This window comes from Nyctereutes procyonoides, unplaced genomic scaffold, assembly GCF_905146905.1.
Source record: "Nyctereutes procyonoides isolate TBG_1078 unplaced genomic scaffold, NYPRO_anot_genome, whole genome shotgun sequence".
NCBI classification, from domain to species: domain Eukaryota; kingdom Metazoa; phylum Chordata; class Mammalia; order Carnivora; family Canidae; genus Nyctereutes; species Nyctereutes procyonoides.
In genome coordinates, this window is record NW_026575117.1 from 7,881,738 (window position 1) to 7,953,826 (window position 72,089).

The 72,089-nt window shown below is 44.7% G+C and overlaps 1 protein-coding gene across 1 annotated transcript; it reads left to right on the plus strand.

Moving 5' to 3' along the window:
* The first annotated feature begins 18,893 nt into the window (after positions 1-18,893).
* DUSP10 (dual specificity phosphatase 10) lies at positions 18,894-57,164 on the plus strand. Its single transcript, XM_055334087.1, has 4 exons — positions 18,894-19,010; positions 21,256-22,106; positions 51,800-52,171; positions 55,868-57,164. The coding sequence occupies exons 2-4, from the start codon at positions 21,296-21,298 to the stop codon at positions 56,131-56,133; spliced, it is 1,449 nt and encodes a 482-aa protein (XP_055190062.1). The 5' UTR covers positions 18,894-19,010; positions 21,256-21,295; the 3' UTR covers positions 56,134-57,164.
* Positions 57,165-72,089: the final 14,925 nt, after the last annotated feature.

Sequence of the window (72,089 nt, forward strand, 5' to 3'; positions counted from 1 at the left end):
AGTAAGGGAGATAGATTATAGATGCAGAGAGGAAGTAAGAAAGGAAGCAGGGAGACCGATTTTCTGGGTTGAGAGGTGGCTTCACGGTTCCCAGACCCTGGGTAAATTCTTTAACCTGAGACTCAGTGTCCTAATCTGTGAAATGGAAACACACAGTTCTAATGCCTCTCAGGATTCTTGTGAAGACTGAATGAAGCCATGTGAGGACAACATTTATATAACACCGTGGCTGGCATACTGTAAATGCTCAAAAATTGTTAGCTATTATTACCTTTGATATTATTATTGTTAGGAGCAAAGCACAGCGTTGTGCTGGGAGAGGACTGGAAGTTGACAGAGCGAGGACTGAGAGAGAGATAAGGGGCCAGAGCCAAAGCCCAGTTGCATAGATGCAGCCTCTGTGGGGTCAGGAGCTGGAGGGGTGACCTGGACCCACTGTTCTGAGCAGTATAGGTGACCCAGGGTGTGAGCAGGGTGGTATCTCCTGCTCCCGGTCAGAATGATGCTGGAAACCAGGCTCACAGTAACACAGCAGAAGGCCCAGGGGCTGAGGGGGGGGGGTGCATCAAGAATCCGGGTCTCTCATTCTGTCCTCTGCCTGCCTACGGTGTTTCCTGATGAGACACACACCAGCTGTGACACAAAAGAGTGACCGGAACTTGGAGACCTGAGAGGGGCCAGTCTCAGGCCTGTTTTCAGGTTTTCTCTCACCACGCCAGGCACACCATTGAGTGGGCAAATGAGCTAGAGTCTAACACCCAAAATGATCTGAAGTTGAGGAAAATAAACATTTAACTTTTATTTATTTCTACTGCTGTCGTGTTCACAGCAAGAGCAGCCAGACAAGGAAGTAACCACTTGAACCTCTTCAATAATCATTTCTAAGTCAGGCATTTGGAGTCCCATCTTGGGCAGAAGATTCTAAGAGACCCTGGGGTTCTTTACCTGCTGTTGGGTGTCCCCTCCAGGAGGGACTATGCCCCATACTGGGATACACCAATGAGCAAGACCATAGAGTAGCTACTGACACAGAGTTTACAGCTCAGTGGTGACAAATTATAAAATTACAAAACAAGAGAAAGGCTGTATGTTCTCACAGTCTGAGGGACAGATCCTTATCCAGGGGATGAGGAGGGCTGGTCAGGAAAGTTGCTTAAGACAAGCAGACTTCCCCAAAGCTCTCTTTCCTGAGAAGCTTAGGGGACTCTCCTCCTCTTTCTCCTCCAGGACCTCCTCTCCTGTTCCAATTCCTCGTCCTATCTCCCTCCAAACCTGGCCAAACCCTGTCCTCCCTTTGCCTCCATCTCATCCAGTCCAGCCTAATCCTGAACCCACCCCTAGAATCTGTCTCCTTCTCATATGGATTATCTGACCCTCCCTCAACTTCTCTAATTTGTATCACCATCTTCTGGAAATAACATTTATTTTTTCCCCTCTCGTACCATAAAATAATGTGTTGAGTATTTAAAATAGGTACCATGCGTTGAGCAATGTTTCACATTTACTTTTCACTTCTACCTTATGAGATATGTTCTGGTGTCTTTCTGACTTTGCAAATAAGAAAACTGAGCTGTAGGGAAATTAAGTAACTTGCCCAAGTTTACACAGGAAGTCGAAGTTGCCAGACTTGACAAGGAGTCGGTTGATTCCCAAGGCCATGTTCTTAACTATTATGCCATCCTGTCTCCAAGCGATTGCGATTCACCCTATAACTCTGGATGACCTTCAGCCGGGTAGAGGGCATTTCTGACCTCACAGGGGACCTGGAGAGGGTAGCTCTGTTCCCTGCCCCCATGGAAGGGGTGTTTTTACACCTTAGTGGTAAATGGAGACGTTCAGCAGAAAGAAGAACAACTCCAAGAAGACCTAGAAGATGGTCGCGGGAACTAGACCCACCCATCTGACCTGCTGAACTGGCGGGCTGGTTGCTCAGGTCAGGAGAAGCACTAGGCAAAGCCAGGTTGTCTTTGGTGCCTGTACAGCAGGGCAGGGGTGGGTTGTAGTTGTGTAGCCACACTCCTCACAAGGAGGAGGAACATCTGTGGAGATGGATATTGTGACAGAGGTGAGCCAAGGCTAGAAATTCCCTTTCTGAACATTAATTTATTTACTTAGTCATCAGATATGTATTGTGCTCCTCCTGTGTACCAGGCTGAGTCTAAGTACTGGGCATCCGGGACTGAACAAAATAGACAAATGCCCCTGCCCTGGAGAGGTTTGCTTTGTGTGCCTCTTGTGGCAAAGTGAATGACTCTGTGACCAAAATGCATGTGATATGGGACACCAGCCCTGGAGATCTGGTACTGTCAAGAGCTGAGCTGTCAAAAGAATGGATCAAGCAGCAAACATTCACTGTAGGAAGCTTCTTTGCTTCATAGCAAAAGTCTGGAGTCTTTTCAAAGAGGCACTAGAGAGAGATCTCTGAGTATGTCCGTGCAAAGTAGAATCTAAATCATCAAAAGGGCACTTGTGCCCAACTTTTCAGAAATTCACCTTACATAGAGAGCAGGATGTTCCAATGAGCAGGTACTAATAAGGTGGCCTCATTTCTGTGTCTGATGCTTAAATACCTAGTGGAGCAACTGGTTCCACGAGTTTGTTAGTAAGGCTAGTCCAAACGTTGCAATTAATGAACCGTCTAGTAACGACAACCAGAAACGATCGTCTTTATTTTATTTTTATAAGATTTTATTTATTTATTCATGAGAGACACAGAGAGAGGCAGAGACACAGGCAGAGGGAGAAGCACGCTCACCCTGTGGAATCTGATGTGGGACTCGATCCCAGGACCCCCGGGATCACGACTTGAGCCGAAGGCAGACACTCAACCACTGAGCCACCCAGGCATCCCAGTGATGGTCTTTATTTATTTTTATTTTTTTAAAGATTTTTTTATTTATTATTTATTCATGATAACCAGAGAGAGAGAGAGAGAGAGAGGCAGAGACACAGGAGGAGGGAGAAGCAGGCTCCATGCAGGGAGCCCGACGTGGGATTCGATCCCGGGTCTCCAGGATCGCGCCCTGGGCCAAAGGCAGGCGCTAAACCACTGCGCCACCCAGGGATCCCCCAGTGATGGTCTTTAATATTAACTTTGTGACTCATCTTTTTGTGTGTGTGTGCGACCTTGAATAAGTCATTTCACTTTTGCAAATTCCACATTCCTTTCCTGAATAAAAGGGGGAGGGGGTGCATTAAACCATTTCTAAGATTCCTTCCCACCCCAACAGAGTATTTCTGTAAGGTTTCATGACAAAAATCATTCCAGGGGATTAGGATGAATGGATGAAAAGCATGCCAGATGCAGAAGGAAAAAGCACCAAATCCACCAGAGGGTCCGCTCTGAGAGCCTGGATCTGGGCATCCTTCTGGACCAGGAGCATTGGACGAGTGATTATGGAGACTGGAGGCATCGCTCACTCTGGGGAGGTTTTGTTTTCCTCCCTGAGGTCGACTGACACGTTGTTGGTGATCATTTCTATAAATGCCCGAGGTAAAGCAGCAGCACACGTATGGGGCCCTTAGAGAATGAGGTAGTCTGCTAGAGCGAGGTCCCAGGAAGCCCAAGCTTATTTCTGCAGGCATCAACACTCTCTTCTAGCATCTAACCTCTTTTCCACAGGGCCGGGATGAGGAACACCTACTACTGTTCTGTGTTGAGCTACAGCAATACTCTGAAACTCGTTCACAGGGGGTAGGTCTGGGCCCCAGACAACCAGGCACTATTTATCTTTAAGGCTATTATGAGTTTGTTTGCTTGCTTGCTTGCTTATTTGGTTTTGTTCTTTGCTCTGCAATCCACTCTCTCATCACCCTTGCTTTTTTGTTTTGCTTTGCATTTATGTGTTTATTTTCCACCTAACTGCTTAGTTGAGGTCCCTGAAGGCACCCTGTGCTTCCTGAATGTGTGTTACCTGAACTTCATCGCAGCGTGTTTTTCTCAGAATGAGGCTTTTTAAGCTTTCTATCAGGATGATCTACAAGGCTGATCTTCAGTGGTTACGGGGTATAAAAAAGTCTGTGTTTAGAGATCAAGACTTAATTCATGAAATAAATAACTGTCTGCTTTAATGAGTCTTTCAAAGAGGGAGCCCTGGGTGCTGGGGGTAAGAACGGGAGGGAAAATCAGATGTTGTCCAGCCAGGAAGAGTTCTTGCTCTGTGAAATGTGAAAGGCTGCCTCCTTCCTTGAGCTTCTTGCTTTCTTATCTGTGAAATGGGAATAGGAACATGCACCTCAGAGCTGTTGGGAAGTTCAAACGTGATAAAGTATCTGAGAGGGATCCCTGGGTGGCGCAGTGGTTTGGCGCCTGCCTTTGGCCCAGGGCGCGATCCTGGAGACCCGGGATCGAATCCCACGTGGGGCTCCCGGTGCATGGAGCCTGCTTCTCCCTCTGCCTGTGTCTCTGCCTCTCTCTCTCTCTCTCTGTGACTGTCATAGATAAATAAAAAATAAAAATAAAATAAAATAAAAAAAAGTATCTGAGAGTACTTTGCAAAGGTCAGCACGAAATAAAATTGTAACCATTATTATGAGACAGCAGTGCACTGTAGCTACTCGTGGGCGTATCTCATCCTGTAAACTATAAGCTATTTTAGGACAGAAAGTTTGCCTTATAACCAAGGGTGACCTTCAAAATATTTAACCACTGGTACAGCATCAGCCAATTAGACGCTGCCCATAAACAGCCCGAATGCTTAGGCTAATGTTTGGACCAGGCCCTACTCGCACACGTGGGAATCCCACAAAGGGACTGGTACAGCGCCTTGACATAAGGGATGCTCAGTGAATGGATTTAAAATATTATTTGCTTTGTGAGACATCTCTCTCTGTGTTTCCACAGGTTTCTTAGGAGCGTGTGATCTATCTCTGCCCTACTTGACTCTCCAATAGAATATTTTTTTTTCCCAAGTTCGGTTCCAGGTACTAATCCCTGAACACCTGAAGCCTCCTTTCTTTTACTTGAGTTACAGATTCATTAACCCAGACTTTTTAGAAATGTTATTATTAGAACTTTAATCACCCATGTCCTCCTTTTAAGGTCTTTCTAAAATTACTTTCTGGCAATAATAATTATGTCAATCAGGGGCCAGCCAAATATAGCTGTGGCCCTTGAGCCAAATCAAGACGGGAGTTTCCAGCTATAATCTATTATTTGGCTCTAAACGCTTGTGCTAGTTTGCCCCCGCTCCTCCTCTGTCCTAACCATCCTTGTTTTGGCACAAAGTGACAACACAACAACGTACCAAGTGGAGTCCTAAAGACCAGGGTAGAATGTCGACCTGAGTCTTTCTTACCATCTACTGCTATGTTGGAATCTGGGGCCAGATTCTGCAAGTCATAAGTTACAGGAATGTAAAGGAAACTATGAGACTTTAAGTAATAGGGTCTAAGTCAAGGGCAAAGGCCAAAATGTTAGTGGGGTTGGGGGTTGGGGGGTAGTGATATTTGGGGCGGAAGAGAAAGAAACCAGGAAGCCTAGAAATAAAAAGTAGCTGACAATATGCACAGGTAGTAGGAGTTTCAATCTGAAACTCTTGGCTGAAGCCTCTTTTGATAGGATCCAGGAGACCTTTCCAGATTAGGTGAGAGAAGCCACAGCCCGTGGAAGCACTTTAGGACTGGCCTTCCTCATTTCAGCGCCCACCCCTGTTGCTGGAGTTCTGTGATCCCATCTCCAGGCAGTATTTTATGACCTTGCTTCATCACCTCTGCTCAGTACAGGTCAACTAAGTTGTCCCTTTCTGCCTTGACATCATTCATTCATTTAGGAGAGTGAGGATGGAGAGAAGAGTGGATGGGAGAGCTATATGTAGAAGGGAATATCCACCAGGCTGATGAAAGAATGGTCAAGTTTGGAGAGCAGGATGGGAGATAAAACACCCTCCCTGACATTTCTGGCTTGGAAGACTGTTTGAAGGGAGACACCGACTCCCTGAGGAAGGCAGCAAAGGAGCAGAAGCAAGTTTGGGAGTAAAGGTGATGAATTCAGTATGGTGAGAAGTGTCTGTGGGATATTGGAGAGTAGGAGACTGTGCAGATCAGTGGTTACCCCCAAAGTGCCTTCTCTGTGTGCCATGATGAGGAAAGGAGCCCTGCCAGAGGTAAATTAATGCTCTCCCTCTTTCAGAAGGAGGAAAAAATTCAGTTGAACTAAACAGCGTGCTTAGCAATGTTGTTTGTTTGCATTCGGACACCAGCTCTTTCTCTGAATTTAGATCAGCAGCAGACAGTGTGTGGTCCCGCACTGGTCTTCCAGAAGCCTGGGTCTGGGTTGTAAGTTCAGGAGAGGACATCCAGCAGAACACCCGCACATGATGCCCTCCTCGCTCTCCCAGAGGGGCCTGCCTCCTTCTTCACTCTCAAACCCCCTCAACACAGAACTGAGTGTTTATCACATTTCCACTTCATCTCAGAAGCAAAAGTGCCCCCCTTCACTTTCTTGAAGCTGCCGATCGCCCCTGTTCTGCTGACCCAGTCATCCATCCTCCTGCAGGACTTAGGGGTCACAGTGGCTCTCCTCCCCTCTTGTACTGCCTGCACCTCATTTCAACCAGCAAGTCAGCTCAGCCTCCACTGGCTCATGTCTTCTGTCCTAAAACAGAACAAAGGAAAAGCCCCCTGGTGCTACTGCTTCCTCCATGGAGCTCCTGGCTCCCTCCTCTTCCTCCTCTTAATCCCCTGAAAGACCCTCCTCTTAATCACCTGAAAGACAAGTCCTTGACATTGTGTCCACTGCCCCACCTCCACAGCCCCGTGGCCTCCACCTTGCTGCCTCTCTGCGATCTGGTCCCAGGTGCCCCCTCACTTCTCCGATTGCTTTTCCACAAACTCTTCTCTGTCCACTGGTGCCTAATAGACAGGGCCAGTGTCTTCCTTTCCAGAGGGACTATTGACAGTGTGTTCCTGGGTAAGTTGCATCAGCTCCGGCTTCCAGCATCTTCTGCAAATGAAGAGGTTTGCGCTAGGGCTCTTGCAAGGTCTGTCCCAGGTACTGTTGATTCCAGAAATGTTTCCTGAATGCTTTTTATGTGCAAAGTATTGATTTAGGAAGCATCAAGAAGTTTGAACTGCATGCAGAGTCGAAGTTTACCTACCACGGGCAACGTGACAACAATTGAACCAGTTTCTGCAAGCACTTTGTGGAACAATGACAGTGTGCTGGGGGGTTCTCCAGAGACACGAACCGACAGGACATATTTAGATATACAGAAGAGGAGATTTACCATAGGATTGGCTCACGGGGTTATGGAGGCCGAGAAGCCCCACAAAGTGTGAGGTGGAGACTCAGGAGAGCTGGTGATGAAATAAAATTCTGTCCAACCTCAAAAGCCTGAGAACCCACCTCGTGGTGGGATGGGGAGGTGGAGAAGTCATCCCTGGTGTAAGTCCTGGAGTCAGGAGGCCAGAGAACCAGAAGCTCTGATGTTTCGGGGCAGGGGGAGAGAGAAATTAGCTCTTTTCCACCTTTTGATTCTTTTTGGATCCTCAAAGGATTGGATAATACACACCCCTGAGGGCTTTTTTCCTAGCTGCTGATTCAAATGCTAATCTCTTCTGAAAACATTGGTCACAAACCACACCCAGAAATAATGTTTATCAGCTATCTGGGTGTCCTGTCCCAGTCAAGTTGACACATAAACTTACCCATCAAAGGGCAGCATATAAATAAGCCAACAAATAAATATGATCCGGGTTGCTCGTTTTTATTTAGCCAGTGGGCAGCTGTTCACTGAGCACCTACTCTGTCGGGCATAATGCTCGCTGCACAAATGTCATCATTCTTTCTAATCCTCACAAACCCCTGGAAGCAAGTGCTTTTATTCCAATTCCAAAAACCAAACCAAGGCTCAGAAGGGATCAGGAGTGTTCACACGTGAAAACAGGAGATGCTGGGATTGTACTTTGTGGTCTATTTATTCATGTACTTTCTGGCCTAATGTCTGTTTTTTAAACTTTAAGGTCTTTAGGGCAGGGAAGGTGTTAACTTTTGTTCACCACTGAATCCCTAGCACCTAAGAGACACAGAGTAGTTTATGGATTAAGTAATCAACAAATTGATCAAATTAAAATCCAGGATCTCTTGGTTCTAAAGCCCATGCTCTTTTTGCCAAGAGACTTGGTCCCTTAGGAAGAATCTCTGTATGTCACAGGCTTTTTGGGGAACACAAGGGAACCCCATCAGTGAATTTTTGAGAGGGTTTCTATGTCATTTCGGGCTAGGCCTTGCCAGGCAGCACACACCCTGACTGATAGGACCCAAGATGGCCAGGTAGTCAGATGACCCATCTTTAAGGGGTGGAAAGAGGGATGCAGAAACAAACACTACAGCAATGAGAGCCGTGGAGCTGGATTCAGGGGCACCTGGGTGGCTCCGTACATTGAGCATCTGACTCTTGATTTTGGCTCAGCTTATGATATTGGGGTCATGGGATCCACCCTGTGTCCAGCTCTGTGCTGGGTGTGGTGCCTGCTTGGGCTTCTCTCTCTCCCTCTGCACCTCCCCCCTTACCTTACCACCCTTATCCCACTCCTGCATTCTCTCTTTCTCTAAAACAAACAAACAAAAAGATGAATTCAATGCCTGGTGAAAAAGAACCAAAAGAGTAGAGAATTCAGTCTCTTGCAAAAACGTCTAGGGCAGGCTCTGTTGATCTGGAGCAGCACTCTCCAACAGACACTTAATATCAGCCACAAATGCAAACAATATATGTAATTGGAAATTTTCTGGTAACTCCATTTAAAGAAAGTAATTGTAAGTGAAGAAAGTGAAAGTAATTGTAAGTGAAGAAAGTGAAAGTAATTGTAACATGTTTCATTTAGCTCCATATTTCTAAAGTGTTATTTTAACATGTAATCAAGATGAAATTATTCATCAATTATTTTATGCCTTTTGTCCTGCCAAAATCTTCAAAACCTGGTATGTATTTTACACTTAAGAGTCAATGTTAGGGATCTCTGGGTGGTTCAGTGGTTTAGCGCCTGGAGTCCCAGGATCAAGTTCCACATCAGGCTCCCTGCATGGAGCCTGCTTCTCCCTCTGTCTGGGTCTCTGCTTCTCTCTCTATATATATCTCTCATGAATAAATAAATAAAATCTTAAAAAAAAAAGAGTCAATGTTAATGCAAACTAGCCCCAGTTGAAATGCTCAAACAGCCACACATGACTGGCGGCTACTGAATTGGGCGGTCTGGGTCCAGATGTGCGATCTGTGGACCGGCTCCATCAAAATCCCAGGAAGTGTGTTAGGAAATGCAGAGTGGCAGGTCCCACCCCTGACCCAGTATTTTAACAAGAGACCCTGGTGATCCTCATAAACTTAGAGTTGGAGAAGCTCTGGTCTAGAGAAAGTCTTCCCAGTCTACTAGAATCTAGGGAGGATGAAGCGGAGTTGGTAGATTCGAGATCAAGCTCCTCACACATTTCTGATAAAGAGCCAAGGAAACAGAAAACACGACACAGCTGCAGAAATAGAGCACACTTTTGTCTTCGAAGTGGTTTCGGGAGCTGTGACGTCTTCATTTTGAGAAGTCCACTCTTCATGCCCTTACACTGAGATCTTATAATGATCCAATTGCACTTTTATTACCTTGGAAGCGCAAAAGTAACAAGAATTAAGTAACTGCAATATTAATTCTGTGATTTAAAATGGCTCTTTCTTAGTACATGATAGAAAATTGGGAAAGCAATCTGTACTTACTATGGAAACTCCTGACAGGCTCCAATTTCAGGATGTTTGGATAAAGATTAAATATGCATCTGGGGGAAAGCAAACATATTCATATCTTTCTTCCTTCGGGCTAAATGGACCCAAATCAGGGGATCAGAAACATTAACTTGGTGTTATTTTTATCTTTCCAATCTCTAGATTGCTTTAGACTCCCAAAGCCAGAAGCCTCACTGGATTTTCTACATTTTCCTAACAAATTGTGGAGGGTGGGGCAGGGTGGGGTGGGATATTTGTTTTCCCTCTGCATGAGTTATCCTTAGATTTTTTTTAGTTTTATTTACTTATGAGAGAGAGAGAGAGAGAGGGAGGCAGAGACACAGGCAGAGGGAGAAGCAGGCTCCATGCAAGGAGCTCCATGTGGGACTTGATCCCAGGTCTCCAGGATCATATCCTGGGCCCAAGGCAGGTGCTAAACCGCTGAGCCACCCAGGGATCCCCTTAGAATACAATTTTAAAAAAGATTTTCTATCTTAGACTTATTGATTGAGGTGTTCTTATTACTTTTTCACTAGTTTTAAACTCTTGGACATTAAGGTACTCAGATGAAGATGCACTCAATTGTGTCTTTAGTAATTCAGGATAGGAAAGGAGATGTGTTAACATGTGACAAAATGTTCATTTCCCAGGCTTTCCTCTTCTTTGTCCATAAAAGGAAAGAAAGGTGTATTGATCAGGGATGTCCAGAGAAATAGAATCAAAGGGTATATGTTTATATATATAGAGAGATTTATTTTAAGGAATTGGCTCATGCGGTTAGGAAGGCTGGCAAGTCCAAAATCTGCAGGATGGATGGGTTGGCAGACTGGAGACCTAGGAAGAGCCAACGTTGCAGTTGAAGTGTGAAGGCCAGCTGTCGGTAGAATGCTCTCTCGCCTGAGGGAGATAAATCTTCGTTCCACTGATGCCTTCAACTGATTGGATGAAGCCCGCCACCCGCATTATGGGGAATAATCTGCTTTACACAAAGTCCATCAGTTTAAGTTTCAGTCTTATCCCATCCACATAGAAACATCCAGAATCATGTTTGACTATCTTGGCACCAGAGCCCAGCCGAGTTGACACATGAAATTAATCATCAGAGGCGAAGATCACAGTAGCTTAAACACTAGAGGGATAAAGCTCTGCATCCTCATAGGACAGAGGCACGATCTGCTCCCTATACTGTGGGATCAGGGAAACTTGTCTTTGGAGTTGTCCTGGGTTCAAATACAGTGGCTCTGGGCATGCACTTGAACATCGCAAAATGTCCCTTGGGTCAGCTTTCCCAGAGGGCAGGGACTAGCTGCTTACATTTTCTAGGCCCCTGGGCTGGGCACAGGAGCTGTGTGCTGCTGCCTGAGTCAGAGCTGTCCCTCGGAGATACCTCGAAAACCAGAGCCCTACCGCTTGCTTCCCACCCCAGGTGGGAGGGGGGCCCTGTATCGGCCGGGGACTACCAGATTCCACGTCAGTGCTCCCATGTTTTGGCTGCAAAACATTTAAAACTGCTTGCTATGGCCAGATTCTCCTGCTCGTGAAAACAAAAATGCCTGGAATCACCAACATTTCCTCTCCTTGTCCACTCGTTGCTCTCTCTCTGCCCAAGCACACACTCCCCAAACCTGCAGTCAAAAATACAGGCAAAAAAATGATAAACAAGACAAAAATCCCCAGCCGTCTCTGTCTTCCTTTTGCCTTCTCTCCTTCCTTCTTTTGGTCCTTTTCCTCTTCCTTCCACAACTAATTCTGATGATTGGAGGGCAGGAAGTGGGGAAGTAGAAGTTTGACCTTCTGGAAAGGAGTCCCAAATGCTGGGCTGGCCGGAAGCAACTATCAGTGGAATATGCTGGATGATCTGGACAGGTAAAATGTCTAAGTCTCCAATTTTTTCATCCAGGTTCTGGAGAACTCATATATTACACGAGGCTTGGGACAACGCATGGAAAAGGGAATCAGAATCTGCTGGCATTTCTGTTCTGTGAAGAATATAGAGAAAACACTTCATTGGACTAATCCAATTTAAAGTGATCCTAGTTCCTAGGAATAGGCAGTGCAAAAGGAAGCATTGGTGGTGGCTAAAAATCCCCTGTGAATTGTGCATCTCACTGTGCTCCTTAGAAAGGGGACTCAGTTGCTCAGCCACACTCGCCTGCTATGTCGCAGGCTCCGTGTGTTGGCAGATGAATGAAGCAGAGTGCCACCTCTGGTGGCCGCCTTCTGATCCAATCTATTTATCTTATTTAAATTGTAAATTTTTTGTGAACTGGAAGTTTATGGCATCAATATATTTTTCTTCCCTAAGATTCCTACTTGAACTACAAATCTAGCCAACACCAAGAGGGATTTTACTCTTACTTGTGAATAACGTGCAGTGACTCGACCTGACCTGACCTGCATTCATTTGAGCATCTACTACAAGCCCGGGTGTTCCAGTGGGCTTAGTTCTCAGCCCACGGTGGACACTTCAGTTCACCCAGAAGGGGACCCTTCCACCACATTTGTAACATTCTTAGTGCTTGCAGACCTAGAATGTAATTCTGAAGTGGTTGCTTTATCCATCACATAAATCAGGGGCAAAACTGAACATGCCCCATGGGGCACCCAAGGGGACATGAGCCACCTTTGCAGAACACTAGAAACAGGACTCCTCAGGTCATTGGTCCCCATCTAGTCCAGAACCGGAGCAGCAAGTTTTTAAGACCACATCACCCATTCCTGGCAGGATGAAGGACTTGTGGGCTTCCAGACACAGGTCTGGATGAAATGCCTCTTTCTGGAAAAAAGCTATTTATCAGCATCAGTGATATGCCGGAAAACGAACATTGGCTGAGCTGCCCCTCCCGGAGAGGAGCACATGGAAACGGATGCTGTTGAATGCTACAAAAAGGAAGATGTTGAAAGAGAAAAGGAACATGCCTTCGTTCTGCTGAAACTCGGTGAACAAGAAGGGGGAAATTTTCCAGAGCCTGGAAGACGATCCCAGTGCACAGAGTGCTGACAGATACAAAATTCAAGTACGATATGGATCATAATGAGATGGATGGTAACAAGAAAGATGTTGATATTTGCATTGAAGCCAAGAGAAAAAGAAATTGGAGTTAAACCATGAATGGGAGAATATGGCCAGCAGAGGGATGCACAAGCAATGGGGCTCCATGGGGCTCCATTTACTTGGTAAATATCTGCATTAGTAATTCAGAAGAGGGCTGGATTTAGGGACTTTGGAGGGGCCTTAATTTCTCCCTGTGGCAGGAGGCCCAGATCAGTAGCTTCAAAGGCATCAGATGAGCCTGGGTGTGCATCAAGGGAGAAACATAAGAAAAATGCATAAGAAAAATGCTCAGTTCGTTCCTCTGATCGTTTATTCATTCACCGGGCACTTGCTGAGCTCACTTGTGCCAGGCGCTGGGAAGGGACGGTGAACGAGTTGAGGTCTGGGTAATGCAGCTGCCCTAGGCTCTTCCATGCTGCCTGCAGCAGTGACCAAAACACGGACCAAGTTTAGAGCACTACCTGGGAGCATTCTGGAAACAGGGGAGGTTTTGATCCCATCCCAAACGTGGAAGATCCAGCAGGGAGGGAGACCATGTGAGGACCTAACGGATTCCGAGAAGTTTCAGGAGAAAGCAGAGGAGAAACCCCAGCAAATTCTCACAAAGAGGCAATTAAAAATATGCTGGCAGTCTGGAGGCGGAGGGGGATATGATAAAAGTTTATAAAATCACAGAGAGAGTGAATTAAATCACACAGAATGGTTAAAAGCAGATGTTCTGGCGCCGGATTGTCTGGGTTCAAATGTTGCCTCTGATGCTTTGTAGCTGTGTGACCCGGGGCAGATTCCTAACCCGTCTGTATTTCTGTTTCCTCATCTTTCAATTAAGGCTAATAAAAGGAGGCTTTCTTACAAGCGGGGATGTGGGTGTGAAGCTTTAGATGAGTTAATGTGCGTAGATCACTCAGGGCAGCACTGGGCACAGAGCGAAACAAAACCTGGTACCTGTTATTACCACTTTCCCAAATGCCAGATTTGTAAAGGTGGTTCAGGCCCTGTTTAATTGTTATTTATTTATTTATTTATTTATTTATTTATTTATTTATTTATTTAATTTATTTAATTTATTTCTTTTTTCAGGCCCTGTTTAATTGTAAAGATAAGCACGGCACATGATGATGACACAGGGGGCAACGAGAAGGAGCGTGCTCCATCCGGGAGCAGCGCAGGCGTAACCCGCTAAAGGGTCCTGAGGATGTTAGGCTAATTCCTGGGTTAGGTGTGAGACCTGACCCACGTCGGAGGGGCTTTACCTCTTGTCTCCGCGGCCCACCAGGTACCTTCACAGCTCTCAGCTACAGCCTCCTGGGGTTGAGCCACTGTGGGTCTGACGGCATTTGCTAATGAGAAAAGGATTGCTCAGCCTGGCAAAGGGGGAGATGTTAAGTCTTTGATGTAGCAACACGTGGTAATAAGAGGCCATTCAACGAAGAGCAACACGTTGCTGGAAACCAATCGCCAGTGAGTTTTTTGTTTGGTATTTTCATAAAGAAGCAAAGCTTGTGTCAACGATCCACACACTTGGGGCCTAGCCAGAGTTGCCTTGACAAAAAGGAGGCATTTCTGAGGTCACAAATGGAGGGGACGAAAAGCTAACTGCTTGGAAAGGGGATTGGCTCCCCTCAGTTGAGACAGGGGGTTTATTGATTTCCCAATGGGTTAGTCACTTCCCCTACTGTAGAGGCCACGCTGGGCCTTGACGTGAAGTGGAGGTCAAGTCTGAGGTCAAGCATGGCTTCTTTGGCTAGGACATCTCCATTCCCTAGGCCTCAGATGGACTTACCCGTAAAATGGTGCACCAGGGTTAAAACAAAACAAAATAAAACACCAACCAGAATCCTTTCTTCAAAGGAAATATTACCTCGGAGTCTCAGGAATAGAAGAATACATCTCAAGTCGGGGGTGAGGGGTGGGAGCATGGTCTCAGAGCTCCTCTAGCTCACCACCAGGACTCTTGTTTTACTCCTCCCCTGGCAATGGTGTCTCCACTCCCTGTGGCTCATCCTAACACAGTTTGAAAACTACTGGCCTAGATAAGCTCTAAGTCCTGTTCAGGTCTAACATTCTGTGGTTCCGGTGCCTTTGGCACCAAAGTGACCTCAAATCATAGGAGCTCTAGAACAGCACTGCTCACAAAAATATGTAAAGTGCAGAAGCCTTTTCAAAGTTCCTAAAAGCCATAGTCTAAAAAAGAAAAAAGAAACAGGTAAGATTAATTTCATTAACATATTTACCGGGACATATCCAAACAATTCAACATGTAATTGATGTAAACATAATTGAGATATTTCATATTTTTTACATGAGGTTTTTAAAATCTCATGTGCAGATTAAACCGACAGCACATTTCAGTTCCTATTTGCCACATTTCCAGTGTTTAGTAGTCAACACGTGGCAAATGGCTACTGCACTGGAAAACACAGATACAAACCTTATGTGGCTCAGAGCCTTTTCTAGTCGCAGGTGCAACCTACTCATGGCTTTAATGAGAAACATCTGCAGGCCCCCTGTTTCCAAACTCAGGGCTAGTGAGACAAGCAGATGGCCGGGGTCTGTCTCCATCACCCCACTAAACAGGGCAGTGTCACCTCTTTTTTTTTTTTTTTTTAGATCTTATTTATTTATTCATGAAACACACAGAGAGAGACAGAGAGGAGAGGCAGAGACACAGGTAGAGGGAGAAGCAGGCTCCATTCAGGGAGCCCAACGCGGGACTCGATCTCCGGGATCAGGCCCTGGGCTGAAGGTGGTGCTAAACCGCAGAGCCACCCGGGCTGCCCCAGTGGTCACCTCTTTTAAGGGATCTTTCTCACTAGGCTTTCTCTGGGCCTGGAAAGTGCTTTGGGATGCTTCCCCAGGCTGGCCTCATGACCTCAGCTGCTCCACACCTCACTGTTCTATCCCTCAGCTCATGCCCCACTTCTTGTGGATTTATTATCACCTTTACAACCTGTAGTTTATTATTTCTAAGTTTCCTTTAAGCCTTTCTCTGCCTTAATTCTAGTACCTCCAAGAATCCACCTTGACCTTGAGGATTATTTTGAAAACCCAGCTCCCATAGCCATCCTACCTTCTGCCATCATGTCACACACTTAACCATTTGAGGGCACGTGAAGGAAGTCATTTAATTAATATATTTCTCAATTGTTGGCCTAAATTATATCTTGTATGTTGGCCTAAATTACCTTCATCTTTTGGATTTAACACATAGTGTGTTGCATCAAAGCAGTATTTTCCTTAGGATGTTTGTTGGAACAAAGTTATGGCTCAGCATAATCATGATAGAACACTCAGATACAATGAAGATGCTTTGCTGTTTCTTTGGGACTAAAATTGAACATTAAGGCTTTTCTGGCTATTTGTAGAGAGATCAGGTTCATAGCCATTGGCTGGCTGGTATTACAAATTTCAATCTAAGGGCAGTACTTCAGATAGTGTTTTCACATTTATGACTCAAAAAAAAAAAAAAAAACCAAAACAAAATCACCTCTTTTTGTACAAAAAAGGCTCAGAAGTGTAGCAACTGAAAAAATATCCATCTGTAATTTGTTTTCTACCACTCTATGATTTGAACATAAGTTATACCTTTAGAGATGCTTAATTAACAAAAAAAATTACATGTTTATATATGTTAATGATCTGGTAATTTTTCCATGTTTCACGTTTGATAAATGATGAGGAATGTTGCCATTTTTCCTAATTTTTCAGCTTGGATGGCTTCGACTCTTAGTCAACTAAATTATGATAACCCACTAGTTTGAAAGCATAATAAAATAATCATCTCATTAAATGAGTTAAATTTGTTTCTCAAGTGACATTCCCCTCCTGGGTCTGTGGGAAAGCTGTTATAAACTCTTCTGCAATTGTATAAATCCCTACTTTGTTTGGGCTTAGATAGTGAAGCATTAGCCATGAATTCATAATCTAGAGATCACAAGTGCTTTTACACAGAGGCACCCAGTTTCTGGAAGCAAGGACAATGCTTTTTGACTGAATGCCTTTTATCAGCAGCATCATCATGGTGTCCCCTCCCGAACCTCCCTCCCACCTCCTCACACCAGGACTTTTCCCTTTTTCTTCTGGCCTGGGTGTTACCATTTTGCAGATAAATGAACAATGTCTCTGGATGAACAGACACTACAGATGAGAGTCAGAATCAGGACTTTATCTCCAGAATTTTCTAACCCCGAATTAGTGAACATTTTTTCGATAATTTTCTATGGTTAGGGAAAGGCAAGCTATTAAAGTTCCAAATAGACCCAGGGTACACCCTCTGGGAACTTCTTTTCTGGTTCCTATGAAATTACTCAGATTCCAAATGATTCCTTGGCCAGGGCCTACTGATGATCCCCAAGGCATTAGGACCAAAGGCTGTGTCCTAAGTACTCATTAGTTATCATTAAGGGAGCGAACGTGGATGTGTATTGGTGTGTGAACGCAGAAGGGGCTCCCCCAAACCCTTTCCTTTTTTAAAGATGATTGTATGCATTTCCTGCAGGTGGAAAACACGGGTGTGGAAGCTGAACCGTGTATGTGCATGCACATGTGTAAAAAAGTATACATACCCCCTCCCTCCCCAACAGAAGGGGATTTCTCTTAGTAGCTCTTTGAGCGTGGCCATCCTTTGGCAACTCCTGATTTCAGATCTGCACTTAAAGCAATTATACGAATATGTCGCTGCCACTTGGCTTACTTACTCAGACAGGCGTGGAGCCCGAAGTACGTCTCCAAACACCTTCAATCTAGTAAGAGAGAAAACTCATAGCCGAGTATCCTATAGTGCCCCTCATGTAAGACTCTACTGTCCTTATCAAACTCCTTCGCGCCTGCAGGCGAGGGAAGAGGAAAAAGCTCTTATTTCTTTAGGGTCCTTTGATGCAGGCTCCCCGCGGTAGCATCTCCACCCCTCTGCGTACCCCAAGACCACTTTCCCGCAGTTTCTCTGAGATTTTCCAGGCGCAAGCCAGCCTGCCTCCCCCACCCCCACCCCCCAGTCTCTTCCTCGGGATGGGACGCGCCAAAAAAAAAAAAAAAAAAAAAAAAAGTCTGGAAAACCCAGAGCAGCGGCGCCGCCCCCTCGACCTGGGCGGGTGGTTTACCCTCCGCTCCCGCTGCTGCTCCGCCCGCCGCGGTGTCCCAGGAGCGCGGGGCCGCGCTGGGGGGCGGGGACCCTGCGCGCACCGCGAGCCCCGCGACCGCCCGGCGACTGCGCGCGCTCCCTGCAGCTTCTGGCCCGGCCGCAGGCCGCCGCCTCTGAGCAGCCCTCCGTGCGGCGGGCCGAGCCCCGGGAGGCCGGCGGGGTCGGCGGGGGCGTGACCGCGCGCAGCTGCAGGCGGGCCGGAGCGCGCCGCTGCCGCGCGGGGTGGCACCCGGAGGGGCAGCGACATCTGCGGGCGGAGGACGCGGGGAGCAGCCCGGCTGGGCGGGCCCGGCTTCCCGGCCCCCGGCGCCCCCAGCGCGTGGTGGGCGCTCGCGGGGCCCCGGTGCAGGAGCGGCTCCCGGGCTGCGCGCTCCCGCCGCTCCCGCCGCAGGCCGCCCGGCGACGGCCGCGGATCTCGGGTTAGGGTCCGTCGAAGCACCTGGAGCGCCTGGGCGAGCCGGCTCCCCGCCGGGGACGCAGACTGCTCGCGGGGCCCGCCCTCGGAAAGTTACTCCGACTCTTCCGATCCTTGGTCCCGAGTAGGAGGGAAAGAGAAGGCGCGATCCGCACCCCCGGGGCTGGGGCGCGCGGGGGGCTCGGGCCCAGGGACCCAGCCGGTTTGAGCCGGAGCAGCGATCCGACCCATTGACACTTCGGCCCCGGAAAGGGTTAACTGCATCCAGCCGGTTCGGTTTACATGTAAATAGAGAGCAGCTGCTCCGCGCGGGCCCCGGCTGGCCCTTTTAAGTTTTTGATTGGTTGCCAATGACATCACCGCCCGCGTTCTAACACCGAGGACCCGGAGCGGCGTCGGATAAGCCCTCCTTAAAGAGACGAGGCCCCGCCCCCGGCCCCGCCCCGCCCGCTGCCCATTGGCCGCGGGCCGCGGCGAGGTAGCGGTCGGCTTTCCCCGGCTTCCTATTGGCCCGACGTGCCGTCGCTCGGCAGCCGGCCCGCCCCCTCAGAACCTTACATTTACAGTGTAGCAAAAGAGAAAGTAACTATGTTGCTGCTGGAGATCAATGAAGCCAAGTGAATGGGGGCTGAATGGGCGAATCCTTAGCTGAAGCGGAGCGCCAGATGGTGGAGGGCTACACTTATTTATGAAGTAAGTGGAAGTCAGCGCGGCTCCTCTGGAGAGCCTGGGAGTGTAAGGCGGTGTGAGTGTGAGTGTGAGTGTGTGTGTGTGTGTGTGTGTGTGTGTGTGCGCGTGTGTGTGTGTGATGCGATGCTCACGGGGGAGCCGCAGCAGGTGAGGGTATAGGGTTCCTGCTGTTGGCTCACGCTGCCCTGTGCGTTGACTCTCTCCGCAGTCGACTTGGATTTGGGGAGAAGAAAGAAAATGAGGTTTGTTGGGATGCTTTGCGGCAGTTTTAAATGCCAGGGGCTTGTTAGTGCGCTGTGTTGCGAAGGGGGGTGAGCGCCCAGGAGTGGGGAAGTAGCATTCTCTAACGACTTAATTTTCTTTCCAGCCCCTGCCTAAGAGGTGGAAGGACGACCAGCAAGGGAGAGGGGACAGCTTAGTGTTTCTCTGGGAGGTTTCCTGGGCCGGTCTGGATGCTTTTATGGGCAATATAGACGCCCGACCCTCTGCTGCAGGGATGCAGATCTCTTTCTACACTCCGGCGTGTGTGTGTGTGTGTGTGTGTGTGTGTGTGTGAGCCGCGCACTCCGCGTAGAGGTGGGGGTCCCAGCCTGTGTCTCCATGAACACGCTTATGCGTCCCTCACCAAGGAAATGGGCTGTTGATCCTGGGACATACCCTACCTGGTAACACAATAGCAGAGACTTTCACCGCTTGGTCCAGCTGGGAAACAGTTCTAGCTTCTGGAATAGTACTTGCTCTTCAAAAAAAATACTACGCAAGGGAGGGAGGGAGAGGGGGAGGGCCGGAGGGCCAGGGATGAACCCTTCTCTCCCATCCAAAGGTGGAGGAGAGAAACCTGAGTCGGTGGGGATCTGGGGACGAGTCGGGTGCGTGTCTCTGTGTGTATGCGTGTGTGTGCGCGCGCCCGCGTGTGGACTCTGCCTGTGACACTTTGGCTCGGTGTCAGAGAATGGTGACGGTCGTGTGTAGACGGATGATAGATGACATTTTTCCAGACATATCTTAAAGTTCGTTTAGACGAGCTGCTCTTGCATGGGGTTTGGTTTCTTTTCTCGGTGCGTGTCTAATAGAAAAGGAGCCGGTAGGGTCGGGTCGTAGAGTGCCCCTGTGCCTACGGGAAGGAGGGAACTGGTCCTTTGCAGGTTCCCTCTCCTGAGGCAGGAGGTGGACCCCGTGGGCAACACTTCACTGCCCCCTTTAACAGGAACCGGCTCATTGGGAAGTCCTTTCTACGGAATTCATCCTCTTGGAGGGGCGGGAGGTCTATCTGTGGGGGATTGAAATCTTATCCAGGGGGCTGCCTCCCATCCCTCTGGGATGCCCGGCCTCTGCCAGCAGGGAAACGAAGGAGGGAGCAGAGTCGATGTGGTCCTTTTCTTAAAGGCAGGAGTGTGTGTATGTGTTTGTGTGTTGGGGGGGGGAGCGGGGGATGAGGTGGGCAGCAAAGGGCGATGGGTCTGCCAGGGTTGGAGGTTACCAGCCTGGCTCCTTGGCCTGAGGCTTTGTTTCAGGACATTTCATTTGTAACAAAAGGGGAAATGCAGAATTAATTTATAAGAGACTAACAGGAAACACGGGAGGTTTTCATATGACTCTGTCGTGCTTTTCAAAGGAATGCAAAGCAAGAATAGCTCCCCGTTCAAGAGATTCACTTAGGGGGATACTCTCATTCTGATTTGCAGAAAGTTGCCATCCGCCCCTGATGTATATTTAGCTGCTGTATATTTTGGTGAGCTGGGCCAGTGCTCTTGGTCATTCCTTTGCCTTTGCAGTGAGTGAAGGAATTAAACGGAAAGTATGCACGGGTGGACAAGTGGGTCTTGCTCAGACGGTTGCACTATGCTTCTGCCCAGGAGGTGAGGCCCAGAATAGATGCCTCTTAGGAGCCTTCTTTTCTGTCTTCGGCTTTTCCCATTCTTTGTGCTTGTCCTTTCTCCGAGGCTGAGCTTCCACATAGTACGTCCGTGAGAAGGTGGTTCATCAACAACTGTGTGGGCTGTACATGTAACCTTGGACTTAGTGACCAAAGAGGAGGGGGGCCCTCGGGTTGACATCCTCTTGGAATCTGTAAAAAAAAAAAAAAAAAAAAAAAAAAAATGAGTCTCAGGCTTGGAGAGCGGCTTGATAAAGGGCCCTTAGGACAACTTCACTCAGAGGGATGCAAAGGCCTTTCCTAGGGTTTGGATCAGACTGCCTTGTGTGTCACGTGACTTTATTCTTTCTTTCCCCCTCCCCTTCTTTACAGACTGTCTTGAGTTCTTCAGTTGCCAGTTTTCAGCCTCCTCATGCCTCCGTCTCCTTTAGACGACAGGGTAGTAGTGGCACTGTCTAGGCCCGTCCGACCTCAGGATCTCAACCTTTGTTTAGACTCTAGCTACCTTGGCTCGGCCACCCCGGGCAGTGACAGCCCCCCTCCCGTCATTGCCACCACCGTCGTATCCCTCAAGGCTGCGAATCTGACGTATATGCCCTCATCCAGCGGCTCTGCCCGCGCCCTGAATTGTGGATGCAGCACTGCCAGCTGCTGTACTGTGGCAACCTACGACAAGGACAATCAGGCCCAAACCCAAGCCATCGCCGCTGGCACCGCCACCACCGCCCTCGGAACCTCTGCCACCTGCCCTGCCAACCAGATGGTCAACAACACTGACAGTGCAGGCCCTTTAAGTCCATCAGGTGGGGTGGGCAGCCCCGTGGCAGGGACCCCCAAGCAGCTAGCCAGCATCAAAATAATCTACCCCAATGACTTGGCGAAGAAGATGACCAAATGCAGCAAGAGTCCCCTGCCGAGCCAGGGCCCTGTCATCATTGACTGCAGGCCCTTCATGGAGTATAACAAGAGTCACATCCAAGGAGCTGTCCACATTAATTGTGCCGATAAGATCAGCCGCCGGAGACTGCAGCAGGGCAAGATCACGGTTCTAGACTTGATTTCCTGTAGGGAAGGCAAGGACTCTTTCAAGAGGATCTTTTCCAAAGAAATTATAGTTTATGATGAGAATACCAATGAGCCGAGCCGAGTGATGCCCTCCCAGCCACTCCACATAGTCCTCGAGTCCCTGAAGAGAGAAGGCAAGGAACCTCTGGTGTTGAAAGGTAATGCCCCTGTTCCCTTCCCAAGCACAGTCCTGGTTAGCCCGGGTTCACTTTGGGTTCTGTCCTAGAAGTGCCAGCGCTCTCCTTACCCTGGCGGCGCGAGACCAGTCCAGAACTTTCTTCTTCTCGCCTTCCCTTCTTTGCCCTTAACTGTTTTTGCTGTAGTGAGAAAAAAACAGTCACGTTAAACCCAAAGCCGGAAGACCTGGGTTCTAGTCTCGAGTCAGCGTCTCATTTTCCCTGTGCCAGCCTTCCACCTCTCTGAGACTGTTGTCGGGCCTTTTGGAGAGGCGGTGTACCGCCAGACGGTATCTCAAGCCATAGCTGGTCTGGTGGCTCTGTTCCAATCAATAACCGGTTGGAAAGTTATTGTCTCTCAGATTTCACCAAAGTTGATGGAGCGGAGGAAGCAGCAATTATGGTGAACGACAAGTAAACCTCCAGGTACCAGTGCTTTTTATGGGAAATCGTCTTTCGCACCTCTCTGACCAGCTTGGCTTTTATTTGGTTTGTAAAGTGACCGTCAAGGAGGGCGGAGATCCCTAGTGTAAGGCCCCACAAAAAGCGTTAAGTGTACCAACAACATCTGTTCCTCTGCCAGAGCTCCAAGGGGACAGAGACATTTTTATGAAATACTCCACAACCCGCTGTTCTTTCTGGCCTCATCTGACAACCACTGGGCATCATGGCTCCTCCCACGATGGGGTGGTAGGTCACTTGTCCCCCTACGATGAATGCAGAATAACTCTAATGTCAGTGTTCCTGAGCCCTGGGGGGAAGAATTAATTACCCCCTGTTTTCAGAGCTCCTTCCACACAGTGTTGCCTAACACAGCAGGGGAACCTTCATCTGGTGTCTCTCAGACTTGCTCCTCTTTGTCCTCAGCTATTGTCCTTTGGAGCACTACACACCACTCTTTCTCTCTGTTGTCTTCTGTCCTTTGATGGTAGCTAGAGTCATCGTCTCTCTCTTCTTCTCTTGTGTTTTGAGCTAAAGTACGCAGCTTCCAGGCCACATCACCACCAAGTCTCCTAAAGCGTGTTGACCAAAGGTATGGCTGTGTTCCTTTGAACACCTTGCGTATTCAAATTAGAACAGGCCATTGGGCAGAGCAGGTCAGTTGTTTTGCCTTTGCATGACAGCTCTGCCATTCTCCTTCTTGTCTTCCCAGAGATGCAGTCTGTATTTTGTTAAGCAGCGTTCTTGGAAATATGGTTCTGAATGACTTCCATACGTTCCCTCTGTCCCATCCCCTCCTGCTCCCATTGGGCTCAACTGCCACAAACAAACACCTTTTCCTAGGGCTGGTAGGCTCTGGAGGGAAGGAGAACATGATGGAGGTCATATCTGAAGAGTTTCTGTAGGGTCTGGGCATTTTTGTTGTGATTGGTGAGTTTTCTTAGGGTTACAGGTACATTCAGATTTCCTCTGTGTAGCTCTGTATTTTATGGTTTTCTATTCTTGTTTGGTTGGCTCTGAGTGATTCCCAATAGGCTTACCCAGCTAGTGTTCTCTCACCATGATCTCGGCTTGTCTTGTCTTTTTTTGGATGAGAAAATACAATCCACAAATTTCCCATTTATCATAGTTCATCTTGGGGGAGCAAAGAGAGAGGGTGGCCAGTGGTCTTGCAGGTCATCTCTTTGCCCATGTGGAGAGTTGGTGTTAAGAAAAAGACCTTTTCTGTCTGTATGATCTGAGGACAGGCGTCAAAAAATACAAATTAAGATGACCCTGCACTAGAACATGAGGGTGATTAGGAGGAGTTGGAGATCCCACCCTCTCGTTTGCAGTGAACGTGGTTGTGTTTGGGGGGGGGTCAATCGCTGGGAAATGAATCTACCGCTGAAGGTGGGGTTCCTCTCCTACGGATGCAGCTGAGAGTCTGGGCAGCCTGGGCTTGTTCCTCAGTGTCAGTGAAGTGCGATTGCCTCAGTGGGGCGGGGCCGGACATGCTGCTGACCTCACCACTGGGCACCCCGGGCGGCCGCGGAGAGGGCTCGTCATTTTCAGGTTGGTGAGACGCAGCGGCGGTCGACCTGGAAGACGCGCTGGTGGTAGAGGTTGGATTATTTGTAGCTTTGGGGGCTTTTTCTTCAAATATCTGGGAATTTGACTGAAGATAGTTTAGGAGCCAAAGGGTCGGTAATCTAGTTTCCTTATTATTGTCATTATTATTTTGGTCTCTTTGGGGGGAATGGCTTAAAATTGGGACCAAGATGGGAAAGGCAGGAAAGTGAACATGATTAGAACACCCCCAAGAGACCCTTTCATCTGGGTACACCACAGGTTCATACCGTAGCACCATGGAGGTGAAGAATAGGGTGGGCATCTCGCTCTCTCCGAAGGCATGGCCAGTGACTTCTCCCAAGTTCTGGAGTGGGTCAGACCATTCTGGTCTAGCCTTGCTGAGCTTTATTATACTAATACTAATCCCTTCCCTTGGTGATGCAAGCTTTTATTTTAGCAAAGTGGTTGTGATACCATTTTGGAATGAGTGATGTTTTTGCAGGGAAGCTATGGTGGCAAAGGTAGTTAGAGGTTTCTACCTTAGATCCTAAGGACCCCTTAATTTATTTTCAGAGATTTCAGTACAATCTTGGGTAATTTATGGCTGGCCCAACTGATTCTGTGGTTTATGTTTGTAAACACTGGTTGCTACCCTCCCTGTCCAAGTTTTATGTCCCCCTGTTTCAATGCCATGTTCTCCATTTTTGGTGCTGCCTGTCAAGGAGAACGGCTGCTCAGTTACCATTTTAGTAATGCTGTGTCAGGTTGGGAAGAAACCGATCAGAGGCACAGAAGCCCCTGGGATTAAGTTACTGTTCTAATTTACAGTCCCCTCCCTGTCGTGACCTACGTCTGAATCCATGTTTTATTCTCATCTTCCGAAGAATAAATGGCATCAGACCAGTGCTTATCCTCATCCTGGTGAAAAGGATCCAAACGAATAAATATTTAGGGATTTGCAAAGTCTTTGAAATAATTACAATCTGTTTTTCCCAAAGTTGATTTTCAGTATGATTTCTAACCAAACTTAATAAGAAGGCTAGATAGTTTGGGGTCTTCCATGACGAGAGCTACCATCTTTGTTATGATGTTTATAGGGTACCTTTTATTTTTGGGAAAGCTGGATTCAGGACAATAATTTATCATTTGCTCCAGTTGGAAAGGATAGTCTACACTCATCTGCTTCCTCCTTCAAGACATCTATGCCTTTAAAACTTTCATTATAATAGTTTTCAAGTATGTGGAAAAATAAAAAAAGTATCAAGAGCACCCTATACCAATCACCCAGATTAAACAGTTGTTAATAGTTTTTCCTTTTGGCTTTCTCTTCCATTTTTGGTTGTTGAAATAGTTTATAGTATAGACAACATTTTAATGTATTCAAATATGTTTCAGGTTTAAAGTTAGTGTTTTAGAATTAATAAGGCTGCAAATATTTTATAGTATGGACATTTTTATAACTAAATACTTCAGTATCGTGTGCCCATTTTTGAGAGTTTTTCACAGTTAGGTTTCTACTGTGACTAGCTAGCTCTCAGGTCTGTGCAGAAGCATCTCTCTCTTGGAGTCGGAGGGTTCCAGGCTCCTCCGGGGGACTGTAGCTCCCTCTTCCATGGATATGTCAGGGCCTATATCTGTACTTGTTCTGTGCTGTCACAAAACCAAGACTGACTGGTTTCATCCCCCACGGACCTACTGCTCCACCAGGCGTGTTGAGTGGGGAACAGGGCAGGAGAGAGACTCACTTCAGGAAGTTGATCCATACGGAAGATCTGATAACACAGGGAGTTTGACTTTTATACTATATAAAACCTTCCGTCATGATTCCTGAGAAATGAACCACACAGAGCACACATTCTTCCATAATCACAAAAGATTCTGAAGTCACAGTTACAGGCAGTATTGAGTTTGATGACAAAGTGAACTACTTTAGCTCAATAATCAGAGATCCTACGAAAATAGTCTATTTCTGCTTCCTTTCGTGGGGGAACAAAAGTCTTCCCCTTGTCTCTCAGGATGTTAGGAGGAACTTTTATAAAGATACATGAAATAAAGACATACCTATATTCACAAACTTAGTGTTGTTATTCTGAGCCTCTGCTTAACATCCAAACATGCCAAACATTCGTCTTGTAGCAAATGGTGGAGAAATTCAGGCAGGATTTTTGGATCTGGTCTGTCTGATTCTAGTCTTGGTCCTCTCTTAATAGCCATGCACCCCTGGGCAAATTGCTTCATACTTTACTTCCTTAATTTCCACATTTATAAAAGAGGATATAACAGTAGCTATGTCACAGTGTTAATCTAGGAATCGAGTGAAGTCATGTGTGCAAAGTGCCTAGACCAGTTTTCATATGTAGTAAGCACTCAATAAATGTAGCTTAATAATAATATTATTATTGGTTGAGCAGAAATGATGGTGCTGGTAGAAAAGGCAATTTGGGCTCTTCTTCTAAAGGAGTACAAGTAATAAGCTAGGTATAGCAGTGTGTGTGTGTGTGTGTGTGTGTGTGTATGTTGCTATGGCCTAAAAATAACTTGGTGACTGTTCACTAATTTAAGTAGCATACGGTAGGAGTGCCAAGTAATTATAAAAACACGTTGGGTCAAGAGGCCGGAGTTATTTGGGCAGATCCTAGAATTACTTATTTGTAGGGGAATTTGTAAAAATGAGATGACAAATCTGTCCAACTAGTGTCCCATAACTCAATAATGAAAGTAGAAAACTATTAAGCTTCACTTTTTCTGGCTTCTCATCAGGCTGATTTATTTTTGGAATAAGGATTGTAGTCTGACTATAAAAGGGTAGGTGGAAGGGTGGGGGGGAGTGTGCTTCATTTTCAAAAGTTCTCGAAGCTTTGAGTTGTGACGAAATGGCGTGTGAAGGAAAAAGGAGGGAACCGTGGGAAGGCCCGCTCGTTTCTGTAAGTGAGACTTGACCCTTTTCTCTGAACTGGTTCATGGTTGCCTGTACTCTGAGTTTGTGGTTATACTATCCTGCTTCCTAATTAAAAAGTAAGTGGAAAGATGTACGTGAGCTCTCCTCTATCCCTGTTCTTTCTCTGTTCCTCATTGACTGTGTGCTCAGCAAAGTGGGGTTTAGCCCACTTACACTTGAGTTCAAGTCTAGGCTTTTCTATCGATCAACTGTAGTTGCCCTTGGGGAGCTCAGGTCACCTCCCAGAACCCCACTTCTTTCTCCTTTGTAAAAGAGAGATAATTACAACATCACAGGATGGACTGAGACAATGGGAATCAGGTGCCTGGCACATAGCTCTCAATAAAGCAGCCACTGGGCCCTGTTCCCCTACCCCTGTCCCTGTGCCCTTGGATCCTCTTAGGTTAGACATTGGTCAGCGGGGAGGATGGCAGGTTGTTCTAAGCCTAGTACTATGGGAGCATGTTAAGTATCAACCACTTGTCCTTACCAATTCAGATCAGTTAAATTAACTACCTGGCTTGTCAAGGACAAGTTCAAGGAACTCCTTTCCTGACAGTAGTGGATAATGATTTTAGATTAGAAAAAGAGGGTAAGGAAAGGGAGGTTTGACAAAAATCATGGGAGTTGAGAAGCTCCTGCACAGCCTGTGGCGCACACACCGTCAGAAGCTAGGTGTGAGCCTTTGACCAGAAGCCAGGCCAACCCCACTTCCTCAGACTCGGCATTAGCAGCAGCCAGGTTCCCTGTCCCAGCCTGGGGGGAGCCATTTGGGCATAAAAATGTGTCGATTTGCAGTGCCGAGGCAATTGAATTCAAATAGGTAGCCAAGGGTATACTCTGCACTAGGGATAGAAATTCTGATCCCAGGAGAGGTCTTCTCCTGTTCTTTGAACTCAAGCATCCCCATTGTTAGAATAGAAAGGAACTTTAAAGGCCCCTTAGTCTAAGTTGTCCCTGCACAGTGCTCACTGGAATCGTTTGGGGCCATTTAAAAGCTATAAGGGAAGGGAGAAGAAATGTGTGGGAGATATCAGAAAGGGACACAGAACATAAAGACTTCTAACTCTGGGAAATGAACTAGGGGTGGTGGAAGGGGAGGAGGGCGGGGGGTGGGGGTGAATGGGTGACGGGCACGGAGGGGGACACTTGACAGGATGAGCACTGGGTGTTATTCTGTATGTTGGTAAATTGAACACCAATAAAATTAATTTATAAAAAAAAATAAACATGTGAGCAAATATCAAAAAAAAAAAAAAAGCTATAATGCTCAGTTCCCACCTCCAGAGATTCTGATTAAACTGGTCTGGGGGTACAGCCTGTACATCAAGATTTTTTAAAAGCGTCCCTGGGACTGTGATGTGCAGCAAAATTTGAGAACCATTGATCTAGTCCAGTTTTCTCATTATGCAGTTATTGAAATGGGCCTAGAGAAATTTAACTTGCCCAAGGTCACATGCATGATTAATTTTAGAGCCTTGGTCCTCAGTGCTAAAATAAGTCTTGCCAGGTCAATAGAGAGAGAGAATGTGTGTGTGTGTATTAATGATTGCAGGATCTAATGTATAAAATACAAATATGAAATAATATATTTAATCAATTACTTTTAGTACTGATATTTTTTTTTCTGAATTTTGAGATTTTAGTGCAGAACTATAGGGACCTAAGTCTAAGATCCTTTGAAACCAGCAACTCATGGTCCCGATATTTGCCTGGGTCTCGGAAATAGAGGTTGAATGTTAACATTGATTTGAACTCATCTTCTGGGCAACTTAATGGTTTAAGAAAGAGCTGGAAAACACGAATCTAAATGCACCCTTGTACCAAAATGTCTCAGGTTTCTAGGGACTTTTTGATATGTTGGACTCCACAGAGGTATAGCCTGCGAGTAGAGGAGATATATTCATTTGTTCGACAAATAACTACTGAATGCCTTCTGTGTGCTGGGTACTGGTTTTCGGGCTGGGGATCTGCCCCCATAACCCTTATAATCTAAATGCTTGGATGGAGGCCTTTGCAGAATAGGCCAGCATTCCAGATCTTTCTACCTTGGAGATCATGTACCCGTTTGTATTCTTCATCCTCTTGTCCTACACAAATCTTAGTTTACGGAGCAGTTTGTCTTCAGGAGTGCCATTCTCCTGGGAATGTTTGTGAGGGATTGGCCTTCCTCTCTTTTTCCCTTGCAAGATGAAGTCTGGCCTTTTCTAAGCGCATCTTCGTGGACCAACTGAATTTCTTTCCAAAGACTTGATCCAAAAGAATTTTTTTTTTTTTTTGGTAAATTGTTGTTTTTTAATGGAAAAGGGAATATACATTCTCTTTCTGCCTTAGAAGCTCAGGGCTGACAGGCCTTCTCTGTGCATTAGAGTGGAACTTTGTAATTTGGACCTCCCTAATTTTGGACATGTTGCAGATAGGAACACGGCTGGTGTTTATTTTTTCCTGCATGCTATCTATGAAAAGAGGGCAAACAAGCATGTAAATGATACTTCAAAGACAAGGTTTTAGCCTGCTCAGGGAAAAAAAAAAAAAAAGTTTGCAAGTACAATTAAAAACTACTCTAGCAGACAGAGGTGGGATAAAAACTTAAATCTGTCGTTTCAAAGTCTGAGTTATTTCCCCCGAACCATACAGGTCCCTCTTGGGCAAAGTTTCATTGGCCGAATTTCCTTACACTATATACTCTACATTCACATTGTATAACCTTGCTAATTCAGAAAAACTGGAGGGAAGAGAAAACGATGAGTATGAATCACAGCCTGAATTTTACTGTACATTTAGGAATGTATGTTTTATATTGAAGTTGATGTGTCTTTTCTAACTATGAAGTCTTTGACTCTTGAGATGTTTTCATCCATAAGCCAGGAGGAAGATAGTAGAATCCTTTTTTTTTTTCTAGTGTGTCTGTTTCATAAGTGTGAGGATTCACATACACACACACACACACACACACACACACACACACACACATATTCTACCCCCCCACTCCGTCAAGATCCCTATTTTGTGTGCAACTGAAAGGAAAAGGAACCTTGAGCCTTTGCTCTTGGATGAGGAAATGAGCCATGCAGACTGGGACTTTCATAGAAGATAAAGGCTGTTACCCCAAGCCCTGCCTCTGGCAAAGTGGAAGATCACTAACAGGAAGCAAAGGGTTTGCGGATTCATCAAATTATCTGTATTGCCTTTATTTCATTTGCAGTGAAGGCCTAGGCATCTTTTTTTCCACCTTTTAAGACTCGGGTTTCATGGAAAACAAAGCGAGGCCAAACTATCCCAGGGCTCCACCAAAGGGTTTCATTTTTTTTGTCTCCCTGCTCCCTACACCCCTGCACCCATGGGATCCCCGTGGGCATCTGTTGCCCAATTTCTCAACCAGGGAAATAGATAAAACTGCCTGATCCAGGGGTCACGCTGGGCTGCTGCCCCCTTTGAGGTGCATAAACCTCTCCTGTTACAACATGAGCTCAGCTGATCTTAGCTGGTGGCCCCAGGTGACAAGGCAGTCACCACTTTGTGTCAGAGCATTGTTCTCCAGTTCTTTTTTTTTTTTTTGGTATCTATCTATCTATCTATCTATCCATCCATCCATCCATCCATCTATCTATTCACGAGAGACAGAGGCAGAGGGAGAAGCAGGTTCCCTGCAGGGAGCCCTATGAGGGACTCGATCCCAGGACCCTGGGGTCATGACCTGAGCCCAAGGCAGATGCTCAACCACTGAGCCACCCAGTGCCCCCTCCAGTTCTTTAATACTTTATAGTTATTCTATGGAGGGAATCATGCCACAGTTTGAATCCTGGCCCCAAGGTCTACAACCACTGGGCCAAATATTAGAAGCTGTTGCTACTGCAAATGAAGAGAAAACACAAGAGTGGGAGGAGCAGGGGCAGAGACCGTGGACTAGAGGAAACAGAACAGGGTGAGGGCAGAGGAGCCCCTTGGGGTCACAGTGACAGGACCTTCCCTGTCCTGCACTTGAGTCCTGGGTTCTAATGTTCAAGACAGAGAGTTATTGGCATTAGCTATTAGAGTGTCTGCTTCCTTCTTAAAATAATATGTCTAGACACAGACTTCTAAGGGGAGGAGCCTTCCTTGGAGGGATGGGGGCATTTTCTTGGGTCTTATATTTCTAGTCATATTAAAATAGCACATTTTTATAATAAGACTTTATAAGAATGGCTTTCACGGTTCATCTTGAAGTGATATTTTAATTTGACAGCAGAACACCATTTAATCACATATGACTACTCTGGGTCTGGCCAACCTATCATCCCTGAGATTAAAAAATTATTTTCCAGGGGGATCCCTGGGTGGCTCAGCGGTTTAGCGCCTGCCTTTGGCCCAGGCTGTGATCCTGGAGACCCGGGATCGAGTCCCACATCAGGCTCCCTGCATGGAGCCTGCTTCTCCCTCTGCCTGTGTCTCTGCCTCTCTGTCTCTCTGTCTCTCTGTCTCTCATGAATAAATAAATAAAATCTTAAAAAAATTATTTTCCAGATAGTTTTGGGAAAAAAATTGATAGCTATCGCATGCTCTCTGTATGTTGGGCATCAGGCTGTGATATCTGGGTCTTATTTTGTTCTCAGTGCAGGTTCATGAGAGAGGTTTCCAGATCCCTGGTTTTACAGATGCAGAATCTGAGGAACAGATTCAGTTTTACTCCCACGGTATTAACCAGTGAGTTGATGAACGAGAATGGCAACCTAGTTCTCACGAGGTTGAGGCCCAACTTCCTTCAAAGTTGGCCACATGCTTATTTATAAGTGAGCTATAGATCTCATTCCTTATGGTTGCTTTAACTGTGCTTTATCTCTGAGGTGCCCTAAGTTATAATACCTCCCCCTCCCTTCCATTTTCTCATATACCCTCAAAAATGCCACCACTCAGAACATTGGCCCACTCTGTGTCCTCAGAGAAGAGCTGTCTTCCCTATGACCTCTGCTCTGAATTCTATCTCAGTTTTTGGCAACTTCAAAGTTTGGTGATGGCAGAGGCTTTTAAGGAGTCACAGGCTGATTAAAGAAACTTTGAAAACTGTAATAATTGTCTCCAACATTTGTGAAATGTTTATTATATGCCAGACTCGGTGCTCGGAGCCTTATATCTCTTGATAACACTGCAGCTCATAGATGAGTAACTGAGACTCCGAGAGATCCAGGCCGGTGTCCAAGGTCATTCAGCTGTTAGATCCTGGGCTCAGCACTGATACGCTTTTGCTTGTTGCATTTTCAATGTAGAGAACCTTTGGATGTATTCTCCTAGTAGCCTGTGGATGTGGGGGTGATGTTCCTTCTGCACATATTAAAATACTCACTTTCTGGAGGGGCAATTAGGTGAGTGGGAAGAAAGACAGGCACAACGTTAGATTTTATAGCAAGAAGAATATATGATGGAATATATGATATGATGGATGGTATGAGATGATGTGTGATGACACCTCAAAGACTCTAATACTCAAAGGCATTTGATTGTTTTATATTCATTATCCATTCTGTTAGCGTGGATAATAACATTAACTATAGATTTTTTTTCCCCCCAAATCATGTGAGGAAGGAATTTCTAGTAGGGTCATCAGTGTCCTTTGAGAAAGTTCATTCTCTAGGATAAGGGAACAGAGATCTTATCGAACTATTCACTTTTTATTATTTTTCGCTTCGGCTTTCTTTCCCTTTCTCTCTTTTTTTTTAATTAATTAATTAATTTATTTACTCATGAGAGACACAAAGAGGGAGGCAGAGACATAGGCAGAGGGAGAAGCAAGTTCCTTGCGGGGAGCCCGATGTGGGACTCGATCCTAGGGCTCCGGGATCATGACCTAAGCCGAAGGCAGATGCTCAACCACTGAGCCACCCAGGTGCCCATTTCTTCTTTTTTTTCTTATCTTTCTTCTTCCCTTCTACAACCTAAGCCTACAAATACAGCTAATCAGGGAGTATGGCAGAGATGGACCCTGGGAAAAGCCTCATGGGCACCCTTGAAGGCTAGCAGAACAGATCCCTGGGAACCTGGCCCAGAGGAAGCATTCATTCAGGCGGAATTAGTGAGCATTTGTTCCAACTGTCCCATTTTACAGATGTGAATGCTGATCACTTACCCAAGAACATCTAAGCACCTAGTAGCAAAACTGGTATAGGATCCACGTTCCCTCACCCGTGATTCAGTAATTCATTACTTCCCAGTGAGAGTGCAATTCTTTGGTTTGTATCGGAGTCATTATCAAATAAGAGAATCTTGGGAGTCCACTTGTTTGGTCACATCACTCCATGTTCATCCTTCCCTTTCCCTTTGTAGTGAGCTTGGTAAGTGACTTCTCAATGAATCAGTCTGCAGATTTGTATCTGTAGTCACTCTCCTTCAGAATTTCAATCTCTCCTATCACACCAAGTATAGTAGGGAGGTTAACTGCATGGATTCTAGAACCAGACTGCTGAGTTTGAATTCTGACTTGGCCGCTTATTAGAAGCGTGAACTTGTAGGCATTGCATTTAGTGTGCCTCGGTTTTCTTATCCTTGAAATGGGGAGGGTAAGGATACTTCTCTCATGGGATTGAGGATTAAATTAGATAACACACGTACAAGTGCTTTGAACAGTGCCAGACATGTAACGACTAGCATTTATTACAAATGTCCCATAATTATAATATGAAATAGCCATAAGAATACTTCATCATTATCTATTTATATCCAAAGGATATATGAGTGATATAATTTAGAAAAATGGATTGACATTGCCCCTGGTACAGCATAAATAGAAACAGCTCCTTGATGCTTGGTAGATTTTGGTTCAAAGATTTGGAAAAATGCAGTGGCTTGGATAGATAACTACATCTGTACTTTTTTCTGAATCAGTGCCATACTGGAAAATTATATACTATTTCTCTTTAAGAAAATCTTATAAAATTAAGTCTTAGCAAAGACTTAATTATGTAGCCATTGTTGGAATATCAAGAAAATTTTAGAAAGGAGAAAACAGATGATATACTCATCCCCCTGCCTGGCCTAGTTTCATTTTTACATATTCTCTTCATTCTTTTCCCATATATGTGCATATTTTGCAGAGTTTCTCATATGGAAACTGAAATTCATTTTCGCTTTATATTATATGTAGTTTTGCTTTCCTATATTGCCATCAGATTTTCTTTTAATGTTATAGCATGTCTTATTTTTTGGATGCCTCCCGTTTTACTTAACTAATCTGCCTATTAATGACATTAAGATTATTTCCAAGTTTTTGATATTATAAGAAAAACCTCTTGAGGGAATCCCTTCTCTGGAATCTTCTTTACAGTGTCCCCCCCAACCTGCTCCCCCATAACCACCACCTTGAGGAATGGAGGCTGGGACCAGCTATCTTGGCTTTATATTCCTACCCCCACCCCCATTCCCTTCCTGTACATTCCTGCTTTTCTCCTCAGAATATGAGGGCCAACTACCTAGCAAAGTTACTGATTTTTAGGGAAGTCTTTGTCCTTGATTATAGGTCTCTGCACACATTTCAGCTGTATGTGTGGCACATGTACCCTGATAAGGCATGTGTGTAAATCTTGGGCTTTGGTGGGCAGAGTGAGAAAGTGTGGAGGCCCCACTCAGTGCTATTAAAAAACAGAAGCCATCGTGGAAGTGGATGAGCTGACAGGGCCAACACCACCTCATTTCGTAAATATGAGTCACCCCCAGGTTCATGCTGCTGATAAGACACTTTGAAAGGGACATCATGACGACAACAGCACAAAGCGTTAGATGTTGTGAGATGCTGAGTAATATGTGTTTGTGGGCTCCCCCCCTTCCCCCTCTTCTCAAACCCTGGGGTTTTAGGGCAGTGTGGAAGCCTTCGGAGTGTTTCAGCAAATGCAGTCAAAAGAATACATCAGAATGGAAAGATAATTCCCATTAGTTCTTTTTGCCAAATTGAGGTAAAATGCCCTTTAAATAGGAGCTAATTCTCTGACAGATAATTAGCTTGTCTTCCTTGATAAGGTATGTGAATTGGATTGCATTTATTATAATTAATCCTGCATATTATGTAAAAATGCATTCGTCTGCCCTTATTAGGTGGATCTCTTTATTCCTACCTTGAGGGTGGCTGGCACCCCCCCACCCCAACTCCAGTGAGAATTGAATGAATTGGATGCATGTCAGGATGTTGGGCAGCTCTCCCTCACCAAAGTTAGGACCCACAGCCGAATGTGGGGCGCCACCATTAGAGGAGACAGAGCTTTCATATTAATATCTGCATCATTTCAAAAAACAAACAAACCCTTGAGAATGTTTTGGGACTTGAGAACTGGATGCTACAGAGCTGCCTAAATAATTGCCTTAAAATCAGTCCCCAAAGAGTGATATTCTTCTGGATTTACAGTGAAGAACTTTTTCCAGGGAGTGAAGGGTGGGGTTACTGGTTTAGTATACTTAGCTGGTGGCTGGGCAGTGACTCTGGGGGTGGCCCAGGGTGAGGAGGGACTCCTCAGTGACTCAAGGAGCCAAAGCTCCTCACTGTGGTCCCCCCCCGTCAGCCCTGGCCATTCACAGCTCCTTGCCACATCCTCATCTGGCTACAAGGCATTTTGGGGCATCTTGTCCCAGTGAAAACTGTTGCTCATAGTCGCTTGATTATGCCCATTTTAAATATGTGTTGGGGAGATATGGGAGCATGGGAATAAAAGAGCAAAAGGATAATATGGATTATCTCACTGAGAGTCTCTACTCTAAGTTGAAATGTTTCTTTTCTTGAGAAGATGGGGGCTGTTCCATGTTCTGTGGAGCCAGGCTTCTGGCATCTTAGATTGTAGTTGTTTGCCACGGCTCCTACCTGTGTGTGAGCATGTGCACGTACATATTTGAGTTCACATTTATGAAAGGGGGTGGTATGGCACTGAGCTTTAACTCCTTTAGTGGAAATAACAACAGCCATGATCTCTATCTCTGCTTTGCAATATGGCAGCAGGGAGTCACATGCGGCTACCGAGCCTTTGAAATAGAGCTAGTCCAAATGGAGGTGTGCTACACGTGTAACATATATATTGGATTTCAAAGGCTTTGTGCAAAAAGGGAATATAAAATTAATAATTGTTTTAACATGGGGCACCTGGGTGTCTCAGTCAGTTAAATGTCCAACTCTTGATTTTGACTCAGGGGCATGATCTCAAGAATTTTAGCCCATTGGTAAGAAGTGTGGGTGGCCTGGACCTCCTGAACTTGTGGCTGGCATCTGAAGGGAGGATAGTTTTGTTGGGGACTGTGCCCTTAACTTGTGGAATCTGTGCTGAGTCTATGTTGTTATTATCAGGATTGCACTGTAGCCTTCCAAGAATACACACCTTTCATCTGGATATACATGTTAGAGGCGCAGTGATTGGGAAAGTAAAGGACTGTACCTTAACTCGCTTGGCTCCCTAAGCCCCATATAAAGGGCAACAATGGCTAGTTCCATTCTAGACGTGTGAAATGACTCAGCCTTTGAGTCATTAACCACCAGTCAACACTTTTGACCACCAGGCTCAGCCTGGAGACAGGGAAGTTTCTGACACCACCACCACCAGTACCCTACAGCCTGCAACTCTTAGGGTCCCCTCTGTGTCTTCATTTCCCAGATAGCACCCCATGGTGGTGACATACATGGGTACCAGCACTTCCCTGATACCAGAGATTCCTAAATAGTAATGTTGGGATGGAATTCCTTATAGGAAACTGATATAGGGTGATGCTATGAGTAAGGGGTATTTTGTGGGTTTCTTCCTTTCTTCTTCTTTTTTAATAGTTTTCATTGTCTAGAACCATACTTTTGTAGTATGTGTTCCATTACATCTCATAAACAATGTATTCAAATCAATTGTATTTTCTTTGGAGGCTTTTGTTTGGATTTGAAAACCATGATCCCATGTGTTTTGTCCATTTATTTTTGTTTGGTTTCTCCTTCCCTGCTTAAAATAGACACTGTCTCTTGCTTGTGGTCCTACGAACCATTACCCTTCTGCTCATACTCAGGCCTGGCCGTTGTCCTGTAAGGCCTTTTAGGTCACCAGCTCCTAGAAAGTGAAGTCTTGCAAGGTCATCTTGGGGCTGCCCTCGAAGGCACATTTCTAAGAAAAGAAAAACTTAAACTCTGTAGTGATTGCAAGGGAAGATTCCTTTACCAGTGAAAGCTGGGAATGGGACAAAAAGGGTGCTAGAGTTCTAAAAGAGGTCTTTTGAAATACCCAAGATGACTCGATTTCTATTTAACTTGGACCAGTCCCGAGCACTTCTCATACTGCCACTATGCCAGGATTGATCTTCAGAGCTGTTCACGTTACCTCTTAAGCAGCTCTCCCCACCACCCTCAGTGATTGTGGGGTGTCTGTCAGTTCCAGTTTCTAAAAGGGCAATTGGATCCTCAGAAACCACTAAAGAGGTCCAAAAAATTAGACATTCTATTCTCAATCATTGCCTCTCACCTTCTAGAGGACTAGAGGTTGTGAGGCCCCTTGTCCACCTTCCATAATGTTACTCCTGTGAAAGAGCAAGGGTTGTGACAGCTCTTTTTTAGAGAAGAGGAAACTCCTGTGTTTGAGGAAAAACCTCTGATGATGTGATCATGCTTTAGAATGACCATAAGATTAAGTCACTTAACCAGACGCACATGGTTAATGAGAGGGGTCAGAGGAACCCAGAATTCCTGATTTTTAGATCCAGCATTGTGTCCCTTCAACCTGAGGCAGAAGAAACAGCCCTCAGGGTGGTGAAGACCCTCTACCTGAATTGTCTATCTGTTCCTTCTCACCATGCCCAAGTGGGAGGGCAGTTAGTTCAGAGAGGGCCAAGTCAGAGCCTGTTGAGATTTGTATGCTGGGTACGGAGCCCCTGGCCCATATTCAGTGCTTGGTAAATGTGTGTGGAACTGAACTGGGGGCCCTTCCGTGGTCCTGGATATCCTTCAGGTGAGGCATGCCCTCCTGAGCTGCCTTTTCTCCTTCATGGCTGCTTTCCATCTCCACTGCTCATCACTCATATAGCATGTCCAAGGGGGAGGCATGGGGAAGAGAGAAAACAAGTGGAGGGCTAGAGAGGGAGGGAGAGGGGGAGAGAGAAGCAGACTCCTCTGCTGAGCGGGGCTCAATCCCAGGACCGTGAGACCATGACCTGAGCTGAAGGCAGATGCTTAACCGACTGAGCCACCCAGGGGTCCTCTCAGTAGGTTTTTCGTCACTAGAAGTCCAATGCGCTATCCATTGCGCCACAGAGCCAACTTCTCAGTAGGTTTTTAAAAGATTTCTGCCAATTTTTTTGTTAAGTTTCCTTTAATGTTTCTTCATTTTTCCTTCTTTGTCTTGTTAATATTCAGAATACACACACACACACACACATTTTTTTTTTAATCTCTCAAATCCCCCAAATTATGCTGAACCACACATTATAGGTGCTTGTCAACTAACTGGCCTTTTCCCATGTCATTCATTTCAAAGGCTATGTAATCTAGAAATATTTCACGAGCACCTCCACAAATCAGGTATTGCTCTGGGCGCCAAACAGTAAATACCTTTATAATTTCCCTTAAAAACTACCAGCATTAGCTCATTAAATTCTTGCAATAACCCTATTGTTGCCTGTTGGCACTATTATTAGTCACATTTTACAAATGAGGAGACCAGGGTACAAGAGGGGTAAGCAGCCTGGCCAATTCCTACTGCTGGAAAGTTGTGGAGGCAGCTCAGGCCCAGCACGGTGGACGGTCAGGCTCGGTTTCCTCGAAGACAAACAACGTGTCGACATTCTTGGGTGGGGGTGGGCTCACCACCTTTATAATAACAGTACGCAAGTGAGGGAATGACCAGTAATTTCAGGTTGTGATAAGTGCCCTGAAGACAACAAAACCTTGAAACTTGATGCTGTAACAAAAGAGCGGCCTGAGAAGTTCCCTGTAAATTGGACTTTGGGAAGAGCCTCCCGAGGAGATCACACCTGATTGAAGGCCTGAACCACCTACATGAGTGAGGATTGAGGGGAAGAGGGTTCCAAGAAGAGAGAGCAGCAGGCCCTCAGGCCCCCGATGAGGGGGGGCAGACCACCCAGGCCTCGCAGCTCTGAGACAGCTTCTCTCTCCTTCTTGCCACCATCCCTCCATAGCTGGTTTATCCAAGCTGTGTTGAAGTTAGAGAGTGCTAGCATTTGGAGCACAGATGATCCAAACTCCTGATTTCATAGAAGTGGCAACAGAGGTCTCCAGACTAGAACCCAGGATCCCTTCAATGTGGAAAGAAGGGCTGTGCTTCAAGTGCTGGCTGTTTGGACTTTTGTCACCCTGAGCGATGTGGGACATTGGCATGGCATTCAATGTGGCCAGGACGTCTGATGGTGCCAGATGTGGGGTGCATCCCAGGCCAGCGCCCCATGGCACATGTCCCAGGTTGAACTGACCACTCCTTGGCTGGCCCTCCCCTGAGCCTCAAGTCCGGGTCCGCAGTCTATCATTCCAGCCCCCCTCCCCAGGGATGCACTGGTCTCTTGGTTCTTTCCCCCTTAATTTCAGAAGGTGGCCCACTAAGTGGGGACGTGCTAGCTTTGACCTGAGGCCACCTCGTGTGTCTCTGGGTACTCCCAGGCCTCCCCTGGCTTCCGGCCCACCTTTCCGAGCTCAGCCCTCCCTGCGTGGTCTGAGTGTGGGGCACGGCAGGCTGGGTGGAATCGGTTGCAAGTGGTGCTCACGCCTGCTCTTTCTGGCAGTTGATCGTTAAATGCTCGGGCTTGCTTAGTTATTCTTGCCAAATATAGAATTCAGCTCTGTGACTTGCGGAACTTGTTGCTATGCCTTTTGTGAACTGAAACATTGGTTCTGTAAAACAACTCAAATTTTGATGTTGACACTTGATCTTTCCCCCTGCCACTTCCTGAATTCCCTAAGCTACAGCCTTTGACCTCTAGATCATATGAAAACACGTCGCCAGAAAAGCTGTTTGCTTGGACGTGGGGCTCTCATTCAAAGCAAGCTAAGATGTGCACGGGACTGTCGGCGAGGTGCTGTCCTCCCCGATGGTAGTGAGGCCACTCGGACTTCACTTGTGTAACTTTGCCTTGCTTCCTGCCTCTCCTCCCCTCCTCTTGTCATGGATGTTTCTAGATGACCTTTGGTGAATGTAATTTCCAATGAGAATGTTTCACAGTAGAAATATGCTCTCCCTTGAGGCTTGCTCTTGATATTTCTAGAGATTTATTTAATTGGACTCTACTTAAATCCCATTGGAAAACATACTTTTGCTGTGAAGTTGTGATGTGTTTAATTTGGGGTCTAAGACAAATGTCGGTCCTCAGGGGAGCTGGACTGTTAGCAGCAGGGCTCCTTTTGTACAGTGGGGTTGTTTAATGAATAGTTTCACTGGGCTTTCCTCTGTTTGTTTGTTTAGCAATGCTTCATTATTTAAACTTCTGCACTGAAAAGCAAAGAATGTTTTCCCTCTCTTCAGAGAATTAAACAATAATGGAGAGTATCTGGTTGAACTCTTGGGAAAAATATGGCTTTGTGTTTTATAGCACTCTCCTCCTGTTAACATTCTTCCCTCTGCAGCCTTCCAGTATGATCTCATGGATTTTTTTTTCCTCTCCCTTAATCCGCCTTGATGGATTAACCGGTATTGAGCTTTTTAGCGAACAGAGAAGGTGTAGCCCTAACATGGGAGAGAGCAGCCTCCCAAATACACAGAAATTGTCCAACAAAAATGTTCTTCAGCCCAGAAAGGTGCTGCAGGAGGCCCTGGGTCAATGCTGATCCACAAGGAGTGTGTAACCAATGACGTTCGTGTCTTTGGGAAGGGAGTGGGGTGTCTCTGCTTGTGGCTGGCTCGTGGAACTAAGGTTCTGGATGGTTCCATGGACTTGCTTCTGATGGCCATGCTGATCCTGCAGGCAGCATCCTCATCTTGACCTTAGAATGTCTCAGGTTTCATTTAAAGATATGATAAAACTTGGTTTGGCTCCCGGGGGCCAGGTTCCCAAATAATCCATGGGCTTGGGTGTGGCTCTTTGAAAGTAGGAATTATAATTTATATTTTTAAAAAGTAAGCTATATTGGTGATTAAAAGTGGAACCATATTAGTCTGCAAAATATCATAGGCAGGTGCATTTAAATACTTTACTCTCTCACAGTTCTGGAGGCTGGAAGTCTGAAATCTAGGGGCCAGGATGGTCAGGTTGTGGTGAGAGGCCTCTTCCTGGCTCATAGACAGCCACCTTCTCGCTGTGTCCCCACCCCCCTGCCGCCCCCCCATCATTGTGGATGGAAAGTCACCAAGCTCTCTGTCTCTTTTTACAAGGGCACTAGTCTCATCATGAGAACTCCACCCCCATGACCTCATCTAAAACTAATTACCTCTCAAAGGCCCTATCTCCAAATACCACCACACTGGGTGTGGAGGGAGCCCTGGGGGGTCTGACTTCAACATGTGAATTTGGGGGCATGGGGTGGGGGACATGGTTCAGTCCATAGCAGGACTACAAAAGACATATTTTGGGAAAGAAACGGTGTGATTTTTGCCCAGGTTTTGGAGTATAGGTAAATTGCACCATCTGGTAAGTTCATTTTTTTCCCCCTTTCTCTCTTGATGCCTTTTTCTTTTCAAACACATAATAATCCCATATTATGGACTTCTGAACAATCAAGAGCTTCCTGCTGAACTTAGAATAAAATCCTCACTGCGTAATGTCCCTAAGAGGCCCTCTGCAGAGTTCTTTGACTTCCGCTGGTCACTCCCTCCCCTTGCCTGCTCATTAGGCTCCAACCATTGGGCTCCCTGGAGTCACCACTGGGCTAGGGATTGTCCTGCCCTTGCCAATGGTGTGGCCTCTCTGCCCTTTACCCGTTCCCCAAGCCAGCCCTTCCCTTCTCATCCCCGGAGAGGCCCTCCCAGAACCCCATCTAATTAGTTCCCTCTCACAGCACCCAGAAACTGGAGGCCATCTCATGGCCCTTATCATAATTAATCATTACCTTTTTCTTTGTGTGTTTATATGTTTATCATCCATCTCCTCCCTTGGACCCTGACCTGTGGGGAGGGTGAGAGGTGGAGAGAGGGAAGGGGCATCCACCGCATGTCACTCAAATCCCGAAATGTTCTACAGGGCTTGCTCTTAGATAAAAGAGATTATAAAATGGAAATGTGCTAATATCTCTGGCTTGTCTGCTAAGGAAACCCAGAGACTTGAGCTGAGTGTTTCCATCTGGTGTGTCTTTCTCCCTGGGAGCTGGTGGGTCTGTGCTGAGACTTGGGGACGGTTTAGATGTGGAGGGTTAGAGGAACCAGAAGGAAATCTGACCTTGCAAGTCTCCACTAGGAACACAGGGCTGGAACTCGGCTGTCCTTGGGCCACACCTTGGGCCCCACACACCGAGCCTGTATTTTGGCAGGCACACTTGTTCGTGGAAAGCCACTCACCTGATGGACTCCCAAAGCCCTGTCGTGGAAAGAAAACAATTCCTTTCCCTCTGGTTCATTGGCATGTTTGTTAGTGGGAGTGAAGTTCGTTCTAGAGGCAGGTGGACTCCCCGTGAAAATGAGGTTCCGCAGGGGGGCCCTTCGGACGGAGTGGGAGGCTGCAGGGGGCGACTGGACCCACCAGGGCTGGCGGGCCGCTCTGTCCAGTCTGGGCCAGGCTGAAAGGCTGACTCCCAGCAGACGGTGACACCCACCCCTGCCTTCCAGGTGGTTCTTCTCAAACCATTCTGACAAGATGGGGAGAGTGGGTGTCAAGGTGGGGTTCTCACTAGGTGCGGGGAGAAGGGGCCGGACCTACCCTGGATTCTTTGAGCATAGGTTTCAAAAATAATCTGCGGATTCCTTGGCAGGCCAGGCGTCACAGCTGTTCCAGGTAGACTCTTCCCCCCCTTCTGGTCTTCCTCCCTAATTCTCCTGTTGGGTTTCTGAGAGAGGGAAGGGGCGGGGGGGGGGGGGATGCAGAGGGAGCCAACAGGTGCTGGCGGTGCAGAAGAGGGGCTGAAGGTGGCCCTTCCTAGTCCCAGTGACTCCTGCAAAAACCTGAGGGGGGTTCCGGGGCTGTGGGAACTCTGACACCTTACAGTTTGAATCCCACTCACATGAAAGTCATCTGCTCATTAAGAGAACACGAAGCTGTTTAATTGTTGTCTTTGTGGAAAATTACATGACTGTCATCAGCTGTTGCTTCTGGCAGCCCTTTCTGTTCTAATGTAAATACATGAGGTCACAGATTTAAGGAAACAGGCTGTATTTATGTCCTTGTGAAGTAGCCTCTCAAACAATCCGCTCCTGTTATTCAAATATGCACAAATTAGACTTGAGGTATCCTAAACCCTGGTTGCCTGTGAAAGCCTTAAAGTGGGGGTGGCAGGAAGGGGACATTAGAAGCGCACCTCCCGTGGTGGGAGAAGGTGCTTTTTTAGCACCCTGGAGCTCTGGAAGCAGCCAGAAAGAAGGTAACCTAATCCCTGGCCCTGTTCTGACCCATCCTGCAGTGAGGGCATTTGGATGCCTTCCCCCCCACAACCCCCAAGGCAACTTCTGAGCTGGGAAGTGTGGAGACAGAGATGGGGACAACTGGGGACAGAAGTGTGGTGACAACTTCTGAGCTGTCCTCTGGTGGGGACAGAGGGAGAATCTTTGCAATTTGGACAGAACCGTGCCAGGAGCAGCGTTTCCTGGAAGATATGTGATCAGAGCTTCATTTTCAACTTTTTAAAAACACGGTTCCTCAGTCATTGGATCCTTCTGACTCGGTTCTCGTTTTTGAGATAACTATTTAGGCAGGGATTTATACAAAATTTTCTTCCACTGAGGACATCGCAAAGATCTTATACATCAAAGAAGGAAGCAATGCATTTTAAAACATAGGAAGGAAGAGCCCCCAAACAAGTGAATGATTGCAAATAGCCGTAGAAGTCTATAGAGACAGAAATTAAGCTGAGAGCTCTTTGCAAATTATACAAAGACTGGGAAGGAGCAAGTTCTTGGTATGCATTATAGTCAAATATTAGCTTATTTCCAGAATGCTAGATTTTATAATCTACCAAATTGTGGGAGCGATGGCACAGAATCTGAAGGACACACAAATACATAAGTTACTTGCGTTACAGTGACTATACCAGCAATGTTTATTTGGGGTAAAAATCAGTGATCTAAATTATGATTTCTGTCCAGCAGAAAATCCAACGAAAGGACTATATTGTTCACTCAAATTTGGAGTAAATTCTAGTAGAAACTTTTCAGGAATTTTCTTCAAAACATAACTAAATACCACTTGGTTAGGTTAAATAATATCGAATATAAGAACAAGAGTGGCCTTCAGTCTGTTATAGGAAGATGGTTTTGTGAGGGGCATTCTTGAAATAATTTCTACCTACAATTTGTCAGTAAGTAAAGTTGACACCAGGAAACTCCTTTTTTATCTTTTAATGTTCGTAAGTTATTTCCAAAAAGGAATTGATCATTTATCTCAATATCTCTTCCCTACAGTGTTTGGTATCAAACATATCAACAAACCACCTGCCCCCCTGTGACATTTGGTGAAGCCTTATGTACGGAGGGATTTAAATAAGACTATCCCTGTTCTCCAAGAACTGAAAATCTATTAAAGCTGTTCATTTAGGTATGCATAGGAAGAAAAAAATGAAAAAAATAAATATTCAAAGTGCAGTTTTAGTTGTGAAGTGAGGCTGCATGTGTACATATTACAAATGCTTAAACTAAGATTTTATACAGTGACCCTGAGCAAAATTTTGAACATCTCAACTAATTGAGGAATTATAAATAGAGAAAAGTTATACATCCATGCAACACAATTTTTCAAGATCTGTTTCTAAAATTTCTAGAAATCTCTATATATGTGTATGTGTGTATGTATATATGTATCTCCAGAAAATTTGCCAGGAATGCCTTTAGCCCATTTGGATAACCCTATTTATATTCGCTCTCCATTCTATCGAAACCTTAGAACATGAATAACTAGATATAATGCAGTTTCCAGTGGAGACCACCAACCACCAGACCCTGTTCTGTGTGCCATCTTCACCTGTGTTAGTGAAGTCTGAGCTGAGACCCAACAGCACGGCATATGACCTTTACGAGGGCAGAGCTGCAGGCAGTGTGCCCTGTGGTCTGTGCTTTGGCACCCTTTCCCTTGCTCAGGACTGGCTCTGACAGATGTTCTTTTCCCCGTGTCTCTAAACCAACTGTACCTTCCTTCAAGGTCCCACCTCTAGCTCAACCCACTCCTTTGCGCTAGAGCACAGTCATCCTCCTGCACCTGACCACCTGGGTGCTCCTTATCTTTGTGGCCCCACTGACAATCCTTATCCAGATAGCTACAGGGTTTGAATACCTTCTTAAAGACCAGGATGGATGTTTTACTAGCAGTTTCACCAAATCATTACAAGCTAGTAGTTATTCCTGTTTTAAACTTAAGGAAAACGAGTCCAGAAACACCCAGTAACTTTCACAAAGCCACACAGCTGGCATGGGGCAGAGCCAGTATTCTGAATCAAGGCAAAGCTTTCCCCCTGCTGCCTTATATATCATAGACCACCTTCTAGAGTTGGCTTTTAAAATATATCTGTAGAAAACTTATATCTCCTATCAAAGACACCAGACCAGGAAAAAAACAAAACAGGTCACGAGGCAACGTAAATATATCTTCCTGGAACATTTAACAATTTTTGTCCAAATCATCAATATGTCCTCAGCTGGATTCAAGATCCTGATGTTGTTAAGAATGTTAAGCTTATGTCTTTTCACATATTGGACATTTCACATATAAGTGATGAAATGTCATGATTGTAGAGATCACAGGGAGACTCATCACTGACTCATGGTCCCACCGACCAAACTTCTGGACCCAGCGTCCCAACTCTGTCTCTTCCCTGGATAACAAAAGTGTTTCTTAATCCCTTTGTTTCTTTGTATACCTACTTACATAGTGCTCTCACCTGACTCATCCTCGCTCTTTTCTATAGCCGCCCCATCTTGCCCGGGGAGAGGATCATAAGACGGTTTAGGGGACACCACCTGGTGTCATTGAACTTGAAATCATTCCTGCTGTAATATACAGTCTGTGGACTAAAAAGACAATTCCATGTAAAACAAACAGTAACAGTTTCCTGGGTGGATCTAGCTGGTATCCCAAATATTTCTAATATTTCTCCTATTAAGGTGGGTGATTTTCTGCCTTGAGTATGAAGTCACCATGACCCTGTCTTTGAAAGTTTCAGTGCAAGAAGCCCAACGTCCACTCCAGTTTACCCAGGCTTTGTTTCTTCCACAAGGATCCTGGAGTATGTACAATCTTGAGAGTCTGCTTTGATGTACTGTGGTCTCCATGGAGGACCCACCAAATGGCCCCGCGAGGGCCCATTTTACATTAATCTCTCTCCCAGTTGTAGTAATGATATATAACTCATGTAGCATTTTATCCATTTGAAGAGGCCTATGAGGTAGATACCAGGGTGAACTATATATTTTGGATGTAGAGACAGAAGGGCAGAGAGATACTAAATAATTCGCCCAAGGTAACACTGCTAGGTAGCGATGGCAGCCTGGATTTTAAACCCCAATCGTCTGGCTCCAGAGTCTGTGTTCTTAACCACTATCATCAAAGTACCATTTTACTTTATATAGGACTATTCAGGGACAGCCTGGGTGGCTCAGCAGTTTAGCACATGCCTTCGGCCTGGGGCCTGATCCCGGGGACCTGGGATCCAGTCCCATGTTGGGCTCCCTGCGTGGGGCCTGCTTCTCCCTCTGCCTGTGTCTCTGCGTCTCTCTCACTCTCTCTGTGTCTCTCATGAATAAATAAATAAAATCTTAAAAAAGAAAAAGACTATTCACCCAGGCTCAGTCGGTTGAGTGTCCAACTCTTGATTTCAGCTCAGGTCACAATCTATCTCAGAGTGGTAAGATCGAGTCCCACGTACGGCTCAGCACAGAGTCTGCTGGAGATTCTCTCTCTCTCTCTGCCCTTCCCCTTGCTCGCACTCTCTCTCTCTAAAATAAATAAATGCATCTTTCTTAAAAATTAAAAAAAAAAAAGACTAGTCACCCACTAAGAAAAAGTAGACCAAAAAAAGGGGGTGATCAGTATGCTCTCAGCAAACTTGTAGAAGAGCTCCTTTTTATCCCCCCCCCCACCTCTCTTTGGGTTTTTGGGTAATTCCATTTGCTGACTTTCAGTGAGAGTTCTCCTTACATTTCTGTAAGGAGAACGTTCTGGAACGTTCACTTTCCAGCTTAGCATGAAACCAAAAAGCATGTGTGTATGAAAGTGCTGTTCATCTTCAGAATATGGAAATCTCTTGCTCATAGATTTTGCATTTGGATGTGGTTCCTTAATTTGCCACCCAGAGCACTGTTCCCGGTCGCATTACAGAAGGCTCTTCTGTTCCTGGGACTGCAATAGCCAAAACAGCACCAGGAGCTGAAACCAATCTACAAAGAGCTTTCCTGCTAAGACTAGCCTCCGTTGCTTCAGTGGGACTGTGGCCTTGCTCTTGGAAGAACCCGGGACTTGTGTGTCTGCAGATTTTTCTTTAGGGGTGGAATATTCTGTGTTGTCCCTGTTCAGAATCAAAGTGCTGACCATGCTCCCGTTGGCAGAGAACCTAGGTTTCAGATAAGGTTTGAAATGTTTGCCCCCGGCGATGTGGCTCATGCCTTGAAAATATTTGCACAGTAACTGCAAGCAATCGTGTGCGTAAGAAGATCGCCCTGCCTGGTGGGGACAGGGGTGTGGGGGGAAGGGATGGGCCAAGAGCAGTTTTATTTAAAACACACTCCTCCTCTGGAAAACAAAACAAAACAAAACAAAAAACAAAACAAAACAAAAAAACCCACCCCACACAGGAATTCAAAAAATATGCAGTTTTTTTTGGGAAAGCCAAGGCAAAACAAATGAAATCAGATCTATTTGCTTAGGAAGGAGAGGGTGCTATTGTTTTCTTTATGATAAAAGTATATTATTTAGATGTTAAAACTGCTCAGATACATTGTCCCTACTTCTTTTTAAATTTTAAAAGTAAAAACTCTAGAACATTAGCTTACTGATCATTTAGAGGCTTTATTAAGCAAGGGAATTTTTTTTAAAGATCTTTGAAATGACAGTTTCCAAAAAAATAAAAAATAAATAAATATAAAATGGCAGTTTCCCGAAGTAATGCAAACCAAAAAGTGCTCACTATGGATAGATGTTTCAAAATACTTTATTTTTACTAACCGGTCTGATCCTCAAAACAGTCGTGTGAGGTAGGGATGACTATTATCCCTGTTTTATATCTGGGGAAACTGAGGAACCAGGAGGTAGGAGATTTGCTCAGGGTCTAGCAGCTAGTGTCGCCCGTGCTGGGACTCAGACCCAAGCCATGTGGCCTGAGAACCACTGCATAGCACTTTGGGTACTCACGGACCGCAGTGGGGACCGACCAAAGGGAGACAAGGACAAGGATGGTGAGGAGAGCAGGGAAAGAAGACTTTATTTATCAAATGCCTGGTTCTACATCAGCGTGTTCACATAGGCTGCCCACACCACAACTCAAAGGGTGGGTGACATTATGCCCACTTTGCAGATCAGTAAACTGAGGCTCAATGAGGGATGTGATTTGCACCAGGACTCAACAGCTCTTATGGGGCAGAAGGAACATTGCAGCCTGGACCTGTCTGCCTCTAACATGTATGCTGTTAACCACCAGCTACCCTGTCTCCACCTCACTTGTTAGTTATCCCATGAGAATGTTCTTATACAATAATAAGGAACAGAACGTAATCAAAGCCCCTTGTCAAGTGACCAGGCAGTTTGGCATATGGTGGGGGGAGGGTGGGGGGCAGGTGGTTGGAAGAGACAACCACATTAGCCTTAGGGTTCCCTCCTGGCCTTCCCCAGCTTCCAGTTCCAATCCCCCAGAAGAAGGAATCCATCCTCCCTGCAGACATCTCTCTTAGGGAAAAAAAAAAAAAAAAGCCACCATGGTGAGACTTGCCAGGTTCATTTTGCTGGAAGCACCATCCCGGGAGCCTTGTGTACCTGCTGGTTGTGGATGGCGCGACCCTTACTGCGAACTGATGCCCACGCTGGTCAGCGGACCAACAAGTGAACTGGCCCCTATTTCTTCCTGCCCCTCAAGGAGAATTGCCTGGTGCAAGCTCATGCATTCAAGTCACAATATTTCCTTTTCTCTCCTCCCTGTCTCTGAATATTCTATGAGCAGAGTTCCCGCGTGGCTTAAACACGCAATATACATGTACTTCTGCACGTGAGCACCCCCTGGGACCCGGAGCATTCTGTGTCTGTCTGTCTCAGATTCCTTCCTCCCCTCCCCCAAGGGCTTTTTTCCCCCATTAGGCAAATGGAAGGCCCATGCCACCTGTTAGCATTACATCATTGGCTCCCCAGAACACAGTTGCACCAAGGGCCTTAAACAAAGTAGTTCTTCTTGTATTGTTTGTACTCAAAGAGCTGATATCATGCCAACTGATGTCATTGTATGTCTTTGTGTAACTGCTATGGCAACTGGGCAGGTGGGGAGCCTCCAGCTGATGTCATTGGGAAAGGAGGTGTAGAGACAGAATTTTAAAAAGCTGTATGCTGCTTTTTTCTGTGTGTGGGTTTTTTTGGCATGCATTTTTTTTTTTTTTAACTAGCTGCTTTTAAGACAAATTACAGCTTGAGTACCCTAAATAAGAACGGACAAAATCCACCCCCCACCCCTTTGAGACTTCTTTTGAGTTTATTTTGTTGTTCTTTCCTCTCATCTTATATGAAAAAGTGTAACCACTGCCTTTTTTTAAGGAAAAAAAAAAAAAAAAGCAAACGAGGCTCCCGTCACAGAGTTGGTGTGAATTGTTTACTTGGATTTTATGGGGGCAAGGCTAAGCAGATTTTAAAGTAACGCTTTGAAGTCTCTTTCTCGTGGAGTTTGTAATGGGGACAGTGGGTAATTTCAATTTTCCTAAAAAGTAGTCACTACTGAAGTCTTTCTGGTTTTCCATTTCTTTTGTCTACTTTAAAAATAACCTCTTAGGGCCCAGACAAACTTTTCAATCATGATTTCATAGAAGAGTGAGCTAATACTATGTAGAGGCAGAGTGTAATTCTAGAAATCCCTGAAAATGAATTTATAGCTCTTGTTTTTCTTCTCAAGAAGCAAAAAATAGGGTTTGGCACTCACAGATGAAGTGGCCATAATATTACCCTCTTTGAATGATCTTTGTGTCATCTCTGGGTCTTAATGAAAATATGACTTACCTGGTCTTCATGCCTAGCTGGATGTGTCGTGGGTGAGCACAGCCCTGAGACTCAGTCTAGGCTATAGTCTGGAGCTTCCTGCCTGTAGATGCCAAAGATGAGGCTTGAAATGGGGAAGAGCATGTGCTAATGTTCAGTATCTAGTGGATAGATAGACTTCCTGTCTTTATTTCAACACAACCGTATCCTGTCCACACTTTGTGTTTCCGGCCTTATCTCCTAAAACTATCAAGACAGATATCAGGCGTCTCTCAGACGGCATGAATGTGGTCTTCTGGAGGCTTTCAGCTTACAGGAGGTCACTAACTTCCCTCTCCTTTCAAAAGAAAGGCAAGGGTATGTAGTTGTTTGAAGAGAATTAGAGCCCACTTGGTAGGAATAGTATCAACTCAGATCTCCTAGCCCTTACGTGTACATTGTGTCATTTGACCCTTGTGATAATCCTTTAGACTTATCCATGTGTGCAGTGCATCCATGCATTAAAGGAAAAATTGAAACCCTAAAATGTGATTCATCAATTCATCAATTTCCCAACTTAAGCAAGTGTTCTTTTTCGCACGGTCCTTGAGCTTTGGATCTTGTGTATGATGAATGTTTTTGAGTTGGCTTTGTTTCATTTCACATTAAACAGAAACATTTTCTTTGTTTTCACATCCCTCTCACAACTTTTAATGGCTACTTAATATTCCATGGGAGGAATGCAATAACTTTTCCTTTTTTAAAAGTCGTTTTTTGTTCTTGGCCTTTTGTGTAAAACAGGTAATGTAGTAAACCTCTTTGCGCATCTAGCTGGGTATCTTTGGCCAGATCACTTTCTTAAGCTATATTCCCAAAAGTGATGCTGCACTTGTTGATGGGGAGGTTTGCTTACTTTGCCTGCATTCATTCATGCCAGACTCCCAACTGCACTAAGAGGTAGATGCTATTACCCTCATTTTACAGATGGGGAACCAAAAGCACAGACAGAGAAATTAACTTGCCTAAGTCACAGAGCCAAGAAGTTGTGTTACTGGGACTATAGCCAAGGTAATCTGGGTCTTCCAAGGTCCCTGTCCATAGCTGCCCTGCTGTACCGGGAGCAAACTTGTCTTTCTGGGTGAGGTAAGCTTATGGGAGAGTGCAAGACACATGCCTGTAGTGCCTGAGGAGGCTGGCCATGCCTTCCCTGGCCCCCAAAGCACAAGGTTCTATGTAGGCCACTGAGCATATGGCTCTTGGAGGCAGATCAGATCTGCTGTTGATGAAATTGCCTGATGCTGCAAACGAACTCTTTCCAGGGGAAGGAACATGCCACGGTTTGCGGAAAGAGCACATTTCCAAAGTACTGCATGCAGCAAGAGCCTCTGAAGCTTGTCCTGGATCCCCAAGTGGCCTTGCATTTTTGTTAAGATCTTATTTTTAAAAATGTGCATCTGCAACAGTGCACACCTACTTCTATGGGGACAGTGGCAATTTCTGCTGGCTCTGAAGTTCGAGGGATGGTCATTCTCACTCTCTTTTGTGTTTGCTCCAGGTGGACTTAGCAGTTTTAAGCAGAACCATGAAAACCTCTGTGACAACTCCCTCCAGCTCCAGGAGTGCCGGGAGGTGGGGGGCGGTGCGTCTGCAGCCTCGAGCATGCTACCTCAGTCCATCCCCACCACCCCTGACATCGAGAATGCAGAGCTGACGCCCATCTTGCCCTTCCTGTTCCTTGGCAACGAGCAGGATGCTCAGGACCTGGACACGATGCAGCGGCTGAACATAGGCTACGTCATCAACGTCACCACTCACCTGCCCCTCTACCACTACGAGAAAGGCCTGTTCAACTACAAACGGCTGCCGGCCACTGACAGCAACAAGCAGAACCTGCGGCAGTACTTCGAGGAGGCTTTTGAGTTCATCGGTAACTATCTCCCATGGGGGCCTCTCATCCTCCACCTTCCTTTCCCCTCCAGCTTTTGCTTTGAGATCGAGGCCAGGGTTTATGCCAGCCTTGCAGAAAGGCTGCCCTGGGGTGTTTCCAGGCTCTTCGGAGTCACAGCCCACTGAATGCACAGGAGCCACTGGGATGGGTGTAGAGGAACAGTGATTCAGTTAGGTCTCATGAGAAGGCGGGAAGGGATGAGCGTGGATGTGTTATGTCTCGGAATTTCAAAAGAAGTGATAGGGAGGAAGGCACTGGAGGCCAGAGCTGGCGCTGGGGCTATCTGGTCTATTCCATGTGTGTCGGAGCCTTGCAAGAAGTAAACTGCAGTGAAGACACCACCTCCAAACTCACCCACGCCTCCTCCTCCTTGGGTTGAATTAATTTGCGGTTGGTATGGCTTCTTTACACGAGGTTGAGGCCAAGGTGGCATTTGCTGGAAGGCTGCCCCTGAAGAAGGTTTTTCAGTAAAACGGTGCTTAGTGAACATCGTGACCTGTCACATCAGCACAGAGGAGGCAGGAGTGGAGGGAGGGCTGAGTTGTTTTTCGCTTTCACCTGCTTTGTGTCCAGTCTTAAACACTGGGTAGCAGAAGGGCATGAGTGTGACCATTAGCGAGGTGGTACTAGATTTCCTAAGACTTGCCCAAACTCGCTGAAGTAGGAAAGGTCAGGTTGTGTAGCCTGAGCAGTTCCCAGGGAGGGGAATCCTAAAAACAGTAGACTTTAATCTCCGGGAGGAAGGAACCACCAGCCGAGCCCTAAGCCTAATGCCAACTTTTGCTGCTTCTATATAGCCTTGGACTGTTTTAAGGCTCAAGTTATCATTTGAGGGAACACCTGGCACTTAGCAGACACTCAACAATTTTTTCAAGTGACTCCAACCTTTGTTACCACAAGAAGGTGATCCAGTACTTTTCCTAAGTAGTGTAGCAGGTCATTACTGGCCTCTGTCCCAGGAAGAATGCACTCATGTTTGGTGTTCCTTTATCCAAAAAACGCCTTGGGTCTGATAGATTTACTGTAGATTTGGCAGTTCTGGTCATGTCACCTGGCTGTTTTCCTTGCTAATTAATTGTGCCTTCAGTGCGGGATCATGGACTATTACTATTCAATCTGGAAGGAAATTCTGAGTGGTCTCTGAATTCGGAAAAATAAAATGACTCCTCCAAGATTGTAAGAATTTTAGTGTCAAAGGGAGCAAGAGTGAAATAAGTCAATCGGAGAAGGACAAACATTATATGGTCTCATTCACTTGGGGAATATAAAAAATAGTGAAAGGGAATAAAGGAGAAAGGGAAAAAAATGAGTGGGAAATATCAGAAAGGGAGACAGAACATGAGAGACTCCTAACTCTGGGAAATGAACTAGGGGTGGTGGAAGGGGAGGTGGGTGGGGGGTGGGGGTGACTGGGTGATGGGCACTGAGGGGGGCACTTGATGGGATGAGCACTAGGTGTTATTCTATGTTGGCAAATTGAACACCAATAAAAATAAATTTATAAATAAATAAATACATACATACATACATACCAAAAAAAAAACCCCAAAATAAATTCATACATACATACATACAAAAAAAAAAAAAAAAAAAACCAAAGAAGGGAGCTCAAAACCCAAAGAATCCAAGGCTCTTGACTCTGAAGCCTTTCTACAACATGCTGGGCTAACGTTTCCAATGCTCTGATAGTTCCCGAATGGAAATGCTTGTGGATTCAAAGACACTTTAGATTCTTTATTAATAATATTTGAATCAAACCTTGGGCCCCGAGGAAGAAATATTTGTCACCAGGTAGATGAGGAACTTTCTGGTTGATATATGATGTTATGACTGCAATTTTATCTGACTTGATTCCAGCTGGGGGAAGTTCAGAGATTGTTTTCCATTTAATGAGTAGCATCAGACATGCTTGTCCCAACAGGATTTCAAGCAAGGCACCTGCATTCCTTGTAGGTTATTCAGGCTTATCTGATTTTTTGAAAGGAAAAGCAAACAAATAACAAATAGCAGTTAACCTGAAGAACAATTCGGCATCACAGCCTGCATAGGTGCAATTTGATTTTTGTTGTTTCCTTATTAGATAAACTGAAATCATATAGTCTGGCTTTAGGGGAGGCAGCAGTTTTTGGAACCATAATGACGTTCACTGAGGGTCTAATATAAACTAAGCAGAGCGTATGTTTAGGGCCTAACTGTGCCAATGTATTTATTCCTGAATTGGATGATATTATTCCCATGTTCCCTGAGCCTTGTTAGTGAGTATTACTCCCATTGTGCAGAAAGGGGGGTTGAAGCTCGGGGGAGTTGGGTGACTCACATGGAGTTACTCATCTAGCGTGTAGTAGAAGCAGTAGTCAAACCTAGCACTTTGCAGCTCATCTTTCTGCCACCATGCCTGCCAGTCTTGGTGTGGAGGTCAATAAATACTGTGTGCTGAAGAGAAGAAATTGCAAAAGGGAAACACTTCCTTCAAATACTATTATCTATGAGAAGTAAGCTTAATTCATAGATTTTTAAGATGGAATTTTGCATGATGTTTCTTTTCTTGGTCCACTGCAGGGTAGCCAATAGAAGTAGTTTAAGTTAGGGGCACCTACCTGGCTCAGTTGGAAAAGCGTGCAACTCTTGATCTCGAGACCATGAGTTCAAGCCCCACATTGGGTGTAGAGATTACTTAAAATAAATAAATAAACTAAAAAAAAAAAAGGTTTAAGTTAGATCACTCCTCCTTACTCCCCTTCTCTATTCTTTGTCTAATTGGCATTTTTTCAGGACTGCTTTCTTGGGATGCCTTTGAGTCTAGAAGTGTCATTAAGAATCCATTTAGGCAGTGCCCACAAGCTACTCTCCTGAGCTTCTAATATATCTGAAAAGTATATCCAGTGTTGCTTCTTTCAATGGCTCTGATTTCTGGGCCATCACTAGAATTCCTCCTTCTTTGTCATCATCACCGTGTTGGAACAGCATTCATGGATACGGGGTGCAGGTGGGGGGCGGGTTGGACAGTTCAGATGTAGGTGATGCCTTCTGCCTGAGCACTGCAAGTCTGTAGCTACATTTGCAACAGTAGGCTTTTCTGGTGAGAAGCCAAACATAGCAACTTTCTGGTTGGGTTCTGTTTCTTTAACCTGAGAGTTTAGTAAGACTGAAATCCTTATCCATTTAATACCAGTTCCTGATACAGGGAAATTCTATAATAGAAAGGAAGAAATGTTTGTTTCTCTATCCCAGCTGGGACAGACATTGTTAACAACACTAGTTTTGATAAGCTGCACGACTTAGGATTTGGAATTATCATCCTTAATCAGAAGGGTCTGCTTCATCGGTGGCTCGCTTAACATGCAACGTAACTGTGTTGTAGCTCTGGCTGCAGTAAGTTGCCATCACCTGTGCAATGAACTGTTAACTGTGGTTTCTTCACCTCGTCCTCTCTTTAAAGGTAGAAATGTAAATTCTTATTCATGCTAATATTGCTTTTAGCCAGTTCTGGAGGTTGGTTGCAGCATAAATCTACACAATTAACTAGTCAATTATACTTCGTTGTAAAGCCATTTGAATTTATTTATTTTTTTCTCTCTACAAAATATAGTGTTGTCAAGTCGGGGTCAAAGCTAATCGCTCTTTTTCCATGTCTTTCTTCTTTCCTGCACCTCTTGGCTTTCTCCCTTTTCCCAGAGGAAGCTCACCAGTGTGGGAAAGGGCTTCTCATTCATTGCCAGGCCGGGGTGTCCCGCTCTGCCACCATCGTCATCGCGTACTTGATGAAGCACACTCGGATGACCATGACTGATGCTTATAAATTTGTCAAAGGCAAACGACCAATTATTTCCCCAAACCTTAACTTCATGGGGCAATTACTGGAGTTTGAGGAAGACCTGAACAACGGTGTGACACCGCGAATCCTTACACCAAAGCTGATGGGCGTGGAAACGGTCGTCTGACAAAAGTCTGGATGGAAAGGATTACTGGTCTCCATTAAGAGATGAAGAGAAAGAAGGATGGATTCTTTCTTTTCTTTTTCTTTCTTTCTTTTCTTTTCTTTTTTTTTTTTAGATGGGGGTAAAGTTTGTGAATGGAAACAAAACTTGTTTAAAAAAACTTTTTATTTTTAACAAGTGTGAGAAGAATTTATCTTTTGATGCCATTGAGATTTACTTCCCATGAACTGATAAAGCAGGGAGGCTAAAAGAGTAATTTTTTTAAGCCAACAATAAAAATATAACAAAACTTGTTTCTTCCCCCTTTTCCTTTTAAGCTATTTGTAGAGTTTATGATTAAATAGTCTGTGCAGGTTCATAGACCGAAGATACTACAACTTAAACAAATTAAAAAGAACCAAAAGTAAGAGACAGAAAAAGCATTGAATCACGAAGGCCTGAGAGCTGCCTGGGCCATCCACACAGGAAACAAAAACCCAACCAAACCAAGCCCTGTTGTGCTCACTGGTGCAAAGAAAAAATCAGGGCAGCTTAAGTGGTCTAAGAACCCTTCGCATTCTTTAAAGAGACAAAAGATACTGTTGATTTTGTGTGTTTCATACTCTGGATTATTTTTCCCCCCTCTTTGGGTTTAAGAGATTTTTTTTTTTTGAAATAGCAAGGAACTGACCATTATACCATATGCCTTCACTGGCTTCTTGTGCAATAATACGGTGTTTTGAGTGTGCAAACAAGTTAGAGCTGGCAGCCGGATAATAGACAAGTAGTGCAAATTTGCCAGCTTGGAGATTGAAAGGAATTCAATAAAAATCAATTACTTTCCTTCCCACCTTTTTTCCTTTTTTTTTTTGGTTTTGATTCTGGTTACAGTGCCATAAACCTTGTTACATATGTATATCAGAATGTAAAAAAAAAAAAAAAGACAAAAATTTATTTAAAAATATTTTTCACAAAAAAACAACAACAACAACAACAACTTGATGTGTTTCTGTTGATTGTGTAAAAATTTATTTTCATTATATAAATGAAACTCATTTTGGGATGTGTCTTTTTTCCTCCTCTTTTCTTCAGCCCAGGGACAAGCATCTCTTACCTCTGGTAACTTGTATATGTAGCATAATATACACGTTTTTATGGGGGGAAAGAGAAAATACATATTTTGAGAAAGGGACAAATATTCTCTGTTCCCAGTGTGAAGCAGAGAGAATTAGCAAGGAAACCGAAGAGCTCCGGTTATCAATCTGCCCAGTCATCATCCCCTCTGCTCTCACAACCCTCTACCCTCTCCTGCAAATAGAATTCCTTCTGCCTCAAGAGAACCTCAGGTGAAGTCACCTTAGAGGTAGGAGGGAGGTTCTAGCCCAGCCTTTGGGCCCTGGGGATCAGGTCACTGCCAGATTGATTGGTTAGAATTCTGTGGACTTTCCAGCAGCCCTCTAATAATTATTTGTGACCATCTGCCATTTAGGGGTCTTGACGACCCCTCCCCTGCCCCCTTGCCACTCCCCTTGCCACTTGCTCACTTGACATCTTTGGGAATGTGTACCACGGAGAGTGCAAGGCAGCACATTGCTATTTCCTACTCTCTTTTGCCAGCAAATTGAACCCAGCTCCGTGAGTACAGCTTTCCTATCACACTTGGTTAATATATAGCTAGTGTTTCATGGGTTCCCAATCCACAGAAAAGAGGGCGTGGGGATGGGGGAGGAACATGATCTCAATGTTTTCTACGTTTTATTAAAATACATCTCTCGAGGGACTTGGCCATAGGGAAGAGTCACAGCAAACTGAAATTTGCCTGGGGTGAGTAACAGAATTGATGAGTTTGGGCACGTCCAGTTCTAGATGACTACATTTGACATATTTTTGTGAACATTGCTTAGAAATATATGACAAAATATTTCTGACATTTATGTTTTTAAATAGCTTTTCTACTGGAAGTGAAAAAGAAAAATGAAGACTGAATTTCACAGGAATTAACTGAGAGCTGTTTGAATTATTTTTATGACAATTAATCAGGTGAAAAGTTAATTTCTCTTAACAGTGTTTTCTATTCTTCAGACTAACAAGTTCCTTGGTGCTAGAGTATTTTAAGAACTCAGGTTGTTATATAATTAGTGATTTAAAATACATGGTGTTTTACTAGGCATTTCTTTTCATTTATTCTAGATCCAAACGTTAAATTTCTGATAGAGCGTAAGACTTTTTTCCTCCTTTCCTATCCTTTCCTTTCCTTTCCTTTCCTTTCCTTTCCTTTCCTTTCCTTTCCTTCTTTCCTTCTTTCTCTCTCTCTCTCTCTCTCTCTTTTAACAAAGCAAGGAGAGGAATAAGGACAGTTTCTGTTCTTTAGCTACATGCAAATGATTTATGCTTTTTGAACTTGATGATTTTGAGAGAAAGACTGTCCTGGGGCAGACAGGAATCCTGCCAACCCGCATACCAAGAATTCTGAGAGAGACTCTGGTCTTTTTTGCTAATCTGTTTTGAGTCACTTAGCCTCTATTTCTTCATGAGGAATGTGAACCACTTCATGAAAATAAAAATGGATTAACCAAGCTATTGCTCTAAAAACCAGACTCCCCAGGTTTCTGGGCCTTGCTAGGTGCCTTGGCTAACTGGGATATAATTGAATGTTGTCTACCTGAGAAAGCAGAGTGTCTAACTGACCATGCATCATTCTCAGCATCCAGCAGTGGTTGTTTTGTGCTGAATGAATGTAATGATTCAATAGAGTTAATCTGTTATATATAGATTCAGCAGATACAGCCAACACTGTTACCTTAAGTTGAACAGAACAACAGTTCCAGCTCCTCTCTATACATTTATTTCAACAGTTAATACTTTTCCACTCAGTGCATGTTAACCAGAATATGGAGCTCGCATTTCATTGAAGAGCTTGTGCTAGCTACTTTTGGGTCAGGACAAGCAGGCGGGAGGTGGGGTAGGAAAGCTGACCAGTGGAGGAATGGACCAGGGGAAATACGAAAGAAGAGACATACACAAGCCAGCAATCACACGGTGACAGTAAATGAGGAAAGACGGCCTTCTGGAAAGGTAATAAAGTATGCGAAAGAGAAAATTGGAGGTTACAGTAAAACAAAAATGAAAAGCTCTATTAGAATAAAGAACCGGGACCTGAATCACACTTCAGAGGTGGACTAAGATAGAACATTGATAAATTGCTCTAAGTAGATCTTCTGGAAGGTGAAATATCTGGCGAGCCAAATTGGCTAGAGATAAGCAATATGGCTTTCACCCTGCTTGTGAATGGATAAACCACAACATATTATATTTATATTTATATTTTAGTCCCCCAACATATAATACCCAATCTCAGGAAATACGTGTGGGTTGACGTTTGGTTTCAAGCTCTAATCGGAAGCAGTCATTATAGATGGATGTGAGCAGAAAATGAGTATTAAGCACTGGCCCCCAGAAGAATTGGCAAGAGTAAAGCATTTAGAAAAAACTGCCAAATTAAACGTGTTTGTAGAAGACTTCCTGCCCCTCCAGAGGCGGCAGACTGTGCACGCCAGGCTTTTCCTTTGCCTTCTCTGTGACAACACTCCAGTGTTTGGTGGAAGATACACGTATTGAGGTTTGATCAGAAGCAGAGGCACTGAGGGAGAGGAAATGAGTTTATTCTAGGGGTTAGACAAGTGTGGGTCTACTGAAGTCATCGGGAGTATGTAGCCTCCATGTCTGACAATGGGCTGAAATCCCTGTAGGTCAGTGGAGCCAACAGTCAGGGAGAAACACTGGCCATTGAAGTGGAGGAAGGCAAAGAAGACGTGGAATTCAAAGGAAGATCTAGAAACTACATTTACCTTTTACCAACCTCAGGGATACAGGTGACTTTGGGGAAGGATCTGGTGCCCTTTGCCAGAGCAAAGCTCTACCTGATGCAGGACTTGTGGCGCTGAAGGAGGAGTAATGCAGGAATCAGAGCCACTGCCATAAGCCAAGGTGAGCCATCAGATCAATGAAACTGCCTGCTGGCTACCATATTGCCTGGTGCCCTCTTCACAGCATCGTGGTGGCTGTTTCACTTCCACCTGCCAAACCTCATATAAATTTCTCTTAAGGCTGACCTTAACCCAGTGTGAAACACCAAAGGAAAATGCAGTTTGCGATTTAGCTAAGTTGATATTGTATGAAACCACCGCACTCCATCCTTGCCAACTTGGCATCCACCCACACTTCTGTTAGCCATACATAACTACCAGGCAAAGACATCAGCAAGGGATGATTTGTCTCATAAGATGCAACTGTCACTTCTAGGTTGAAAACACACTGACCCCGTCTCTAAAAGAGGATACATAGCCCCATGCGTTGTGACTTTATCCATCTTTGGGTGAAGTTCTTTTATCCTCTGGCTGAGATCCACTCTGTCTTTGCTATCCTATAATTTAAATACTGAGATAAGGACATTATACGTTGGATTAGGTTTGCCAAGAAGATGCGCTTTGGAAATTTTATTTACTTATTTATTTATTATTTATTTTTCTATTTTTTAGTCTCTGTGGTATTCCTTTTATTTTTTATTTTTTTAATTGGAGTTCAATTTTCCAACAATAACACCCAGTGCTCATCCCATCAAGTGCCCCCCTCAGTGCCCGTCACCCAGTCACCCCCACCCCCCCACCCACCTCCCTTTCCACCACCCCTTGCTCGTTTCCCAGAGTTAGGAGTCTCTCATGTTCTGTCTCCATTTCTAATATTTCCCACTCATTTTTTCTCCTTTCCCCTTTATTCCCTTTCACTATTTTTTATATTCCCCAAGTGAATGAGACCATATAATGTTTGTCCTTCTCCAATTGACTTATTTAACTCAGCATAATACCCTCCAGTTTCATCCACATGGAAGCAAATGGTGGGTATTTGTCGTTTCTAATGGCTGAGGAATATTCCAGTGTATACATAACCACATCTTCTTTATCCATTCAACCTCAGACCCCTTGTAAATGTGATCTTATTTGGAAATAGGGTCTTTGCAGATGGAATCAAGTTTTAAGGAGGTCGTATTGGGTTAGGCTAATCCAATTACTGCTGTCCTCACAAAAAGGGAAATTTGGACACACAAAAAGGAACAAATGGCACAAGATGGGTGGTCGAGCTTGGAGAGAGTCATCCCAAACCAAGGAACACCAAAGCTTGCTGGGTTGTACCAGAAACTGAGAGAGGTTTGGAACAGATTGTTTCCCAGAGCTTCCCAAAGGAGCTAACCCCGCTGATACCTTGACTTTGGACTTCTAGCCTTGACACTGTAAGATGATAAATTTCTGTTGTTTTAAGCCACCAAGTTTGCAGGACTTTATTATGGCGGCCCAATAAAGCTAAAAGAAATGGTAATCACCGTTACCACATTTTATGTTCAATGGTAGCTAGAAGAGGAAAAAAAAAAGGGGGGGGGGGATTAGCTAATATATAATCAAATATATTTTTACAGAAGAAATACTTATAACCCTTATCACCTTTCTACAACTGATCATGTGGTCATAGCTGATTTTTTAAAAAGATTTTATGTAGTTATTTCTCAGAGAACAAGGGAGAGAGAGCACAAGCAGAGGGAGAGGTCGGGAGAGGGAGAAGTAGGCTCCCCACTGAGCAAGGAGCCTGATGCAGGACTCAATCCCAGTGGCCTCATGACCTGAGTCGAAAGGAGTTTACTGACTGAGGCACCCAGGCATCCCACAGCTGATGTTTATAACTGCCTTCTTTCACTACCCATTCCATATACCCATTGTCCTCAGTAAGTATGTTACCTGGTCATGGTTTCTTTCCTATTAGGGTGACCTACATCTTCATCTTTGAAGATCTGAGCTTTTGGCAGTCCCGCCTGCATAGAATTATTTTCCATTTGCTTCTGTTTCAGGACAGGAGAGTGGAAAATGTGCCCTTCATCCAGATACACTTCTTACTCCTATAGTCTATAGTAATCCAGTTTCCCTCTGAGGGTCACAATTACCCCAGCCAGTTCAGTAACCCATGTCTGTTTGTTGGTGTTTAGTATGAGGAGCCCAAGGCAGTCAGCACAGTATCAACTTTCAGTTTAATGGAGCTATTGCTGGATCTTAGAGCAGAAACACCTATCCCTTGGGAACTAAACCTTCTAAACCAGCAGAACCCAAAGTTGCAGGGCAGGTAAAATAAATGTGGCAAGTGGATCATGAGAGGTAATGGTAAGAGGCCCTTTTCCCATTTCCAACTCTTGGTTTTGGGACCCATAATCCTGGATCAGGGAGACACAGCAACGTATATTGGTTGACGATTTAGAGAATTTGCTGCACCTTGCAGGAACATTACCCCATTCCAAAAGAGTCTATTCATATAACACAGAAAGTGAATTGTCAAAAGGACCATTCCCCGACTTCAGAGTGAGGGATAACACAGCATGACTAGTGAATTCCATGAGCATGAGCTTGTTGCCACACTTCATTTGCTGCAAAATAAGTTCCTTGGCCAGCAGGAAAGCATTATGAAATACCATGATGGTAAATAAGACATAAGAATTCTCTAAGTCCACAGATACTGATTTTGACAAAAGGACTGCAGGCGAGGAAGGCAAATCCATATGAAGAATAAGTTTCTATGGGGGTGAGAACAAGAGTTCCCCTTCCATGATAGAAGTGGTCCAATGTAATTAACTCACCATCAGAGGCTGCCTGATTCTCTAGAAATGGTGCTATTTCAGGGGCTCAGTGTGGAGCTCTGCTGTCAGTGGGTTGGATACTCGGCAGTAGCTATCGCCAGATCAGCCATGGTGAGTAGGAATTCATATTGCTGAGTCTACACTTACTGTCCATCTTTGCCACCATGGCTACTTTGTTCATGATCCCATTGGTCAAAGACAGTCACTAAAGAAAGGGACCTGACAGAGATCCACAGAATGTGTCGTCTTGACCACCATCAAGATCCTTATGTGCTGAGTTTGAGCTTTATTGAGTATTCACATGGAACATTCTGTGCCCACTGAGACAGTTCCACTCCATCTACTTCTTCCCTAGACTTTATCACCAATGTTCCAGTCATGTTTCTTCTAAGTCCCTGATCATCCATCTGAACTTTTAGCCACTGTCCATGAAACAATATGGATTCATACCTCTGGCTATCTTTTCTTTTAGACACAATGAAAAACCAGAGGCATTTCTAGACTTTCTGCCCACTATGGAAATTCTCCTTCATTACTGTCCTCCTGGGCCACCCTGAAGTGTAGTGGTAGTGATATAGCCATTCATTTTTGGATGATACGAAGATACTACACGAAACTTTCAAATATTTTCTTTTGGGTCCACTGGTCACAGAGAATATCCCATGAGGCCATAAGTGTGACTTCCTGCAATAGAGGCCACAGAGATCTGGATCACTGGCTCATTTAAGTTACCTGATCTCATAGATCCCACATCAACTTGATAATGAAACATTGTTATGCACACCCAACTTAGAGGGTTAGTGGATTGACAACAGTGTTCCATGGTCAGTTCAGGTTGCAAGATAACTTGATGGTCCATGATCCAACCTCCAGTCTCAAACCCCAGTTCAAAAGCATAATAATTTTTCTGAAGAAACTGTCACAGTTTGGCTCCAAGGTCCAAAATATGTGCTCTGTGATTTATCTAACAAGTGAATGGCTCTATATAGGATCCCTGTCTAATACACACACCTCCAACACCATGAGATATACTGGATCTAGATAGAAGAGCAGCTTACATGACAGTCTTGAACTATTGCAGAGACTTTTCTTGTTCTGTACCCCATGAAAAATGATCTTTCATGGTACTTGTAAATGGATTGGACTAGCATGAGTTATACGTATCCTCAAAAATCCCAAAAAGCCTGTTAGACATTGTGCCTTTTTCTTAGTGCTAGAAGGAATCAGGTGCAGCGACTTCTCCTTCACATTGAAGTGATATCTTGGCATGTTCCAAATCACTAGACCTCCAGAAATTTTACTTGATGTATGCCTCTGAATTTTGTGAGATTTCTTACCCTCTGGTATGTAAGTATATTAACAACATATCTAGAATAGTTACCTCATCCACACCACCAGGTATAGGAAGAATGATATCATTAACATAAGGTACCTGCATGATGTCTTGTGGAGTGGATAATCATTTATAGCCCCTATGGACTAGATTATGACATATTACAGTTATAGTTACAGCAGAATTACACTACTTCTGAGCTGGGACAGTGAGAGACTATTACTGACCATGCCAGCTGAAAGCAAATTGCTTCTGATGGTCTTTTTCGGCTTTGCAAGGCATATCGTTTCTGCCATAACTACTCAACTCTGTTTTTGTAGCACAAAAAGGCCAGAGATATTACATACATGAATGCATATAGCTGTGTTCTAATAAAACTTAATTTACAACAAGCGCAGTAGGCTGGATTTTACCCATGGGCTATAATTTGCCAACTCCTGGTCTTTATTAACAAGTATACGGAAATAAGCATCTGTCGGATCAATAGTACTTACCTGGTTCCAGGAGCTGTGTTGATTTCTTCCATCAATAAAATCACATGTGGAACAGCAGCTTTAATTGCAGTCAATAGCTGACTGGGATCTTAAAAACCTACTATCATTCTTCAAAATTCATTTGTTTCTGCATAGGGAATATGTGAGAAATAAATGGGGACATAGCTGGAATCACCATCCTTGGATTTTTGGTTTTGTTTCTGTTTTTTAGTCCTTGTTAGTGGCCTTAATCTCCACAATCTCTTTGAGAGCACAATATTGGTTTTTGTTTACTATGTTGGAAGGTAGTCTATTGCTGTATAATAAAGAGCTCCAAAAATTAGTGACTTAAAACATTAACAATAATTTGTTGTATTCGTTAATGTGAAATTCAGTTAGGTTCAACAGAGACAGCTCATCAGGATAAGAAATGTCCTCTGGGGCTGTAGTATATACTTTCAAGATGTCTTGCTCAAGTACTTCTCATATTTGGCTTGGATCTCAGCTATGGCTGTCCACTGGATATCTTGGCTCCTCTTCACATAGGCCTCTCCATGGGAATGCTTGGGCTTCCTGAAAACATGGCAGCTCTTTTTCAAGAAGTCTGGAGGAAAGCTGCAAAACTTTCTAAATCACCTAGACTCAGAAGTCCTGTTATCAAGCGAGTCACTAAGATGAACTCAGATTCAAGGACAGGGACATTATACTCTCACCTCTCAATGACAATGGCAAAGAATTTGTAGCCATCTGTAATCCATCACTGTTCCTTGTACAACAAAGCCAATATGTGAAAAGAAGCACTAATGCGAGAATGATGGTAAAGAAAGGAATGACATTAATTTCCTTCATAAAGTACCTCAAATAGTGTTGTTTAAGGATAATTTGAGAACTCCACTCTTGACTCAAAGATTATCTTTTTCCATCCTCCAAATTCAAGCCCTGAGGAATGGAGATAAAAGACACCAGAGGAGAGTTATATCTGTTTAATGGTTGCTTCCACATCTTGTTCCAATAGGAGTGTCAGTTTCCTAAGAACCAAACCACCCATCTCATCTCATTCAGATCAGACTTGTACAACATAATATATTTTTGAAGTGATCGGTTTGAGAGGCATTTTATATTCCATAACTCATGGCTAATTCTCTGAACTGCCTTTTCCTCCCTTTGGCTTGATATATTACGAAGACAAACCTGAATGTTCCTCAAGGGAAAAAAACAAACAAACAAACAAACATCCACAGATCTGTTGTATCTCTGTATGCTATTAGACAGTGTCTACAGAATTAGTAACCAAACTACTGCCCTGATATCAGAACTTGGAATGATCCCTCACCATTGGGAGGTTGGGTACCCTACTTGGGTCCCTACAGCACAAATTTTTAGTATCTGTGCCTTGGTGTTTGGATTCTTATTGGCCAACTGTGGGATCTTGGAAACAGTCTCTGCTTTATCTTTGGTTTATTCAGAGGCAGATCATGAGGATGGATTCCAGAACAAGTAGTTGATCAGATGATCTCTACTAAAGCCAGTAAGTGAGAAGGGAATTGACACAGGGCAGGGAAAGTAGCCAATAAAGAGTAAGTTATCAACAGTTACCATCATGAACAACTGGAGCTTAATTCCAGCATAGAACATGAAACTCAGAATTATCCTCCCAAGGAGTGAAGGACCTGAGGAATTTAGATGAATGTTAATTGGGTAAGAGAGAAGACATCAATTCCCTGGCACTTCTAGTCTTTGAAGACAGGCAGAGTGACCAGAGAAAGTCCTCAGGCAAAGAGGTACAGTTCCTGGCTTTTAAAAGACAGGCTGGCCTGTCCTTGAAATGGTTAGTGACAGGGAATAAGGAAGAGCACTGACTGTGTATATCTCCTCTAGGTCCCACACTGGTGGAGCAGCCCAGTGGTTTCTTGGAGGTCCTTGCCCTTTCGATCAGCTACTGAGTCCCAATGAAAATAGACATATTTAAAGAAGAATAGAAAACCTTCTCGTATTCATTCAGAAATCCAAAATGTCTACTTGTTTCCTGTCTTATTCCATTCACCAACAATATATATATATTTTTTACTAATTAGACCCTATATCCTTCATTCTTATCTCATATATCTCTCATCCTTTTTACTAAGAGTTGAACTTGTTAAATCACAGTCTATCTCCAAAGGATACTTATTCCTTGAACATTGGCTCTGTACGTATTTAGGCCCAAGCCTGGACACTCGATTTTTCTCTTTCCTTCACTCTTCATTCAGTCAGTACATGCACCATGCAGCACTTTATTTCCAAAGTTTATTTGTTCATTAGTACCAGTGCTTCTTTGTGATGGAGTGTATTGGGGGGGGGAGGGCAATTGGGAGAGGTAGTTAAAGATAATTCTCTAAAAGCCAGCTGTCTTTGGTGCCAGGATAAAGTGGAGGTGTTTATCATGATACGGGGTGAGCCCTCCACAAACATATCTGCTATATAATCCCTTTAGGAAATGTTTAAACGATAATTATTTCCCTCTGAATCATTTTATGAGTAGATAAATCTCAAGTTCAAAGGAGAAGTGAGTGCTTAAACCATCTTTTACTTTATCACCACTGTTTTCATCTTATAGGGCGTTTCTTCTTCAGAACAAATATCAACTGAAATGTCCTAGAACATCAAACACTACACTTTTTCTTAAGGATTCCATTTGTATAGTAAAAATTATGTAGGCCTAGGACTCATAAATTCTGTATGATACCGACCAACTCATTCAACCTCTCTGAGTCTTAGTTTCCTACTTTACATGGTTGTGAGGATTAAATGAATGAATGTAGGTAAAGCAGTTAGCATAGTGATGAATACCAAGCTAGGAGATGGAAAAAGTGTTAATTCTGCAGATGAGAGTTTTTGTAAGAAAATGATTTCAATTTTCCCAGATGTGTCACTGGGAAATTTAAAATTTTTTAAATTGAAATGTATTTGACATACAATGTTATATTAGTTTCAGGTGTACAACATAATGATTGGACATTTTTTTTAAACATTTGTTTGTTTGGGAGGGGAAGGGCAGAAGGAAAGAGAGAGAGAGACTTCCTAAGCAGACTTCCCACTGAGCAGGGAGCCCATTGCGGGGCTCCATCTCATGACCCATAGACCACAACCTGAGCGGAAATCAAGAATAAGACATTTAACTGACAGAGCCACCCAGTTAATGGTGATTGGACAAGTCTAATACATTACTCAGTGCTCACCAAAATAAGTGTAGTCACCATACAATGTTAGAATATTATTGACTATACTCCCTATGCTGTACTTTTCATCTCTATGACTTATTCATTTTATAACTGAAAGTTTGTACCTCTTAATCTCCTTTATCTATCTCCCTCATCTCCCACCCCTCCCCTCTGGCAACCACCAGCTTGATCTCTGTATTGAAGAGTCTATTTGTCTTTGGTTTGTTCATTTGTTTTGTTTTTTAGATTCCACCTATAGTGAAATCGTGTGGTATAGAGTCCAGAAATAAACCCACAGCTATAAGGCCAAATTAATCTATGACGACGGAGGCAAGAAAATACATTGAGCAATATTTTACATGACTTAAGTTCTAGCAAATTAAGAGAAGAAGCTAGAGAGACAGAAGCAAAGGCTAAAAGAAGAGAAGAAAACACAACTATTGATGTGTTACCTCTTGTTCCTTCTATTTCAGTCCCCAAAGGTCATCACAGAGACATTTCCTTTCCCCTAATCTGGATATGAACAGTTGGAATTCTCATGAAAGTGATCTTCCCAAGCTAGGAAGCACTGTGCCTTAACATTTATCCAGTATATGTTCATTCAACAAACACTCGCTTCATGATTATCTTGCAGTGGCCTAAGGTATGACAAGCGTTTATTTATTTAGGGAGGTCCAAAGCCTTTCTGATAGTCTGTTCAGACTAATATGTTTATGTAGGACAAAAAGGCATTTGGCTTGCCCAATAGCATCCAGTTCTATGTCTTCTTTATAGTAAGAACTCAGTAAAAAATCAGAACATTTTTATCCCATTGATTTTTGTCATCTAAAACAGTTGTCAGCTCACAAAATTCCAGAATATCCAAAAATCAGCTTTCAGGAGCTGGTGTATATTGTATTATGTAGAGATAATATTCAAAAGCCATACTCAACCTCATAAAGCTGTCATGGCAGGCAGCACCTCAAAGATCTATTTTTCTGTCTTCAGCTAACTTAAAGCTGTCTTTTCCTTGTTTGGGATGGCAAGCAGAAAATTGCTGGGTGGTAGTGGTAGAAGGGACACTGTCAGAATCAGTGATAGACTAGCAGCAAAATAATTATTGTTATAATTGTAATGTGCTGCATATAAATGGCACTTTCTTTCCAAAGGTCTCGCAACACTTTTCTAAATATCTCTTTTGGATTCAAAAGTATTTGCTGAAGAAGGCAGAGCAAAATATAATTATATTAGAATTTTACTGTGAAATACAATTCAGTTCATATAAAGTGCACTTCTTGGAAGCTGAATCATTAATATACACATATGGACATTTTTTATGGCTTATTTTTGACAAAGGAAGTTCCAGGGTCTTTGAGGGGAGCATTAAACAGAGGTGCAAACACATTTGCATGTAATGGGGGGACAAATGCCAGGAAGCAGATTGAGAGGAAAAACAAGAACCAGCATCTCTCTACTCCCAGCCCCACATTCTTTGCTAGAGGTATTTTATTTTATTTTTTAATTTTTTTTAATTTCTATTTATTTATGATAGTCACACACAGAGAGAGAGAGAGAGGCAGAGACACAGGCAGAGGGAGAAGCAGGCTCCATGCACCGGGAGCCCGATGTGGGATTCGATCCCAGGTCTCCAGGATCGCGCCCTGGGCCAAAGGCAGGCGCCAAACTGCTGCGTCACCCAGGGATCCCTTGCTAGAGGTATTTTAAATGACACGGCTCCAGGACTCCAATAAAGGATGAAACCTTTTGTTCCTGGAATAGCAGGAGAGGCTAAAAGTATCTTTGTAAGATGGCAGGTGCATAAGAGGAATTCAATCCAAGTAAGTACCTAAGACAGAAAGCAGGCAACAGGTGAGTGGGGTGTGTGTAGGGGGAAGGTATAGCCTACAGGGGTTCTTCTCCTTCAGTCTTTGGACTACTACTGAGATCAGAAATAGACTTCAGGTGTCTGAACCCTCAGGACCACATGTAAATTGTGTAGGTGTATGAACACATTCATTACAATGAGGGTGTCTATACTTAACATCAGAGTTCTCAACGGTCTTTAACCAGATGAGTTAAGAACTCTTAGCCTAGAGAGGTGTCTTGAGAACATGGATTTGACATTGCTCCTAGAAGTTATCCCCAATTTTCACCAGCTTCAATATAATTTGGACCTTGCCTACCCCTCCAGTCTCCTAGCAGCCATAGGACTTGAGTAACTATGTAGGGCGAAAAGATGACCCATGTCTACCATCTAGGTTTGGAGAAATGCAGCCTCTCCCCTTATTACAGCTGTTATTGGTTATCTGGATAGCTTCAGAGCTCTCAGAGATGCCTCTATGTGTATGTCGCTTTGCTGGCCACACTGGCAGCACATTTCAGATGGGTCTAAGTGTTTGCAAAACTGCTGTGACCAGGGGCTCTAGGACGGTGCTGTGTCTGTCACCCCTTGGTACTTTGCTGCTAACAGAGGGCATCCCATGGATGATTTGTATTGCCTGAAGCTTATCAGCTGAGAAAGTCTACCAAAAAGACATCCCATAATGCTTATCAAAATGGAGAAACCGGGCCAGACACACCAGCTGAGCTTCGGTGGCCTTAGGGCCTGGGTCTCAGTGCCCGTGAGTCCTAGCAGTGAGCTTCATGGCCTGCAAGACCCCTGAAGCACCTGAACAGTCAGCAGTTTCTTGGCCTATCTGAGGCAGTTGACCTCTGCTGAGGCCAGCTTCCACCAGAAATGGACTCCCGTGGCTGGGCCTGTGGTAAAGAGTTGCCTGCTACCAAGCAGGGGCTGCATGAGGCCAGGCCAACTTGGCATGAAGGAAAAGTGGGCTCAGTGGAGACAAGGTATGCACCTTCAGGAACACACCGATCTGCTTCTCCATCTCGAAGATGCCCATCCCTGAGCCATGGGTGAGTGGAAAGGGAGCCCCTAGAATATCCAGTAACCACAAGCACCACAGAATCTCCCAAATCACTCAGGAGAGTGGCCCTCCCCACCTAGAACGATTGAATCCTTGTTAGGTTGATGGGGTGAACAGGATTTGGCCCAGAAACTCCCTTGGGACCCTCAGATGTATTCATCTCAGGGCAATGCCCAGAGGTCAAGTTGCAGACAATCAAGAACTTCCAGACTGGATATTAGATGAACTGAATTTACACAGCTACCATCCTGGGAGGCTGAGAAGTTGTAAAATGTCCTGATTGTCAGGCATTAGGAAACCCAAACCAACAAACAAGCAAAGAAACAAAGGAACAAACAAACAGATGGTTTGGCGTGGTGGCAAATGACCTCTCAGCTTCTCCAAATTGGCTGAACTTATCTGGAAAGTTCATGCACATTGATCTACCCTGCTCCCAGATACAAGGCAGTTAGCCTTCTGGGAATTGCTCAAGCTCTATTATTCCTATAAATGTGCTGAGCACGTTGTCCAAAAGTAGGTTCTGATAGGCTAGATGAGAGATGATGCCTGAAATCCCACATTCCCACCTGGCTTCCCAAGGTTCCAGACCTGCTGATCCAAGGACCATGCTTTGGGTAGCAGGCCTCAGAGGGCACATTCTGCAAAGAGGTCATCACTATGGAGACGAATGGCCACAGGGGCTCAGGATGGCTCTGTTTGGGACCTATTTCTGGCTCCGCTGCCAGGTGTGATTGGACTCTCCACACTCCAATTTCTAGAAAATAGAGATAAAAAGAAAATCTGTGAAATGGAATTAATGATATTTGCTCTTTCTCAGCCCTTCATCAATATCATGGGAACAGAACTTAATGGTCGCTAAGGATTTTCAAATCCAGAGTACTACCAGCTCCTACTTAAGAGTAACTTTTCACAAGGATGGGGACAAATGGATTATAATGAATGACCCCACAAAACTGTTTGGAGTTAGAGGGTGTCATTGTAGTTGCATGCCATGGCATCCCTCCTTGCCCCCCTGTTAGTTATTTGCTTGTTTGTTTTCTGTGTTCTTGCTCAAATATATGATTGACAGACACGCTGCTTGCCCTCATGCCCTCGGTCTCAGCTGAGTTATTCTTTATAATGGACTGGTGGCAAACCTGTGGCTTGGCTCATCAGGGCTCCTAAATGTTGGGATGCTTTCCTGGGGTTTGATGTGTTTTTTCAGTCCCGCGTTGTATCTGACAGCCCGTTTTGGCTCAAAGTCCAGGGCATTTTTGACTTGAGTTAAGCAACACCCAAATCCTCCAGGTTGCAGTTAAATTCCCTCTCACTGCTCTAGGAGTGCTAGCTGAGGGCACAGTGTATCCTCAGTGCCAGAGGCGCCAGCACAGATGGGGCGGCTCTGGGCTGATTCTCCTA

Coding starts and splice junctions, on each gene's coding strand:
- DUSP10 (XM_055334087.1), top strand. CDS start 21,296: ATGCCTCCGTCTCCTTTAGACGACAGGGTAGTAGTGGCACTGTCTAGG. Junction 22,107..51,799: donor GGAACCTCTGGTGTTGAAAG/GTAATGCCCCTG, acceptor TGTTTGCTCCAG/GTGGACTTAGCAGTTTTAAG. Junction 52,172..55,867: donor GGAGGCTTTTGAGTTCATCG/GTAACTATCTCC, acceptor CCCTTTTCCCAG/AGGAAGCTCACCAGTGTGGG.